At 39.3% G+C, this 72,089-nt stretch overlaps 1 protein-coding gene across 1 annotated transcript; it reads right to left on the bottom strand.

Moving 5' to 3' along the window:
* Positions 1-14,831: 14,831 nt before the first annotated feature.
* ATP6V1G3 (ATPase H+ transporting V1 subunit G3) lies at positions 14,832-64,497 on the bottom strand. The gene is made up of 3 exons (XM_003410202.3): positions 64,128-64,497; positions 46,979-47,079; positions 14,832-15,143 (listed from the first exon to the last, which is right to left on the bottom strand). Exons 1-3 carry the CDS (start codon positions 64,207-64,209, stop codon positions 14,970-14,972), a joined length of 357 nt encoding a protein of 118 aa, XP_003410250.2. The 5' UTR covers positions 64,210-64,497; the 3' UTR covers positions 14,832-14,969.
* Between the last annotated feature and the right edge of the window lie 7,592 nt (positions 64,498-72,089).

The following is a 72,089-nucleotide window of genomic DNA, read 5'->3' as shown; positions in this document are numbered from 1 at the left end:
CACCTCAGTTGGTATTTCATCAGTGGCTGGAACCTTGTTTTCCGCCAATGCCTTCCGCGCAGCTTGGACTTCTTACTTCAGTACCATTGGTTCTTGATTATATGCTACCTTTTGAGATGTTTTAACATTGACCAATTCGTTTTGGTATAGAAACTGTGTATTTCTTCCATCTTCTATTGATGCCTCCTCCAACGATAAATTTTTTTCCTTATAGAATCCTTCAATATTGCAATTCGAGGCTAGAATTTTTTCTTCAGTTTTTTCAGCTTGAGAAATGCCCAGCGTGTTCTTCCCTTTTGGTTTTCTTACTCCAGTTCTTCACACTTTTCGTTATAATACTTTACTTTGTCTTCTTGAGCCGTCCTTTGAAATCTTCTTTTCAGCTCTTTTACTTCATCATTTCTTCCTTTTGCTTTAGCTACTTTACATTCAAGAGTAACTTTCAGAATCTCTTGTGACATCCATTTTAGTCTTTTCTTTCTTTCGTGTCTTTTTGGTGAACTATTGCTTTCTTCATGTATGATGTCGTTGATGTCATCCCACAACTCTTCTGGTCTGTGATCATTGGTGTTCAATGCATCAAATCTATTCTTGAGATGATTTCTCAATTCAGGTGCGATATACTAAAGGTCATACTTTCACTCTCAGGGACTTGCTTTACTTCAGCTCCAACTTGAACTTATACATGGTTTGTTCTGCAGTCAGCCTCTGGCCTTGTTCTGACCGATGACATTGAGCTTCTCCATTGTCTCTTTTCACAGATATAGTCGATTTGTTTTCTGTGTATTCCATCCAGCGAGGTCCACGTGTATAGTCGCCATTTATGTTGTTGAAAAAAGATATTTACAATGAATAAGTCATTGGTCTTGTCAAATTCTGTCATGCAATATCCAGCATTTTTTCTGTCACCGAGGCCATATTTCCCATCTACTGATCCTTCTTCTTTGTTTCTAACTTTTGCATTCCAATCACCAGTAATTATCAATGCATTTTTTAAATTATAATAATGTGTTTAGGTGAAAATTTACAGTACAAGTTAGTTCCTCATTCAAAACTTTATACCCAAATTGTTTTGTGACATTGATTGTAATCCCTGAAATGTGACAGCACTCTCCTCCTTTTCACCCCAGGTTCCCCATGTCCATTCATCCAGTTTTCCTATCAGTGCATCTTGATTGCAAGTTTGCTCAGTTTGCAAAAATTGGCAAAAATCTTCAGTTTCTTCATTTCTGGCATTAGTGGTTGGTGTATAAAATTTGAATAATAGTTGCATTAACTGGTTTTCCTTGTAGGGCTATGTATATTATCCTGTCACTAACAGGATTGTACTTTAGGACAGATCTTGAAATGTTCTTTTTCACGATGAATACAATGCCATTCCTCTTCAATTTGCTATTTCTGGCATAGACTATATGATTGTCTGATTCAAAATGGCATATACCAGCCCATTTTGGCTCAGTAAGGCCTAGGTTATCGATTTTCAAGTATTCCATTTTATTTTTGAGAACTTCCGGTATTTCTTGATTAATAGTTAGTACATACCATGTTCCTGTTACTAATGAATGTATGCAGTTGTTTCTTCTCACTTTGAGTCATGCCCCACCAGCAAATGAGAGCCCTGAAAGCTTTACTCCATCCATGTCATTAAGGTAGACTTTACTTTCAGGAGGTGGTCCAGTCTGAGGGGGTCTCATATTCCAGCAGTATATCAGACAGTGTTCCACTGCTATCCATAAGGTTTTCACCAGTCAATTTTTTCTCAGCAAGTGATCACCAGGCCCCTTTTCCTAGTCTGTCTTAGCCTGGAAGCTCCGTTGAAACCTGTCTACCATGGGTGACCCTATTAGTATTTGAAATATGATTGGCATGGCTTCCAGCATTACAGCAACACACGAGCCACCCCACTACGACGAACTGGCAGACAGGTTGTGGTGTGCATCAAGGTAGTACCCTTTCACTGTATTTATTCAACCTGTAAGCTCAGCAAATAATGCGAGAAGCTGGACCATATGGAGGATGCAGCAGTAGGACTGGAGGAAGACTCATTAGCAACATGCAATATGCAGATGGCATAACCTTGCTTGCTGAAAGTGAAGAGGTCTTGAAACACTTACTGATAAAGGTCAAAGACTACAGTCTTCAGTATGGATTACACTTCAGCACAAAGAAAGCAAAAATTCTCACAATTGGACTAACAAGCAACATCATGATAAACAGAGAAAGTATTGAAGTTTCAAGGATTTCATTTTACTTAGATCCACAATCAATGCTCATGGAAGCAGTAGTTGAGAAATCAAACAACATATTGCATTGGGCAAATCTGCTGCAAAAAACCCCACAAAACCAAACCCATTGCCATCGAGTCGATTCTGACTCCTAGCGACCTTATAGGACAGAGTAGAACTGCCCCATAGAGTTTTCAAGGAGTGCCTGGTGAATTTGAACTGCCAACCTTTTGGTTAGCAGCAGTAGTGCTTGTCCACTATGCCACCAGGGTTCCCCTGCTGCAAAAAGCCTCTTTAAAGTGTTGAAAAGCAAAGATGTCACTTTGAGGACTAAGGTGCACCGGACCCAACGCATGGTATTTTCAGGCGCCTCATAAGCATGCAAAAGCTGGACAACAAATAAGGAAGACTGAAGAAGAATAGATGCATTTGAATTATGGTGTTGGCCAAGAATATTGAATATACCATGGACTACCAGAAGAACAAACAAATCTGTCTTGGAAGAAGTACAGCCAGAATGCTCTTTAGAAGTGAGGATGGTGATATTTTGTCTCACATACTCTGGACATACTGTCAGGAGGGACCAGTACCTGGAGAAGGACATCCTGCTTGGTAAAGCAGAGGATCAGGGAAAAAGATGATCCTCAATAAGATAGATTGACACAGTGGCTGCAACAATGGGCTCAAACATAGCAATGGTTGTGAGATGGCGGTGTTTTCTTCTCTTGTACATGGGATTGCTATGGGTTAGAACAAACTTGACAACACTTAACAGCAATTCTTTACATGTTGCCTCCCTTCTCTCCTTCTCCTTCCATATCCAATCACTCATCAAGTTACACTAAATTAACTCTGAATTGTGCCTTTAATCTGTCCTCTCCTGTCCACTTTTCCTACCCTTGGCCAGTTTAGTCCTTAGCAGCTCTTGCTAATTACAATAAGCTCAAATTTGTCTCTTCATCTCTGATCTTTCTTCTCCAATTCATCCTCCTTATCGTTGCCATCTGTCTTCCAATCAGGAAAACTAATTACGTTGCTTTGTATTTGGTATCATATAGGAAACCTTATAATTTGGCCTTAATCCTCTACTGGAATCAAGATAATGTCCTCACATTGCTTGAGACATGTCTGACTTCTTCCTAATTTCCAAACTTGGCTCATGTCCTGTCCATCTCCTGAAAGGCCTTCATTCATCCTTTCTGTTATTCGCAATTTTTATCTTTCAAAACTCACTTCTACAGCATCTTCCTTACATTTCTTCATTTATTTCTCCCTCTGAACTCCCAAACTACCATCTTGCACACCCATTTAGTTCTAAGCCATATATTTGTTCTTTAGAAGCACGTTATATATACCTAAGGAGTAAACTCTTCATCATACAGTGTTTCATAGTCTTTGTATTCTTAACGTTGCCTAACAAAAATCTGTGTATGTAATGACTCCTTAAAGGATATTAACTGAATCAATTAAAAATAAAGTTTATTTTTCCCCCATTACGATTAGCATATTTTGCTTAACAATAAATTCTTAGTACTTTAATGGAGGGCTAAAGACTGGGAAAGGACTTAGTTTAAATATATATAATTCTAGTAAGAATAAAAGATTTATTTACTAAAGTACAAAACAAACACACACCCACAAACCCTACTAAAAAAAAAAGCTAACAAACTCAGCGAGTTCTTACATTTAATCCCTAGCAAAGAAGAAAATTCCAAATCATGAATTTGTGGCCACTCTGATTTTCCTAGATTTTTTTTTTTTTTTTGTTATTATCAAATATTTTTTAAAAACCTAATTACATTTCACAATAATTTCTAATAGTTCCTTGGGTGGTGTTTGTGTGTGTATATCTTTGCGTGTGTGTGTTTAATCCAGTTTTCCACCGAGAGTTTAGATCTCTTTCAATGTGTTTGGTCATTCTGCCAAACTGAGCACCAAATTAAGGAATGGATACCACAAATTTTATTTATTTACTTTTTAAATTGTACTTTAGATCAAGGTTTACGGAACTAGCTTCTCGTTAAACAGTTAGTACACATTATTTTATAACATTGGTTAACAACCTCACCGACAGGTCAACACTCTCCTTCTGTGACCTTGGGTGCCCTATTACAAGATTTCCTGTCCTCTCTTGCCTTCTAGTCCTTGCCCCTGGGCTGGTGTGCCCCTTTAGCCTCATTTTGTTTTATGGGCCTGTTTAATCTTTGGATGAAGAGTGAACCTCAGGAGTGACTTCATTACTGAGCTGTAAGGGTGTCCAGGGCCATACTGTCTGGGTTTCTCTGGTCTCTTTCAGACCAGTAAGTCTGGTCTCTTTTTGTGAGTTAGAATTTTGTTCTACATTTTTCTCCAGCTCTGTCCAGGACCCTGTATTGTGATCCGTGTTGGAGCAGTCAGCAGTGTTAGCCAGCACCATCTAGCTGAACTGGATTCGGTCTGGTGGAGGCTGTGGTAGTTGTGATCCATTAGTCCTTTGGACTAATCTTGCCCTTGTATCTTTAGTTTTTTTCGTTCTCTCTTGCTCCCGAAGGGGTGAGATCAATGGGATATCTTAGATGGCTGCTCACAGTCTTTTAAGGCCCAAGATGCTACTCACCAATGAACGTAGAACATTTTCTTTATAAACTCTGTTATGTCAATTGGGCTAGATGTTCCCTGAGACCATGGTCCCCGCAACCCTCAGCCCAGTAATTTGGTCCCTCTGGGAGTTTGGATGTTTCTACGGTGCTTCCATAGCCTTTCCTTGGACGAGTTGTGCTGGCTTCCCCAGTATTGTGTACTGTCTTACCCTTCACCAAAGTTACCACTTGTCTATTGTCTATTCAGTGTTTTTCCATCCCCACTCCTCCCCTCCCTTGTAACCATCAAAGATTGTTTCTTTTTGTGTGTAAACCTTTCCATGAGTTTTTACAGTAGTGGTCTCATACAATATTTGTCCATTTGTGATTCACTTGTTTCACTCAGAATAATGCCCTCCAGATTCATCCATGTTGTGAGATGCTTCACAGATTCCTTGTTGTTCTTTATCATTGTGTAGTATTTTATTGTGTGTGTGCCCCATAGTTTGTTTATCCGTTCATCTGATGCCATGAATTTTAATATTAAAACACACCTGTTAGAGTGATGATGCTTTGGAGGGCAGTCTAACTGTTCAGTTATACAGTCTGTCTGCTTATTCAGAGGTTCATATGTTGTTCCTGATTTCCACAGTTAATCTAGTAGCTCTTTATAGGTCTGCAATAAAACTAGGACATTCTGAAAGGAGAAATGCTTTGAAAATCATTTCACAAATTTCCATGCTCAGTAAACGGAGAGCGAATTCTCTTTGTCTCACAATGTTGTGTGCTGACTTCTGATTTATGTGAGCATGTGGTTTCAGTCTCTCTTTTAATGTCTTTATCCCATTTTAACAGTTTTTCCTAAGACTGCTTCTTTCTGACTCCTCATAGAGTATTTGAATGTCGTGATTCACTCTCTCTAGTATTTTGAACTCTATCAACAATTGTTTATATTAGTTAATGTGATGGATCTCTTCTTCCTAGGGCCTACCAAGGATGTTAGTTATTTGCCAAGATGAATACAAAGAACGGACCTTGTATTTCACATCTGAAAGATACATCTTCTCAGGAGGAAAAATATTAACAAGTGCCCAAAACAGAAAAAGGAGATGGAAACTTTCCATATTTAACTGCCTCTTTCCACCTTGCAGATAACCTATATAAGTATAGAAGATAGTGAAGTATGGGAGTTTCAGAAGGGAGCTGGTGCATGCTCCTGAAGATAATTTGAGCCTTTTCTGGAATGCTACCCAGAGTAATCATCTCAGGAGCATTGTAGAAAATTCATTTCCATTAAAGTATGTATTAATGAATTTAGCTAATGTAGAAATAAAATTAAAAAAAGAATTTAAAATGGGTTTACATTATCAAAGAGCTTATATTGGCATCAGTAGGAAAAGTAAAGAAGGTATCATGGAGAAGGCAGGATCCATGCTGTACCTTGGAGAAAGGACAGGGCTTGGGTATAAAGACAGAAAGTGTCTTATGCAGGAAGCATTGCAAGGCAAAGCTCTGGAGGTAGGATTGAGCATCTAAGAAGGAGACTATGGGGACTGGATTTTATTCAAAACATATTGTGGACAGCATTGTGGTATACAGCTGATGAGATAGACTAAGATTATCCTTAAATTTGGTGGGCAGTGAGTAGCTATTTCATATTGTTGAGAGGGGAGTGACTAGACAAAAAAACAATTTTCATTTTTCACATTTCTGTTCTTCTGTTCCTTGTCGTTAGAATAAAGTACAGGTTCATTTCATAAAGCAGAAAAACATTTCATAATCGAAATTCGCCTTTAATATCCTCCTCTTAATTCCTGGGGATGTTTCTTATGCTTATCTTTAATTCCTGTTTTGTATGCTGTAATAACTCTGCTTCATAACCCTGGTGGCACAGTGGTTAAGCACTCGGCTGCTAACCAAAAGGTGGGAAGTTCAAGTCTACCAGCCGCTCCTTAGAAACCCTATGGGGCAGTTCAACCCTGTCTTATAGGGTTGCTATGAGTCGGAACTGACTCCACGCAACAGGTTTTTTTTTTTTTGGTTTAACTCTACTTCTTTATGTATATTTACCCCTTAGTATTCTAGGCTTCATTAGGGAAATGCGGTTCCATTTCTGGCCAATGTACTTCCTGCATACCCACCACCCATATGTCAGTGGAAGCTTGTGTGTTGCTATGATGCCGAATAGGTTTCAGAAGAGCTTCTAGACTAACACAGACTACGAAGAAAGGCCTGGGGATCTGCTTCTGAAAATCAGCCAGTAAAAACCCCATAGATCAAAATCGTCTAATTCTCAATCAATCATGAGGATAGCACAGGACCAGGGAGCATTTTGTTCCATTTTGAATGGGTTGCCATGATTTGGAGGCCAACAGGAAGGCTGCTAACAACAACATGCCTTCACTGTGCATGTGCTCTTCAAATGTCTTAATTTTGGACGATGGCTTTTTTTTTTCCTGAAAACTGTCAACGAGTTTTGCTTTTTCATGTCTACCTAGGGAGACTAGGAGCCCTGGTGAAACACAAGTTAAGCATTCAGCTGTTAAATGAAAGGTTGGCAGTTTGAACCTACCCAGTGGCTCCTTGGGAAAAAGACCTGGTGACCCTCCCCTGTCAAGATTACAGCCTAGGAAACCCTGTGATACAGTCTTGCTCTGTCACATGGGGTTGCTATGAGTTAAAAATTGACCTGATGGGACACAACAACAATAAAGGGTGAGGAGAGAGATGTGCAAATCTACTGGGTTTAGGAATCTAGGTGGGGTTTCCCCAGGGAAGAGTTTCTCTACTCTCCATGTTTCCCCCAATGCTTTGTTCCCCAGACCACCCATCCCTCAGTCTTTTGTCCCTTCTCCACAACAGCTGCCTGAAGGGGTGAGCAAGACTTGACAATGCTGAGAGGTTAGCAGACACCCACCTGGCCTAAGGGGCTTCTCAGAAACTTCAGTAGGTAAGGGAATGTAGGAAAGAGTGTGTGTGTGGGGGATGGGGATAAGAAGGGAGACAGTCGTATTTAACCAGAGATGACGACAACCTTGGGAGGAAAAGTGGTTAAGGCTAATAGTAGCTAAGTTTTATTGGGCAGTATTTATGATCCAAGCCCTATGTTAAGTGCTTTATATGTGTAATCCTCATAAAAGACCCTGAAGTAGGTAGTATTAGTATTTGGCTGACATTCCAAATTTCCAGTATTATTGGCTGGCTTTCCAAATGGGCGTCTCCCATAATCCAGTTAGAGATAGATGAATTGCAGGTAAGAAAACAGAAATGCTGATGAGGATTTCATTGTCACCCACCCAGAGAAAGTAGTAGAAGCCATGAAAATAAATAAGCTCTCCCAAATAGAGAGTACAGTGAGGAAGCCTGAGATGAACACTTAGCAAATACTGACCTTACCAGGAGTGGGTGAGAAGTACAACCAGACTGTAAGTCTAAAAAGGGGTGTTCGAAGGGGTTGGAAAGAGAAGAAATGTGTAACAGAAATTTGAGCAAGTAGAAGTTGTAACAGGTAGAAAATCAAGAGTATCAAGTTCTGAAAAATCACAAAGAAAATGACAGATGGCAATAAATGCCTTTAGATTTAGTAAAAACTATATCCCTGTAATTTTACCAATATCTTCTTGTAAACACATATGTTTTTACAGGTCTTTTAAGAGAAAGCGAACACGCCTTAAAGAGTATATTAACCGTTAACATATCCAGCCAGTAGGAGATAAACACTGAGAGCTGGGTGAAAGCAGCTTTTACTCAGTGATCACTGCTTAATTCCAGTTCTCAACCTGGACAGATTTATGCCTCATGATACCATTTTGAGTTACTGTCAAGCACTTATGATTTTTATTTTTAGTCTTTCTGGAAGATCAACGGGAGATTCTAAGAAATGTTTTAAGTTCTAATTCTATGAAGTTCCTGTTGGAATGTTTTGTGAGAAGCTATTCTCATATCAAAACGCTAACTAAAGGTTATTACTATATAATATGCAATACCACCACTCGTTTGTCAGTTTGTCATTCTGTGGTGGCTTGTGTGTTGCTGTGACACCGGAATACCACCAGTATTTCAAATACCAGCGGGGTCATCCATGGTGGACAGGTTTCTTCAGAGGTTCCAGACAAAAACAGCCTGGAAAGAAGGGCCCGGTGATCTATTTCCAAGAACTAGCCTATGAAATCCTATGGAGCACAACAGACTATTGTCCAGTGTAGTGCTGGAAGATGAGCCCCCTAGACTGGAAGGCTCTCAAATGTACAATGGCTACAACAATAGTTTCAAACATATCAACCATAATGAAGATGGTGTAGGACTGGGCAATGTTTTGTTCTGTTATATATAAGGTTGCCATAAGTCAGAGCTGACCAGACAGCAACTAACAACAACAACAATATGCGATAAAAGTAGCTTACTGGTTTTCCTAAATGCACTAATTAATTATTAACCAATGTAATGTGCCAAACATTGAGTTAGGCTTTAGGCAACAAAGATGAGCAAGACTGTAGCCTCTGCCCTTGAGGAAATCATAATTCAGGGGAGAGACAAATATGGCTAAATGCCATACAATATGGTAAGTGCTGAAATAGAGCTATGGAATCATCAAGGAGGGAATGGCCACCTTTTCCAGGGCATTGGGTAAGAACTCACAAACTAGACAAACCTATAAACTGCCTTGAAGGACTAGTAGGGGTTTGCAGGCAGAGAAGGAAAGAAGACAAAGGAGACAACATATTATTATAATGTTGTTGTTGGGTGTCGTCAAACTGATTCTGACTCGTAGGGACTCCATATGACAGAGCAGAACTACCCCATAGGGTTTTCTTGGCTGTAAACTTTATGGGAGCAGATTGCCAGATCTTTCTCCCATGGAGCTGCTGGGTAGGTTTGAATCCCACCAGGGCTCCTTATTATTATAATAACTGGCCTTAATGTTATTATTTCATTTACTAATGCTGCTTCTACCACTGTTGCTTAGACTTTCTCATCATTAGCAAGGTCTTAACTTGTAGTTAATGAGGGTGGCATTAGTTAATTTTTACTAGACACATTTACTCATTTCACGGCTAGGGTATTATGTTTGTTTATGCTCCCTGATGTTTTCTCTTTCCTTTCTGTGTGGTCACAGAAATTTTGAAAATCTTCTCATAAGTGCTCAGTCAGCAAAATCAACCTCGCTGACTCCAGTATTGTCACTGTGCAAAGCTTCTGCCTTCTTGCACAGACTTAAATGTATGGAACATTCAGTGCTGGTGGTTTTACTTGGGGTGTTTGGGCATATTCACATCTTTCTGGACTGTGACTACAAACTGTAAATTCCATGAGGAAACAGGTCTTCAGAATATTGGCAAGGCTCTTGTGTTCACTCTATCTTTGGGGCTTGCCTGTGGAACACACACATTCTTATTAACTGATTACACATTAACAAAAATGACAGCAAGTGAAGAGTTGTTGAAGCATTTTCAGTGGCAGTGCTAGCATGGTAAAACATGCCCGGTTGACTTCTGTTCCATGCAATTCTACTTAACTGAAGAAAGAGAAACAGTTTAGAGTTACTCTTCCTTAACAAAGATACTTTCAGGAGATAGTCTACTTAAAACTGCTGTAAAAGTGAATCCTTAAATCAGCATATTTGGCTTAGTTTTTTTTCAACTATTATGTAATAATAATTGCTACATATTGCTCATTATGTGCCAGGTAACATTCTGAACAGTTTATAGGTATCTGTAAAGAGCTCAGCTGCCAACCACAGGGCTGCTATGAGTCAGAATTGACTTGATGGCAATGGACTTGGTTTGGTTTTCTTTATTCCTTTAATACTTACAGTAAATCTCTGTGGTTACACTATTACTATTTCTTTTTTTACAAACAAGGGACATAGAGGTTAGGTAACATGTTCAAGGTCACAGAGCTATTGACAGGTGGTGCTGGGATACAAACCAGACAACATCAACCTATAACTCCTACTCCATTCCTCTGATCTTTTTATTTAAAAACAAAAAACCAAACCCAGTGCCGTCGAGTCAATTCCGACTCATAGCAACCCTATAGGACAGAGTAGAACTGCCCCATAGAGTTTCCAAGGAGTGCCTGGCAGATCTTTTTTATAGCTAATATTTTTTAGCGTTCTCTAGAACTGCTGGTTCTCACTTTCTCACCACACATTCTCTCCTCAAACCCCTTTTGCAGGTATCTGAGTTTAATAGTCTCACTTCTGTTCCCATTTTACTTGAAGTTTTGGCTGCATTCAAGGTAGCTTATCACTCTCTCCTTTTTAAAGCAACATCTAATGGATGTATCAGTTAGCTAGTACTTTGTAACAAATCACCCTGAAAGTCAGCAGCTTAAATTAACCATTTATTGTTGCTCACCAGTCTGTGGGTTCGTAAGGTTCATAAGGTGGTTTATATGGTCTCCTCTTTGCTCACTCATGTGTTTGTAACAGCTGCAGATGAGGTAGGTGGCCCTGCTGATCTTGACTGAACTCTTCCAAGTCTGGAAGTTGGTTGGTTTTAGGCTGATCTGGGATGGCCTCATCTGGAATGTTTCAAAACTGAACACTTCGCATCATCTGGCCAAATCTACTGTCCTAGCTCCGTCCATCGAGAATGTAATAGTGGTGATTTATTGATGGCAGTTCTTGACAGTGTGTATGTTTGTGTGCTGATGTAGAGAAAAGCATTTAAATCTTTTTATTCCGCTTCAATCTTACAGATCACATCATTTTGTTTTCAGGTACAATGGAAATGAATAAGAACTTAATGGAGTCAGTTTTTCATTTTGAAGTTTCTATGTTTTTGAGTCAAAGCAAAGGTAGAGAAGCATAAAAAATATACTTACATTATTTTATTTCTGTGTGAAGAACAGTGAAAAGAAAAACATTTTAGGATAAGCATATCTGCAAAAAAAAAAAGTCAACGTTTTTTATTTGACTGAGAAAGCTATCAGAGATAAGTGAGTTAGTTCTGAAATATCTACACCCTTGTCATATGTAAATAAAGTAAAACCTGGCAGCTCTACCATCTGTGAGAGTTCCTGGAAAATGACTCATTCAGTTGAGCAAAAGTATGAAACCATATTTGAATGTAAAAAACTGTGAGCTACGTAGAACCCAGGACTCTGGGAACCAGCAGGACTCCTGCCCATCCAGTGAGAAGAGAAGTGGGGTCACTGAGAATTTCACAAATACTACAGAATTGGATGAGAAAACTGTAAGCAAAAACTATAAGCAAAGCTATAAGTTGAAGAGACAATTAATTTCCCTCCCCAACTAACCCTGTGGAGTAGGCAAGTTTTGAATTTATTTGTAAATTAATTTTATCATTACTTACCGCTTACTGTATGAATACAAAATTACTGTTCTTTGAAATGGGTCTGATTTAGTATGTAGAATTAAAGGCTGAAGGGTCTATGGAGATCATTCAGTTCAACACCACTTTATAGAATAAAACATGACTAAGGTATCTGAGGCCCAGAGATGCTGAGCGAGTTGCCTGCCGATGGAGGAGATTGTAGCCCAGCCAGAACCAGATGCACGGGCTGCTGACGCCGAATCCTCACCACGTGCTGCTGGACATGGCGCCTACTCTACCTTGGAGGACTATCCTGTCCTGACGTTAGCTTCTAAGAAATTTAGGGCTTAGGAAACTGTCCTTTTTCCTCTGCAGACTTGGGCATTTATTATTAATTTGGGCGTTCTAGATAATATTTTTGAGATTTTATATGCAGGAAATCAATATCTTCATGGCTTTCCTATAAGTCACGAGGCTGAATTCTATGTTATTTAAGACAAATTGCAAGGCTGTGTTTTTTAGATTCTCCTTTTCACATAACTTTCCAAATGTGCAACTTTACTCATTGTATGATGTATCTCAGCTCTGTAGGGTAGAGTTATTGAACTCATGAAATCCGTGTGAATGTGGAAATCCTCCACGGGTGTCCTCATTTTTTGGAGAAAAGTTTACTTGACCACCCTCCCACCCTACCCCCCAAAATGCAGGACAATGTTACCAGGAAAGTTTGATATGCTGTTATTCATTAATTGGGGAATCATTTATCATTCTGCTAAAAGGAAAAGTCTACCACATAAAAACAATGAACTAACTTGTTTGCTTTTCCTTGGCCTACAAGTTGGGAAAATTAAGAAACAAGTGAAATTCAAATTTTCTTCCGTTTACTTAGTATGAATACATGCTTAAATATGTGGTAAAATTGTAACTTTGCCTGTTAAAGGGAAACAATGACGGGAGTAATCTAAAGCAATGGCCAGCTGCAGTATATTATTAGCAAATAATATTTGGAATGGATTATATGAATATTTTGGTAGCAATGAAACTTTACTAATTATCTTTTTTTGGGGGGGCTGAAATTAAAATTTGTCTGTACATATTATTTGAAAATCAAAGAGATTATATTACCCAGGATTCTTAAAGCTATAGATATAGAAACTTTTCAGGGAGGCAGTATGGTGAGTATTTAAGAGTGTGGACACTGGAGTACTATGGCCAGATTTCAAACCCAGTGCTGTCACTGTTACCCAAGCAACTCTAGGCAAATTCCTTAACTTTCGTTTCCTAATTTGTAAAAGAAGGAGGCTAACAATTCCTACACAAAGGACTGAGATAAAATACACACTGCACTCACAACGTATCTGGTACTTAACAAATATTTAGCTCAACGCATATTGTTAGTTATTACTGTCTAGAAGACAGGGCCAATGGCGCACTAACCTACCTAGTATGTCCCCTGGTAGTTTTGTGTCTGTGTATGCTGAAGGCAAAGCATCTATCAGTTTACTAATTATCATTTACATTTTTGTTTTTAAAAATATACTTGAGAAAGAATACTATCTGGTTAGTTGAGGTTGGGCAGAGAGGATGGAATAGTTATGTAACACATTTTCTTTTAATGTATTTTTAAGGTGTAAAAGTACTTCGTAAATTTTAAATTGCTCTCATATAAAGTAGAATTTATCACTTAAATGTTTGGCTATGTTGTACCCGTTGCATATCGGGACAAATTTGACATAACAACCTTAGGGAGAAAAACTGTGAAAGACTTTGAAGTGGACCAGAAAGTTTACAGAGTGTCTTCAAAGGGAAAATAGGTACCGGCTAAATTCCTCTAATTCTTGGTTTTCTAATTTTAGGTGGTTTGAACCTTTCATTTTTTTGAGCTATGTTAAACAACAAACAAACAAAAAAACACACTACTACTGAGCTGATTCCGACTCATAGTGACCCTATAGGACAGAGTAGAACTGCCCCATAGACTGGAGCTCTGGCAGCACAGTGGTTAAGAGCTTGACTGCTAACCAAAAGTTCGGAAGTTCAAATCCACCAGCTGCTCCCTGGAAACCTTCTGGGGCAGTTCTACTCTGTCTTGTAGGTTCTCTATGAGACTCAATAACAACAGGATTTAATCTTCATGGGAGCAGACTGCCACTTCTCTCGCCCACAGAGTGATCTGCTGAGCTTTTGGTTATAATGCAAATTAATTCTGTCGGTTGGAGGGACAATTGATTTCCTTCCCAACAACACTCTGGAGTAAGCCAGTTTTGAATTTACTTGTAAATTCATTTATCATTATTTACTGCTTATTATATACATACATACCCATATGCACACATAAAATATATCATATATTATATATAGTATATATGCAGTTTTTAGAATATATGCATAAAATATATATATTACATACATGCAGTTCTTAGTTTGTCTTTGAACTTACTGGTTTCCTCACTGATTAATAAATTAAATAAAATCCTTGACACATGTTCATTATATATCTGTATGACAGTCATGATTATACTCTTGTAAAAATTATATTTTAACAATCCCAACTAAGAATGCATTTTCTAAGTTAATAAAAAGAAGTAACCAAAAAAAAAAAAAAACAACTAAAAAGCTCTTCAGACCATGTTTTTCTGTTAAGTGTTACAAGACACGTCACTCTGCATTCTTGCCTTCCTCTAAGCTAAAATGACAAGTTATACCTATTTCCAGGAACGATATAACAGAGAGCTTTTTTTGTTCGTTTTGTTTTTAATTCAGTGCCCACATGCAAACTGTTACATTGACATCAGTAGATATCCAGTAAATTTAAGATTAACGTTTTAAATTCCTTAATATAAACCTGAAGGCATAAGCAACCGGGCAGCATACATACACAGTTTATTGAAGATGATGGTGCTCATTTAGTTGCTGGGTCTGTAGTTCACATGGATTTCTGGCTTCATGTTGTAGACCATACTCAGAAGCTGGTTCATCAGGCTTTCCATGTGCTTGTTGTAGCTTCCACACAGTTCTTGTATCTTCCCTAGAGTTTGCTGTTCTATTTCATCTGCGAGATTACTCTGACAGCCCATTATCTACCAAAACAAAATAGGTAGAATTCACTACACTATACACCATATTAAGGAGTCCTGGTGACACAATATTTAAACACCCGGCTGCTCACCTAAAAGGGGGTGGCTCAAATCCACTAGTGGCTCTGTGGGAGAAAAAAAACCTGGCAATCTGCTCCTGTAAAGATCATAGTCTTGGAAACCCTGTGGGGGAGTTCTACTGTGTCCTATAGGATTGCTATGAGTCACAATCAACTCTACTGCACACACAACAAATGCCATATTAAAATTTAATTTTTTTTTTGAAGTTTTGGCCTATTTAGCAATGATTATCCAATGGTGCATGCTTTGTGTATTATTTTACTAGAATTTTCTCAGAGAATGAACAAGACCACTAATACCATGAGTTGGATGGATAAACTTTCCTAAAAAATGGAACTGTCCATGGCATGTTATTTCCAAGTTGACCTCCACATAGTGCAAATTGAATACAAGTTTACAACCATTATGCCACGCTCCAATGATTTTTTATCACCTTTTTCATGTATTTATAATAATTTCCATTCAGTTCCAATATCTTTCCTATTGTTTACATTATGAACTACAAGCCTGGAAAATAAAGTTGAAAAATATCAGCAAATTCATTTTTGCTAGTTTTTAAAGAGCAAATAACTGGTTGGTCTGTTTTTAAAATACATTACCTGAACTGATTAAATCAATGCATTTTTTTTGTTTTCCAGAAAATATAGCCACAGTATGCCCAATAAGACACTTTTACATGTACAGGGATATCTTTTTGGCAATAGATATAATCTTGAAAATTTTAGTGTAGATTGAATTTGTTCTAAATTGAATTACATAATTTTAGGCAGCTAAAACAATTAAAACAATTTGTTCCAAATTTATCCTCATGAACTCCTTGTTTCTTAAAAGGCATTGTTAAGGCCAGATAGCTGGTCATTGTTTGTTTGTTTTTCTCATCTGTGACTTTATAGAGAGGGTATGCATTTCATTTAATCCAAGAGGCTCCATGAATGACTGATTTCAACTTCAGGGTTGTTAGACTATTCTAAATTCTAGAATCCACTTGATCTTTCTGGGTCCTAAGCTTGAAATCAAATGTGATTGAGGCTATCAAGTTCAAGTTCTTTTCTGTTTATAGTTCAAGCAATAGGGCTCCCCAGTTTAAAGAGAATAATTTTGAGAAGATACAGCTTCTAAGACATCAAATAACTTTTACAAAATAACATTTGGATGAGTAAGTATACAAGAAGCAGAAACATATGGATCAAATTTCCTCTGGTAGGAAGTTTAAAAGTATAAGAGAACTTTTTATGAAAATAGTTTTATCAAACTCAAAAAATCTTGGCGGGGGGGCTCCCAAATTTTTTCCTCCTCAGAGATCGAAGGTCTTAAGTGGTTGAAAATAAGGAAGACAAACTGTTGTGGAAATATTACCTATTTTTTTCTTTGGAGAAACATTAAAAATAATTAATAGGCTAGTTTAACGCAGCTTCCTGGATGACTTTGGAAAAGTTAATCTCAAGCTCAGGTTCTTTATCTTTAAAATGGGGATAACACTGTTGTAAAAAGTCAACCAGATTCATAAACATAAAGTGTGTAAAGCAGTGCTATCCAAGAGAAATATAGTATGAGCCACAAAGTGAACAATATATGTAAATTGAAATTTTCAAGATGTTACATTATAGAAGAGTAAAAAGAATTAGGTGAAATTAATTTTTTTTTTTATTAACTTTTATTAAGCTTCAAGTGAACGTTTACAAATCCAATCAGTCTGTCACATATAAGTTTACATACATCTCACTCCCTACTCCCACTTGCTCTCCCCTTCTTGAGTCAGCCCTTTCAGTCTCTCCTTTCGTGACAATTTTGCTGGCTTCTCTCTCTCTCTATCCTCCCATCCCCCCTCCAGAGAAGAGTTGCCAACACAATCTCAAGTGTCCACCTGATATAATTAGCTCACTCTTCATCAGCGTCTCTCTCCCACCCGCTGACCAGTCCCTTTCATGTCTGATGAGTTGTCTTCGGGGATAGTTCCTGTCCTGTGCCAACAGAAGGTCTGGGGACCATGGCCGCCGGGATTCCTCTAGTCTCAGTCAGACCATTAAGTTTGGTCTTTTTATGAGAATTTGGGGTCTGTATCCCACTGATCTCCTGCTCCCTCAGGGGTCCTCTGCTGTGCTCCCTGTCAGGGCAGTCATTGATTGTGGCCGGGCACCAACTAGTTCTTCTGGTCTCAGGATGATGTAGGTCTCTGGTTCATGTGGCCCTTTCTGTCTCTTGGGCTCCTAGTTGTCGTGTGGCCTTGGTGTTCTTCATTTTCCTTTGATCCAGGTGGGTTGAGACCAATTGATGCATCTTAGATGGCCGCTTGTTAGCATTTAAGACCCCAAACGCCACATTTCAAAGTGGGATGCAGAATGATTTCATAATAGAATTATTTTGCCAATTGACTTAGAAGTCCCCGCAAACCATGTTCCCCAGACCCCCGCCCTTGCTCCGCTGACCTTTGAAGCATTCATTTTATCTCGGAAACTTCTTTGCTTTTGGTCCAGTCCAATTGAGCTGACCTTCCATGTATTGAGTGTTGTCTTTCCCTTCACCTAAAGCATTTCTTATCTACTGATTAATCAATAAAAAACTCTCTCCCACCCTCCCTCCCTCCCCCCCTCGTAACCACAAAAGTATGTGTTCTTCTCAGGTTTACTATTACTCAAGATCTTCTAATAGTGGTCGTATACAATATTTGTCCTTTTGCCTCTGACTAATTTCACTCAGCAAAATGCCTTCCAGGTTCCTCCATGTTATGAAATGTTTCAGAGATTCGTCACTGTTCTTTATCGATGCATAGTATTCCATTGTGTGAATATACCACAATTTATTTACCCATTCATCCGTTGATAGACACCTTGGTTGCTTCCAACTTTTTGCTATTGTAAACAGAGCTGCAATAAACATGGGTGTACATGTATCTGTTTGTATGAAGGCTCTTGTATCTCTAGGGTATATTCCCAGGAGTGGGATTTCTGGGTTGTAGGGTAGTTCTATTTCTAACTGTTTAAGATAACGCTAGATAGATTTCCAAAGTGGTTGTACCATTTTACATTCCCACCAGCAGTGTATAAGAGTTCCAATCTCTCCGCAGCCTCTCCAACATTTATTATTTTGTGTTTTTTGGATTAATGCCAGCCTTGCTGGTGTGAGATGGAATCTTATCGTAGTTTTAATTTGCATTTCTCTAATGGCTAATGATCGTGAGCATTTTCTCATGTATCTGTTGGCTGCCTGAATATCTTCTTTAGTGAAATGTGTGTTCATATCCTTTGCCCACTTCTTGACTGGGTTGTTTGTCTTTTTGTGGTTGAGTTTTGACAGAATCATGTAGATTTTAGAGATCAGGCGCTGGTCGGAGATGTCATAGCTGAAAATTCTTTCCCAGTCTGTAGGTGGTCTTTTTACTCTTTTGGTGAAGTCTTTAGATGAGCATAGGTGTTTGATTTTTAGGAGCTCCCAGTTATCTGGTTTCTCTTGATCATTTTTGGTAATGTTTTGTATTCTGTTTATGCCTTGTATTAGGGCTCCTAGGGTTGTCCCAATTTTTTCTTCCATGATCTTTATCGTTTTAGTCTTTATGTTTAGGTCTTTGATCCACTTGGAGTTAGTTTTTGTGCATGGTGTAAGGTATGGGTCCTGTTTCATTTTTTTGCAAATGGATATCCAGTTATGCCAGCACCATTTGTTAAAAAGGCTTTCTTTTCCCCAATTAATTGACACTGGTCCTTTGTCAAATATCAGCTGCTCATACATGGATGGATCTATGTCTGGGTTCTCAATTCTGTTCCATTGGTCTATGTGCCTGTTGTTGTACCAGTACCAGGCTGTTTTGACTACTGTGGCTGTATAATAGGTTCTGAAATCAGGTAAAGTGAGGCCTCCCACTTTCTTCTTCTTTTTCAGTAGTGCTTTGCTTATCTGGGGCTTCTTTCCCTTCCATATGAAAATGGTGATTTGTTTCTCTATCCCCTTAAAATATGACATTGGAATTTGGATCGGAAGTGCGTTAAATGTATAGATGGCTTTTGGTAGAATAGACATTTTTACTATGTTAAGTCTTCCTATCCATGAGCAAGGTATGTTTTTCCACTTAAGTATGTCCTTTTGAATTTCTTGTAGTAGAGCTTTGTAGTTTTCTTTGTATAGGTCTTTTACATCCTTGGTAAGATTTATTCCTAAGTATCTTATCTTCTTGGGGGCTACTGTGAATGGTATTGATTTGGTTATTTCCTCTTCGGTGCTCTTTTTGTTGTTGTAGAGGAATCCAAGTGATTTTTGTATGTTTATCTTATAACCTGAGACTCTGCCAAACTCTTCTATTAGTTTCAGTAGTTTTCTGGAGGATTCCTTAGGGTTTTCTGTGTATATAATCATGTCATCTGCAAATAGTGATAACTTTACTTCTTCCTTGCCAATCTGGATACCTTTTATTTCTTTGTCTAGCCTAATTGCCCTGGATAGGACTTCCAGCACAATGTTGAATAAGAGCAGTGATAAAGGGCATCCTTGTCTGGTTCCCGTTCTCAAGGGAAATGCTTTCAGGTTCTCTCCACTTAGAGTGATATTGGCTGTTGGCTTTGCACAGATGCCCTTTATTATGTTGAGGAATTTTCCTTCAATTCCTATTTTGATAAGAGTTTTTATCATAAATGGGTGTTGGACTTTGTCAAATGCCTTTTCTGCATCAGTTGATAAGATCATGTGGTTTTTGTCTTTTGATTTATTTATGTGATGGATTACATTAATGGTTTTTCTGATATTAAACCAGCCTTGCATACCTGGTATAAATCCCACTTGATCAGGGTGAATTATTTTTTTGATGTGTTGTTGGATTCTATTGGCTACAATTTTGTTGAGGATTTTTGCATCTATGTTCATGAGGGATATAGGTCTATAATTTTCTTTTTTTGTAATGTCTTTACTTGTTTTTGGTATCAGGGAGATGGTGGCTTCATAGAATGAGTTGGGTAGAATTCCGTCATTTTCTATGCTTTGGAATACCTTCAGAAGTAGTGCTGTTAACTCTTCTCTGAAAGTTTGGTAGAACTCTGCAGTGAAGCCGTCGGGGCCAGGGCTTTTTTTTGTTGGGAGCTTTTTGATTACCGTTTCAATCTCTTTTTTTGTTATGGGCCTATTTAGTTGTTCTACTTCTGAATGTGTTAGTTTAGGTAGGTAGTGTTTTTCCAGGAATTCATCCATTTCTTCTAGGTTTTCAAATTTGTTAGAGTACAATTTTTCATAATAATCTGAAATGATTCTTTTAATTTCATTTGGTTCTGTTGTGATGTGGTCCTTCTCGTTTCTTATTCGGGTTATTTGTTTCCTTTCCTGTATTTCTTTAGTCAGTCTAGCCAATGGTTTATCAATTTTGTTAATTTTTTCAAAGAACCAGCTTTTGACTTTGTTAATTCTTTCAATTGTTTTTCTGTTCTCTAATTCATTTAGTTCAGCTCTAATTTTTATTATTTGTTTTCTTCTGGTGCCTGATGGATTCTTTTGTTGCTCACTTTCTATTTGTTCAAGTTGTAGGGACAGTTCTCTGATTTTGGCTCTTTCTTCTTTTTGTATGTGTGCATTTATCGATATAAATTGGCCTCTGAGCACTGCTTTTGCTGTGTCCCAGAGGTTTTGATAGGAAGTATTTTCATTCTCGTTGCTTTCTATGAATTTCCTTATTCCCTCCTTGATGTCTTCTATAACCCAGTCTTTTTTCAGGAGGGTATTGTTCAGTTTCCAAGTATTTGATTTCTTTTCCCTAGTTTTTCTGTTATTGATCTCTAGTTTTATTGCCTTGTGGTCTGAGAAGATGCTTGGTAATATTTCGATGTTTTGGACTCTGCAAAGGTTTGTTTTATGACCTAATATGTTGTCTATTCTAGAGAATGTTCCATGTGCGCTAGAAAAAAAAGTATATTTTGCAGCAGTTGGGTGGAGAGTTCTGTATAAGTCAATGAGGTCAAGTTGGTTGATTGTTGTAATTAGATCTTCCGTGTCTCTATTGAGTTTCTTACTGGATGTCCTGTCCTTCTCCGAAAGTGGTGTGTTGAAGTCTCCTACTATAATTGTGGAGGTGTCTATCTCACTTTTCAATTCTGTTAAAATTTGATTTATGTATCTTGCAGCCTTGTCATTGGGTGCATAAATAATTAATATGGTTATGTCTTCCTGATCAATTGTCCCTTTTATCATTACATAGTGTCCTTCTTTATCCTTTGTGGTGCATTTAAGTCTAAAGTCTACTTTGTCAGAAATTAATATTGCTACTCCTCTTCTTTTTTGCTTATTTTTTGCTTGATATATTTTTTTCCGCCCTTTGAGTTTTAGTTTGTTTGTGTCTCTAAGTCTAAGGTGTGTCTCTTGTAGGCAGCATATAGATGGATCGTGTTTCTTTATCCAGTCCGTGACTCTCTGTCTCTTTATTAGTGCATTTAGTCCATTTACATTCAGCGTAATTATAGATAAATAAGTTTTTAGTGCTGTCATTTTGATGCCTTTTTATGTGTGTTGTTGACAATTTCATTTTTCCACATACTTTTTTGTGCTGAGACGTTTTTCTTAGTAAATTGTGAGATCCTCATTTTCATAGTGTTTGACTTTATGTTAGTTGAGTCATTACGTTTTTCTTGGCTTTTGTCTTGAGTTATAGAGTTGCTATACCTTTTTGTGGTTACATTATTATTTACCCCTATTTTTCTAAGTAAAAACCTAACTTGTATTGTTCTATATCGCCTTGAATCACTCTCCATATGGCAGTTCAATGCCTCCTGTATTTAGTCCCTCTTTTTGATTATTGTGATCTTTTACCTATTGACTTCCATGATTCCCTGTTATGTGTATTTTTTTTTTTAATTAATCTTAATTTGTTTTTGTGATTTCCCTATCTGAGTTGATATCAGGACGTTCTGTTTTGTGACCTTGTGTTGTGCTGATATCTGATATTATTGGTTCTCTGACCAAACAATATCCTTTAGTATTTCTTGTAGCTTTGGTTTGGTTTTTGCAAATTCTCTAAGCTTGTGTTTATCTGTAAATATCTAAATTTCGCCTTCATATTTCAGAGAGAGTTTTGCTGGATATATGATCCTTGGTGGGCAGTTTTTCTCCTTCAGTGTTCTGTATATGTCGTCCCATTCCCTTCTTGCCTGCATGGTTTCTGCTGAGTAGTCTGAACTTACTCTTATTGATCCTCCCTTGAAGGAAACCTTTCTTTTCTCCCTGGCTGCTTTTAAAATTTTCTGTTTATCTTTGGTTTTGGCGAGTTTGATGATAATATGTCTTGGTGTTTGTCTTTTTGGATCAATCTTAAATGGGGTTCGATGAGCATCTTGGATAGATATCCTTTCGACTTTCATGATGTCAGGGAAGTTTTCTGTCAGGAGTTCTTCAACTATTTTCTCTGTGTTTTCTGTCCCCTCTCCCTGTTCTGGGACTCCAATCACCCGCAGGTTATCCTTCTTGATAGAGTCCCACATGATTCTTAGGGTTTCTTCATTTTTTTTAATTCTTTTATCTGATTTTTTTTCAGCTCTGTTGGTGTTGATTCCCTGGTCCTCCAGATGTCCCAGTCTGCATTCTAATTGCTCGAGTCTGCTCCTCTGACTTCCTAGTGCGTTGTCTAATTCTGTAATTTTATTGTTAATCTTTTGGATTTCTACATGCTGTCTCTCTATGGATTCTTGCAACTTATTAATTTTTCCACTGTGTTCTTGAATAATCTTTTTGAGTTCTTCAACAGTTTTATCAGTGAGTTCCTTGGCTTTTTCTGCAGTTTGTCTTATTTCATTTGTGATGTCTTGAAGCTTTCTGTAAATTAGTTTTTTATATTCTGTATCTGATAATTCCAGGATTGTATCTTCATTTGGGAAAGATTTGGATTCTTTTGTTTGGGGGGTTGTAGAAGCTGTCATGGTCTGCTTCTTTAAGTGGTTTGATGTGGATTGTTGTCTCCGAGCCATCACTGGGAAACTAGTTTTTCCAGAAAATCTGCTAAAAAAAAAATGCAGTCAGATCCCTATCAGAGTTCTCCCTCTGGCTCAGGCTATTCGGATGTTAATGAAGCCTCCTGGGGAGGGTGGGGGAGGGAACAGAGAGATAGGAGAGTAGCACCTCAGAATATAGCCAGAGTTGCTTGTCTTGCTTGGAATGACTATTATATCTGAGACTCCCGCGGCGCGCGGCGCCTATGTGTGCTGGCTGTGTGGAGATTGCCCCCGGGGGGTCTGGCCCCCTGAAGTCAAGGTCAGATCCTCCGCTTCCAGCCCCACGCCCAGCGTCAAGGCTCCCCTACTGGGACGGTGCATTCTCAACTCCAAAATCAGTCGCTGCCTCCCGGGGACTTCTCGTCCCTCCAGCCGCATTGCCGTGCCGCCCCCGCGAACCAGTTGGGCCGGCTCCTGGGGTTAGTTCAGGTGGGTGGAGCAGCTCCCCGTGCTTGTGCCGTGACCGAGTGTCCCGGCTGGGACGCTGTTCTCCCCACTCCAATACCAGTCGCTGCCTCCCGGGGACTTCTCCTACCGGCTGCGTCCCACGCCGCCCGCGCGACCCAACTGGGCCCCCTCCCGGGGTTAGTTCAGGGGGGTGGAGCACCTCTCCGTGTTTATGCTGTACCTGCGTCCAGTCCAAATCCCGGCGGGACAGTTCCCCGGCTGGGACGCTGCTCTCCCCATTGCAAGACCAGTCACTGCCTCCCGGGGACTTCTCCTACTGGCTGCGTCCCACGCCGCCCGCGGAACTGGCTGGCCCCCTCCCGGGGTTAGTTCAGGGGGGTGGAGCAGCTCTCTGTGCTTGTGCCGTACCTGACTGGTACGCTGGCTCCAGGCTCTGGAAACAATCACTGCTTCCCCCTATTAGTTCGTTCTCCGTCTCTAAATCTGTGTTTGTTGTTCAGGGTTCGTAGATTGTTATGTATGTGATCGATTCACTTGTTTTTCCGTGTCTCTGTTGTAAGAGGGATCCGACTTAGCGTCTGCCTAGTCCGCCATCTTGGCTCCGCCCCTGGTGAAATTAATTTTAATAATATATGTATTTAACCTAATATATCCAATATATTTTTATTTTAAGGTATAATTAATGTAAAAATTAATGACAGATTAATTAAGATGAGACAACCTTGCTTGCTGAAAGTGAAGAGGAGTTGAAGCACTTACTAATGAAGATCAAAGACCACAGCCTTCAGTATGGATTGCACCTCAACATAAAGAAAACAAAAATCCTCTCAACTGGACCAATGAGCAACATCATGATAAACGGAGAAAAGATTGAAGTTGTCCAGGATTTCATTTTACTTGGGTCCACAATCAACAGCCACGGAAGCGGCAGTTAAGAAATCAAAAGACGCATTGCATTGGGTAAATCTGCTGCAACGGACCTCTTTAAAATGTTGAAGAGCAAAGATGTCACCTTGAAGACTAAGGTGCGCCCTACCCAAGCCATGGTATTTTCAATTGCATCATATGCATGTGAAAGCTGGACAATGTAAGGAAGACCAAAGAAGAAATGATGCCTTTGAATTGTGGTGTTGGCGGAGAATATTGAATATACCACGGGCTGCCAAAAGAAAGAAGAAATCTGTCTTGGAAGAAGTACAACCAGAATGCTCCTTAGAAGCAAGGATGGCATGACTGCGTCTTACATGCTTTGGACGTGTCATCAGGAGGTATCAGTCTCTGGAGAAGGACATCATGCTTGGCAGAGTACAGGATCAGTGGAAAAGAGGAAGACCCTCAACGAGGTGGATTGACACAGTGGCTGCAACAATAGGCTCAAGCATAACGATTGTAAGGATGGCACAGGACCGGGCAGTGTTTTGTTCTGTTGTGCATAGGGTCGCTATGAGTCGGAGATGACTCGACCGCACCTAACAACAACAATATAAAAATTATTACTTTCATTTTTTCAGACTAAATCTTTGAAATCTAGTGTATATTTTGCACTTACGGAACATCTTAACTTAGACTAGCTACATGTCCCTAGAGAAGGACATCATGCTTGGTTAAGTATAGGGTCAGTGAAAGAGAGGAAGACCCTCAATGAGATGGATTGATACAGTGGCTTCGATGATGGGCTTAAGCATAGCAATGATTGTGAGGATGGTGCAGGACCGGGCAGTGTTTCATTTACTGTGAGTGGGAACTGACTCGATGGCACGTAACAACAACAACAACACACATGTGAGGTAGCCACTGAGTTGGACAGCATAAGTCTAGTGTAATAGATAGTAGTAGTATTCTTAATGTGCTTTGCTAAGACAGCATAAGATTTTCTGAAGATACTGAGTTGTGAAGATAGTGCTTATCACAGAAGCTTGGCCCTGAGCAAGTATTTAATGAATGTTAGTGATTATTTTTATGATTTTTCACTGGTTGCCCTGCATGTGTACTCTCTTCATCTTCTAATCCATCGGGGACTTTCAAAAACATTGGAATACCCTTGTAAATACCTCATAAGCCAAAAGTATTCTGCTAGTTAAATACAATATTACTTCTGAGTTTGTCTGATATCCAGTAATTTAAGTTTCTGCAGTGTTTCCTCAACAGCGCTATGATAATGATTAATCACTCTCATGAGCAAAATACAGTTTCGCACTCAGTTTCTAATTGCTTCAATGAAATGAAATGCTGTCACCATATGAATTCAGGAAGAGAGATTTCATAATATAAAAATCTTCACATGCCCAAGAAAGCTATTTTCCAGTTTTCTGTTTAGGTCTACCTAACTGTTATGTGTAGTAGCAACGAATTTATTTGTTTCCATTCTAGTCCAGATTTCTTTTTAGCAATGTAATATCATTCTCAGGAGAAGATATTGTATTGGGTAGCAATAACAAGTAAAACCAAAAACCCATCGCCGTTGAGTCGATTCCGACTCATAGCGACCCTGTAGGACAGAGAAACAAAGTAGAGCTGCCTCATAGGGTTTCCAAGGAGCAGCTGGTGGATTTGAACTACTGACCTTTCGGTTAGCAGCTGAACATTTACCACTGAGCCACGAGGGCGCCATAATAAGCAAGAGATATATAATTCTTTAATAAAACAGTATTTATTGATATACACTCCACACTGGGACACCTGCTTCTGTTGATAAATCAGGGCACTTAAAGAAACACATACATAAATAAAAATTAAAAAGCAACAAAAGAAGTAACATTGAAGTTCAGTACCTACAGGAGGCAGAAAACTGGCTTTGAAGGTCTCCTCCCACACCTCCTCTTGCCCTGGGTTGATGATGATGAGATTTCACTGGACTAGCAATATGCCTGACATATGGAGGTCTGCCAGTGAAGGAGGGTCTGTGTCAATGGTTTTACAGTATGCTTGAAGTAGTGAGACCTAAGTATGTTGACCTTTCTATGTGAGCTTTTGATCAACTAGCTGTAAAATTGGCTGAGGGTGCTAACTGAGAGCAATGAGGAGTTTTAATTATTGTCCAAAGCACAGAGCCAATATTCTGAACCAGCTTCAACGCTTATGATTCTTCTGGACAAGTGTTTCAACACATTTAACACAATTATTTTCTGAAATTATATTCAGTTTTGTTATTATTTAAAAAGTAGCAGTAAATATCATATCAGAAGTAGCAGCCTACATAGGATAATCAAACCTGGTTAGCATTAAGGATGACTATTTTCTCAGGTTCTATTATGCCATGGTTATGATGGGATTCAATAGGAAAAACAAAGGCACAGAGGAAATGTTTAGTTATTCATTCATTCAACAAATATTTATTGAGTACCTACTGTGGACGAGGCTCTGTTGTATTGTCTAGGAAAACAACAGAGGACATAATAAAGAACCTGTCTTTTTGGTGCTTACATTCTAGAAGGAAAAATAATTAATAAGCAAGAAATACAAATACATATTATTACATCAGGTAGTGATAAATGCTATGAAGAAGAAGTATGAACAATATGTAGTGGGGCATTACTCTCCTTTATTGATGAGAGACACAGTTTTAGGTAAGGTGATCAGGAGAATAGAGATGCCTGTGTCTAAAACAAGAGGATTCCAGGGAAAGGGAATAGGATATGCAAAGGCCCTGTGGTAGCAACATGCTCAATCTGTTTGAGGATCAGCAGTAAGACCAGTATGGCTAGAATAGAATGAATAGAGTTAAAACATGACAAAACAAACTTGTTGCAGTCGAGTCAACTCTGACTCATAGTGACCCTATAGGACAGAGTAGAACTGTCGCATAGGGTTCCCAAGGAGTGCCTGGTGGGTTTGAACTGCTGACATTTTGGCTAGCAGCTGTAGCTCTTAACCACTACACCACCAAGGTTTCCAATTAAAGAGCTAGGGTGGTAGTAAATGTGATTTGAGATGTAGCCAAGAGTAGAGCTGGATGTGCAGTGTATAAAGATTTCTTTTTTCAAATATTGGTGCTATTTTTAGGTGCTGTTAGATGGATTCTGACTCATAATGACTCCCTATGACAGAGGAGAACTGCCCCATAGAGTTTCCTAGGCTGTAGTCTTAACGGAAGCAGATAGCCAGGACTCTCTCCTGTGGAGCTGTTGAGTAGGTTAGAACAGCTCAGCACTTAACCATTGCTCCCCCGGGGCTCCTTAAAAGACCTTATTCTTGCTGAGGAGTTTACTTTATTCTAGGAAGAACTCTTTATTTGAAGCAAGAGCTGCCTGGAAAAGCTTTTCTTATCATGGGGTCCAATGTACCCGATCCTACATGAGCTACAGGGGCCCTGGTGGCGAAGTGGTTAAGGGCTGGGCTGCTACCAAAAGGTCAGTGGTTTGAACCTGCCAGCCACTCCGTGGGAAAAAGATGTGGCCGTCTGCTTCCTTAAAGATTACAGAACTCTATGGGGGCAGTTCTACTCTGTTCTATGTAGTCGCTATGAGTCCTGTTCCACTCTACGGCAGTGGTTTTTTTTTACATGTGTTTCATTTCTACTACCACTCGAACAAAAGCTGTAAATAGACTTCTAAACTACTTTGGTTCATTTTGCAGTGTCAGACTTTGCACAGAACTTGATTTGTATTTTTACTGAGGTAAAAGGAAAATATCATTTTATTTATTTTTATTAACATTTATTGAGCTTCAAGTGAACGTTTACAAATCAAGTCAGACTGTCACATGTAAGTTTATACACATCTTACTCCGTACTCCCACTTTGCTCTCCCCCTAATGAGTCAGCCCTTCCAGTCTCTCCTTTCGTGACAATTTTGCCAGCTTCCAACTCTCTCTATCCTCCCATCCCCCATCCAGACAGGAGATGCCAGCACAGTCTCAAGTGTCCACCTGATATAGTTAGCTCACTCTTCATCAGCATCTCTCTCCTACCCACTGTCCAGTCCCTTTCATGTCTGATGAGTTGTCTTCGGGGATGGTTCCTGTCCTGTGCCAATAGAAGGTTTGGGGACCATGACCGTCGGGATTCCTCTAGTCTCAGTCAGACCATTAAGTATGGTCTTTTTATGAGAATTTGGGGTCTGTATCCCACTGATCTCCTGCTCCCTCAGGGGTTCTCTGTTGTGCTCCCTGCCAGGGCAGTCATCGATTGTGGCCGGGCACCAACTAGTTCTTCTGGTCTCAGGATGATGTAGGTCTCTGGTTCATGTGGCCCTTTCTGTCTCTTGGGCTCTTAGTTGTCGTGTGACCTTGGTGTTCTTCATTCTTCTTTGATCCAGGTGGGTTGAGACCAATTGATGCATCTTAGATGGCCGCTTGTTAGCATTTAAGACCCCAGACGCCACATTTCAAAGTGAGATGCAGAAAGTTTTCATAATAGAATTATTTTGCCAATTGACTTAGAAGTCCCCTTAAACCATGTTCCCCAAACCCCCGCCTTTGCTCCGCTGACCTTTGAAGCATTCATTTTATCCCAGAAACTTCTTTGCTTTTGGTCCAGTCCAATTGAGCTGACCTTCCATGTATTGAGTGTTGTCTCTCCCTTCACCTAAAGCAGTTCTTATCTACTAATTAATCAGGCAAAAACCCTCTCCCTCCCTCCCCCCCTCGTAACCACAAAAGTATGTGTTCTTCTCAGTTTATACTATTTCTCAAGATCTTCTAATAGTGGTCTTATACAATATTTGTCCTTTTGCCTCTGACTAATTTCGCTCAGCATAATGCCTTCCAGGTTCCTCCATGTTATGAAATGTTTCACAGATTCGTCACTGTTCTTTATCGATGCGTAGTATTCCATTGTGTGAATATACCACAATTTATTTACCCATTCATCCGTTGATGGACACCTTGGTTCCTTCCAGCATTTGCTATTGTAAACAGAGCTGCAATGAACGTGGGTGTGCATATATCTGTTTGTGTGAAAGCTCTTGTTTCTCTAGGGTATATTCTGAGGAGTGGGATTTCTGGGTTGTACGGTAGTTCTATTTCTAACTGTTTAAGATAACGCCAGATAGATTTCCAAAGTGGTTGTACCATTTTACATTCCCACCAGCAGTGTATAAGAGTTCCAATCTCTCCGCAGCCTCTCCAACATTTATTATTTTGTGTTTTTTGGATTAATGCCAGCCTTGTTGGAGTGAGATGGAATCTCATCGTAGTTTTAATTTGCATTTCTCTAATGGCTAATGATAGTGAGCATTGTCTCATGTATCTGTTAGCTGCCTGAATATCTTCTTTAGTGAAGTGCGTGTTCATATCCTTTGCCCACTTCTTGACTGGGTTGTTTGTCTTTTTGTGGTTGAGTTTTGACAGAATCATGTAGATTTTAGAGATCAGGCGCTGGTCGGAGATGTCATAGCTGAAAATTCTTTCCCAGTCTGTAGGTGGTCTTTTTACTCTTTTGGTGAAGTCTTTAGATGAGCATAGGTGTTTGATTTTTAGAAGCTCCCAGTTATCTGGTTTCTCTTGATCATTTTTGGTAATGTTTTGTATTCTGTTTATGCCTTGTATTAGGGCTCCTAGGGTTGTCCCAATTTTTTCTTCCATGATCTTTATCGTTTTAGTCTTTATGTTTAGGTCTTTGATCCACTTGGAGTTAGTTTTTGTGCATGGTGTAAGGTATGGGTCCTGTTTCATTTTTTTGCAAATGGATATCCAGTTATGCCAGCACCATTTGTTAAAAAGGCTTTCTTTTCCCCAATTAATTGACACTGGTCCTTTGTCAAATATCAGCTGCTCATACATGGATGGATCTATGTCTGGGTTCTCAATTCTGTTCCATTGGTCTATGTGCCTGTTGTTGTACCAGTACCAGGCTGTTTTGACTACTGTGGCTGTATAATAGGTTCTGAAATCAGGTAAAGTGAGGCCTCCCACTTTCTTCTTCTTTTTCAGTAGTGCTTTGCTTATCTGGGGCTTCTTTCCCTTCCATATGAAAATGGTGATTTGTTTCTCTATCCCCTTAAAATATGACATTGGAATTTGGATCGGAAGTGCGTTAAATGTATAGATGGCTTTTGGTAGAATAGACATTTTTACTATGTTAAGTCTTCCTATCCATGAGCAAGGTATGTTTTTCCACTTAAGTATGTCCTTTTGAATTTCTTGTAGTAGAGCTTTGTAGTTTTCTTTGTATAGGTCTTTTACATCCTTGGTAAGATTTATTCCTAAGTATCTTATCTTCTTGGGGGCTACTGTGAATGGTATTGATTTGGTTATTTCCTCTTCGGTGCTCTTTTTGTTGTTGTAGAGGAATCCAAGTGATTTTTGTATGTTTATCTTATAACCTGAGACTCTGCCAAACTCTTCTATTAGTTTCAGTAGTTTTCTGGAGGATTCCTTAGGGTTTTCTGTGTATATAATCATGTCATCTGCAAATAGTGATAACTTTACTTCTTCCTTGCCAATCTGGATACCTTTTATTTCTTTGTCTAGCCTAATTGCCCTGGATAGGACTTCCAGCACAATGTTGAATAAGAGCAGTGATAAAGGGCATCCTTGTCTGGTTCCCGTTCTCAAGGGAAATGCTTTCAGGTTCTCTCCACTTAGAGTGATATTGGCTGTTGGCTTTGCACAGATGCCCTTTATTATGTTGAGGAATTTTCCTTCAATTCCTATTTTGATAAGAGTTTTTATCATAAATGGGTGTTGGACTTTGTCAAATGCCTTTTCTGCATCAGTTGATAAGATCATGTGGTTTTTGTCTTTTGATTTATTTATGTGATGGATTACATTAATGGTTTTTCTGATATTAAACCAGCCTTGCATACCTGGTATAAATCCCACTTGATCAGGGTGAATTATTTTTTTGATGTGTTGTTGGATTCTATTGGCTACAATTTTGTTGAGGATTTTTGCATCTATGTTCATGAGGGATATAGGTCTATAATTTTCTTTTTTTGTAATGTCTTTACTTGTTTTTGGTATCAGGGAGATGGTGGCTTCATAGAATGAGTTGGGTAGAATTCCGTCATTTTCTATGCTTTGGAATACCTTCAGAAGTAGTGCTGTTAACTCTTCTCTGAAAGTTTGGTAGAACTCTGCAGTGAAGCCGTCGGGGCCAGGGCTTTTTTTTGTTGGGAGCTTTTTGATTACCGTTTCAATCTCTTTTTTTGTTATGGGCCTATTTAGTTGTTCTACTTCTGAATGTGTTAGTTTAGGTAGGTAGTGTTTTTCCAGGAATTCATCCATTTCTTCTAGGTTTTCAAATTTGTTAGAGTACAATTTTTCATAATAATCTGAAATGATTCTTTTAATTTCATTTGGTTCTGTTGTGATGTGGTCCTTCTCGTTTCTTATTCGGGTTATTTGTTTCCTTTCCTGTATTTCTTTAGTCAGTCTAGCCAATGGTTTATCAATTTTGTTAATTTTTTCAAAGAACCAGCTTTTGACTTTGTTAATTCTTTCAATTGTTTTTCTGTTCTCTAATTCATTTAGTTCAGCTCTAATTTTTATTATTTGTTTTCTTCTGGTGCCTGATGGATTCTTTTGTTGCTCACTTTCTATTTGTTCAAGTTGTAGGGACAGTTCTCTGATTTTGGCTCTTTCTTCTTTTTGTATGTGTGCATTTATCGATATAAATTGGCCTCTGAGCACTGCTTTTGCTGTGTCCCAGAGGTTTTGATAGGAAGTATTTTCATTCTCGTTGCTTTCTATGAATTTCCTTATTCCCTCCTTGATGTCTTCTATAACCCAGTCTTTTTTCAGGAGGGTATTGTTCAGTTTCCAAGTATTTGATTTCTTTTCCCTAGTTTTTCTGTTATTGATCTCTAGTTTTATTGCCTTGTGGTCTGAGAAGATGCTTGGTAATATTTCGATGTTTTGGACTCTGCAAAGGTTTGTTTTATGACCTAATATGTTGTCTATTCTAGAGAATGTTCCATGTGCGCTAGAAAAAAAAGTATATTTTGCAGCAGTTGGGTGGAGAGTTCTGTATAAGTCAATGAGGTCAAGTTGGTTGATTGTTGTAATTAGATCTTCCGTGTCTCTATTGAGTTTCTTACTGGATGTCCTGTCCTTCTCCGAAAGTGGTGTGTTGAAGTCTCCTACTATAATTGTGGAGGTGTCTATCTCACTTTTCAATTCTGTTAAAATTTGATTTATGTATCTTGCAGCCTTGTCATTGGGTGCATAAATAATTAATATGGTTATGTCTTCCTGATCAATTGTCCCTTTTATCATTACATAGTGTCCTTCTTTATCCTTTGTGGTGCATTTAAGTCTAAAGTCTACTTTGTCAGAAATTAATATTGCTACTCCTCTTCTTTTTTGCTTATTTTTTGCTTGATATATTTTTTTCCGCCCTTTGAGTTTTAGTTTGTTTGTGTCTCTAAGTCTAAGGTGTGTCTCTTGTAGGCAGCATATAGATGGATCGTGTTTCTTTATCCAGTCCGTGACTCTCTGTCTCTTTATTAGTGCATTTAGTCCATTTACATTCAGCGTAATTATAGATAAATAAGTTTTTAGTGCTGTCATTTTGATGCCTTTTTATGTGTGTTGTTGACAATTTCATTTTTCCACATACTTTTTTGTGCTGAGACGTTTTTCTTAGTAAATTGTGAGATCCTCATTTTCATAGTGTTTGACTTTATGTTAGTTGAGTCATTACGTTTTTCTTGGCTTTTGTCTTGAGTTATAGAGTTGCTATACCTTTTTGTGGTTACATTATTATTTACCCCTATTTTTCTAAGTAAAAACCTAACTTGTATTGTTCTATATCGCCTTGAATCACTCTCCATATGGCAGTTCAATGCCTCCTGTATTTAGTCCCTCTTTTTGATTATTGTGATCTTTTACCTATTGACTTCCATGATTCCCTGTTATGTGTATTTTTTTTTTTAATTAATCTTAATTTGTTTTTGTGATTTCCCTATCTGAGTTGATATCAGGACGTTCTGTTTTGTGACCTTGTGTTGTGCTGATATCTGATATTATTGGTTCTCTGACCAAACAATATCCTTTAGTATTTCTTGTAGCTTTGGTTTGGTTTTTGCAAATTCTCTAAGCTTGTGTTTATCTGTAAATATCTAAATTTCGCCTTCATATTTCAGAGAGAGTTTTGCTGGATATATGATCCTTGGTGGGCAGTTTTTCTCCTTCAGTGTTCTGTATATGTCGTCCCATTCCCTTCTTGCCTGCATGGTTTCTGCTGAGTAGTCTGAACTTACTCTTATTGATCCTCCCTTGAAGGAAACCTTTCTTTTCTCCCTGGCTGCTTTTAAAATTTTCTGTTTATCTTTGGTTTTGGCGAGTTTGATGATAATATGTCTTGGTGTTTGTCTTTTTGGATCAATCTTAAATGGGGTTCGATGAGCATCTTGGATAGATATCCTTTCGACTTTCATGATGTCAGGGAAGTTTTCTGTCAGGAGTTCTTCAACTATTTTCTCTGTGTTTTCTGTCCCCTCTCCCTGTTCTGGGACTCCAATCACCCGCAGGTTATCCTTCTTGATAGAGTCCCACATGATTCTTAGGGTTTCTTCATTTTTTTTAATTCTTTTATCTGATTTTTTTTCAGCTCTGTTGGTGTTGATTCCCTGGTCCTCCAGATGTCCCAGTCTGCATTCTAATTGCTCGAGTCTGCTCCTCTGACTTCCTAGTGCGTTGTCTAATTCTGTAATTTTATTGTTAATCTTTTGGATTTCTACATGCTGTCTCTCTATGGATTCTTGCAACTTATTAATTTTTCCACTGTGTTCTTGAATAATCTTTTTGAGTTCTTCAACAGTTTTATCAGTGAGTTCCTTGGCTTTTTCTGCAGTTTGTCTTATTTCATTTGTGATGTCTTGAAGCTTTCTGTAAATTAGTTTTTTATATTCTGTATCTGATAATTCCAGGATTGTATCTTCATTTGGGAAAGATTTGGATTCTTTTGTTTGGGGGGTTGTAGAAGCTGTCATGGTCTGCTTCTTTAAGTGGTTTGATGTGGATTGTTGTCTCCGAGCCATCACTGGGAAACTAGTTTTTCCAGAAAATCTGCTAAAAAAAAAATGCAGTCAGATCCCTATCAGAGTTCTCCCTCTGGCTCAGGCTATTCGGATGTTAATGAAGCCTCCTGGGGAGGGTGGGGGAGGGAACAGAGAGATAGGAGAGTAGCACCTCAGAATATAGCCAGAGTTGCTTGTCTTGCTTGGAATGACTATTATATCTGAGACTCCCGCGGCGCGCGGCGCCTATGTGTGCTGGCTGTGTGGAGATTGCCCCCGGGGGGTCTGGCCCCCTGAAGTCAAGGTCAGATCCTCCGCTTCCAGCCCCACGCCCAGCGTCAAGGCTCCCCTACTGGGACGGTGCATTCTCAACTCCAAAATCAGTCGCTGCCTCCCGGGGACTTCTCGTCCCTCCAGCCGCATTGCCGTGCCGCCCCCGCGAACCAGTTGGGCCGGCTCCTGGGGTTAGTTCAGGTGGGTGGAGCAGCTCCCCGTGCTTGTGCCGTGACCGAGTGTCCCGGCTGGGACGCTGTTCTCCCCACTCCAATACCAGTCGCTGCCTCCCGGGGACTTCTCCTACCGGCTGCGTCCCACGCCGCCCGCGCGACCCAACTGGGCCCCCTCCCGGGGTTAGTTCAGGGGGGTGGAGCACCTCTCCGTGTTTATGCTGTACCTGCGTCCAGTCCAAATCCCGGCGGGACAGTTCCCCGGCTGGGACGCTGCTCTCCCCATTGCAAGACCAGTCACTGCCTCCCGGGGACTTCTCCTACTGGCTGCGTCCCACGCCGCCCGCGGAACTGGCTGGCCCCCTCCCGGGGTTAGTTCAGGGGGGTGGAGCAGCTCTCTGTGCTTGTGCCGTACCTGACTGGTACGCTGGCTCCAGGCTCTGGAAACAATCACTGCTTCCCCCTATTAGTTCGTTCTCCGTCTCTAAATCTGTGTTTGTTGTTCAGGGTTCGTAGATTGTTATGTATGTGATCGATTCACTTGTTTTTCCGTGTCTCTGTTGTAAGAGGGATCCGACTTAGCGTCTGCCTAGTCCGCCATCTTGGCTCCGCCCCTGGTGAAATTAATTTTAATAATATATGTATTTAACCTAATATATCCAATATATTTTTATTTTAAGGTATAATTAATGTAAAAATTAATGACAGATTAATTAAGATGAGACAACCTTGCTTGCTGAAAGTGAAGAGGAGTTGAAGCACTTACTAATGAAGATCAAAGACCACAGCCTTCAGTATGGATTGCACCTCAACATAAAGAAAACAAAAATCCTCTCAACTGGACCAATGAGCAACATCATGATAAACGGAGAAAAGATTGAAGTTGTCCAGGATTTCATTTTACTTGGGTCCACAATCAACAGCCACGGAAGCGGCAGTTAAGAAATCAAAAGACGCATTGCATTGGGTAAATCTGCTGCAACGGACCTCTTTAAAATGTTGAAGAGCAAAGATGTCACCTTGAAGACTAAGGTGCGCCCTACCCAAGCCATGGTATTTTCAATTGCATCATATGCATGTGAAAGCTGGACAATGTAAGGAAGACCAAAGAAGAAATGATGCCTTTGAATTGTGGTGTTGGCGGAGAATATTGAATATACCACGGGCTGCCAAAAGAAAGAAGAAATCTGTCTTGGAAGAAGTACAACCAGAATGCTCCTTAGAAGCAAGGATGGCATGACTGCGTCTTACATGCTTTGGACGTGTCATCAGGAGGTATCAGTCTCTGGAGAAGGACATCATGCTTGGCAGAGTACAGGATCAGTGGAAAAGAGGAAGACCCTCAACGAGGTGGATTGACACAGTGGCTGCAACAATAGGCTCAAGCATAACGATTGTAAGGATGGCACAGGACCGGGCAGTGTTTTGTTCTGTTGTGCATAGGGTCGCTATGAGTCGGAGATGACTCGACCGCACCTAACAACAACAATATAAAAATTATTACTTTCATTTTTTCAGACTAAATCTTTGAAATCTAGTGTATATTTTACACTTACGGAACATCTTAACTTAGACTAGCTACATGTCCCTAGAGAAGGACATCATGCTTGGTTAAGTATAGGGTCAGTGAAAGAGAGGAAGACCCTCAATGAGATGGATTGATACAGTGGCTTCGATGATGGGCTTAAGCATAGCAATGATTGTGAGGATGGTGCAGGACCGGGCAGTGTTTCATTTACTGTGAGTGGGAACTGACTCGATGGCACGTAACAACAACAACAACACACATGTGAGGTAGCCACTGAGTTGGACAGCATAAGTCTAGTGTAATAGATAGTAGTAGTATTCTTAATGTGCTTTGCTAAGACAGCATAAGATTTTCTGAAGATACTGAGTTGTGAAGATAGTGCTTATCACAGAAGCTTGGCCCTGAGCAAGTATTTAATGAATGTTAGTGATTATTTTTATGATTTTTCACTGGTTGCCCTGCATGTGTACTCTCTTCATCTTCTAATCCATCGGGGACTTTCAAAAACATTGGAATACCCTTGTAAATACCTCATAAGCCAAAAGTATTCTGCTAGTTAAATACAATATTACTTCTGAGTTTGTCTGATATCCAGTAATTTAAGTTTCTGCAGTGTTTCCTCAACAGCGCTATGATAATGATTAATCACTCTCATGAGCAAAATACAGTTTCGCACTCAGTTTCTAATTGCTTCAATGAAATGAAATGCTGTCACCATATGAATTCAGGAAGAGAGATTTCATAATATAAAAATCTTCACATGCCCAAGAAAGCTATTTTCCAGTTTTCTGTTTAGGTCTACCTAACTGTTATGTGTAGTAGCAACGAATTTATTTGTTTCCATTCTAGTCCAGATTTCTTTTTAGCAATGTAATATCATTCTCAGGAGAAGATATTGTATTGGGTAGCAATAACAAGTAAAACCAAAAACCCATCGCCGTTGAGTCGATTCCGACTCATAGCGACCCTGTAGGACAGAGAAACAAAGTAGAGCTGCCTCATAGGGTTTCCAAGGAGCAGCTGGTGGATTTGAACTACTGACCTTTCGGTTAGCAGCTGAACATTTACCACTGAGCCACGAGGGCGCCATAATAAGCAAGAGATATATAATTCTTTAATAAAACAGTATTTATTGATATACACTCCACACTGGGACACCTGCTTCTGTTGATAAATCAGGGCACTTAAAGAAACACATACATAAATAAAAATTAAAAAGCAACAAAAGAAGTAACATTGAAGTTCAGTACCTACAGGAGGCAGAAAACTGGCTTTGAAGGTCTCCTCCCACACCTCCTCTTGCCCTGGGTTGATGATGATGAGATTTCACTGGACTAGCAATATGCCTGACATATGGAGGTCTGCCAGTGAAGGAGGGTCTGTGTCAATGGTTTTACAGTATGCTTGAAGTAGTGAGACCTAAGTATGTTGACCTTTCTATGTGAGCTTTTGATCAACTAGCTGTAAAATTGGCTGAGGGTGCTAACTGAGAGCAATGAGGAGTTTTAATTATTGTCCAAAGCACAGAGCCAATATTCTGAACCAGCTTCAACGCTTATGATTCTTCTGGACAAGTGTTTCAACACATTTAACACAATTATTTTCTGAAATTATATTCAGTTTTGTTATTATTTAAAAAGTAGCAGTAAATATCATATCAGAAGTAGCAGCCTACATAGGATAATCAAACCTGGTTAGCATTAAGGATGACTATTTTCTCAGGTTCTATTATGCCATGGTTATGATGGGATTCAATAGGAAAAACAAAGGCACAGAGGAAATGTTTAGTTATTCATTCATTCAACAAATATTTATTGAGTACCTACTGTGGACGAGGCTCTGTTGTATTGTCTAGGAAAACAACAGAGGACATAATAAAGAACCTGTCTTTTTGGTGCTTACATTCTAGAAGGAAAAATAATTAATAAGCAAGAAATACAAATACATATTATTACATCAGGTAGTGATAAATGCTATGAAGAAGAAGTATGAACAATATGTAGTGGGGCATTACTCTCCTTTATTGATGAGAGACACAGTTTTAGGTAAGGTGATCAGGAGAATAGAGATGCCTGTGTCTAAAACAAGAGGATTCCAGGGAAAGGGAATAGGATATGCAAAGGCCCTGTGGTAGCAACATGCTCAATCTGTTTGAGGATCAGCAGTAAGACCAGTATGGCTAGAATAGAATGAATAGAGTTAAAACATGACAAAACAAACTTGTTGCAGTCGAGTCAACTCTGACTCATAGTGACCCTATAGGACAGAGTAGAACTGTCGCATAGGGTTCCCAAGGAGTGCCTGGTGGGTTTGAACTGCTGACATTTTGGCTAGCAGCTGTAGCTCTTAACCACTACACCACCAAGGTTTCCAATTAAAGAGCTAGGGTGGTAGTAAATGTGATTTGAGATGTAGCCAAGAGTAGAGCTGGATGTGCAGTGTATAAAGATTTCTTTTTTCAAATATTGGTGCTATTTTTAGGTGCTGTTAGATGGATTCTGACTCATAATGACTCCCTATGACAGAGGAGAACTGCCCCATAGAGTTTCCTAGGCTGTAGTCTTAACGGAAGCAGATAGCCAGGACTCTCTCCTGTGGAGCTGTTGAGTAGGTTAGAACAGCTCAGCACTTAACCATTGCTCCCCCGGGGCTCCTTAAAAGACCTTATTCTTGCTGAGGAGTTTACTTTATTCTAGGAAGAACTCTTTATTTGAAGCAAGAGCTGCCTGGAAAAGCTTTTCTTATCATGGGGTCCAATGTACCCGATCCTACATGAGCTACAGGGGCCCTGGTGGCGAAGTGGTTAAGGGCTGGGCTGCTACCAAAAGGTCAGTGGTTTGAACCTGCCAGCCACTCCGTGGGAAAAAGATGTGGCCGTCTGCTTCCTTAAAGATTACAGAACTCTATGGGGGCAGTTCTACTCTGTTCTATGTAGTCGCTATGAGTCCTGTTCCACTCTACGGCAGTGGTTTTTTTTTACATGTGTTTCATTTCTACTACCACTCGAACAAAAGCTGTAAATAGACTTCTAAACTACTTTGGTTCATTTTGCAGTGTCAGACTTTGCACAGAACTTGATTTGTATTTTTACTGAGGTAAAAGGAAAATATCATTTTATTTATTTTTATTAACATTTATTGAGCTTCAAGTGAACGTTTACAAATCAAGTCAGACTGTCACATGTAAGTTTATACACATCTTACTCCGTACTCCCACTTTGCTCTCCCCCTAATGAGTCAGCCCTTCCAGTCTCTCCTTTCGTGACAATTTTGCCAGCTTCCAACTCTCTCTATCCTCCCATCCCCCATCCAGACAGGAGATGCCAGCACAGTCTCAAGTGTCCACCTGATATAGTTAGCTCACTCTTCATCAGCATCTCTCTCCTACCCACTGTCCAGTCCCTTTCATGTCTGATGAGTTGTCTTCGGGGATGGTTCCTGTCCTGTGCCAATAGAAGGTTTGGGGACCATGACCGTCGGGATTCCTCTAGTCTCAGTCAGACCATTAAGTATGGTCTTTTTATGAGAATTTGGGGTCTGTATCCCACTGATCTCCTGCTCCCTCAGGGGTTCTCTGTTGTGCTCCCTGCCAGGGCAGTCATCGATTGTGGCCGGGCACCAACTAGTTCTTCTGGTCTCAGGATGATGTAGGTCTCTGGTTCATGTGGCCCTTTCTGTCTCTTGGGCTCTTAGTTGTCGTGTGACCTTGGTGTTCTTCATTCTTCTTTGATCCAGGTGGGTTGAGACCAATTGATGCATCTTAGATGGCCGCTTGTTAGCATTTAAGACCCCAGACGCCACATTTCAAAGTGAGATGCAGAAAGTTTTCATAATAGAATTATTTTGCCAATTGACTTAGAAGTCCCCTTAAACCATGTTCCCCAAACCCCCGCCTTTGCTCCGCTGACCTTTGAAGCATTCATTTTATCCCAGAAACTTCTTTGCTTTTGGTCCAGTCCAATTGAGCTGACCTTCCATGTATTGAGTGTTGTCTCTCCCTTCACCTAAAGCAGTTCTTATCTACTAATTAATCAGGCAAAAACCCTCTCCCTCCCTCCCCCCCTCGTAACCACAAAAGTATGTGTTCTTCTCAGTTTATACTATTTCTCAAGATCTTCTAATAGTGGTCTTATACAATATTTGTCCTTTTGCCTCTGACTAATTTCGCTCAGCATAATGCCTTCCAGGTTCCTCCATGTTATGAAATGTTTCACAGATTCGTCACTGTTCTTTATCGATGCGTAGTATTCCATTGTGTGAATATACCACAATTTATTTACCCATTCATCCGTTGATGGACACCTTGGTTCCTTCCAGCATTTGCTATTGTAAACAGAGCTGCAATGAACGTGGGTGTGCATATATCTGTTTGTGTGAAAGCTCTTGTTTCTCTAGGGTATATTCTGAGGAGTGGGATTTCTGGGTTGTACGGTAGTTCTATTTCTAACTGTTTAAGATAACGCCAGATAGATTTCCAAAGTGGTTGTACCATTTTACATTCCCACCAGCAGTGTATAAGAGTTCCAATCTCTCCGCAGCCTCTCCAACATTTATTATTTTGTGTTTTTTGGATTAATGCCAGCCTTGTTGGAGTGAGATGGAATCTCATCGTAGTTTTAATTTGCATTTCTCTAATGGCTAATGATAGTGAGCATTGTCTCATGTATCTGTTAGCTGCCTGAATATCTTCTTTAGTGAAGTGCGTGTTCATATCCTTTGCCCACTTCTTGACTGGGTTGTTTGTCTTTTTGTGGTTGAGTTTTGACAGAATCATGTAGATTTTAGAGATCAGGCGCTGGTCGGAGATGTCATAGCTGAAAATTCTTTCCCAGTCTGTAGGTGGTCTTTTTACTCTTTTGGTGAAGTCTTTAGATGAGCATAGGTGTTTGATTTTTAGAAGCTCCCAGTTATCTGGTTTCTCTTCATCATTTTTGGTAATGTTTTGTATTCTATTTATGCCTTGTATTAGGGGTCCTAGGGTTGTCCCTATTTTTTCTTCCATGATCTTTATCGTTTTAGTCTTTATGTTTAGGTCTTTGATCCACTTGGAGTTAGTTTTTGTGCTTGGTGTGAGGTATGGGTCCTGTTTCATTTTTTTGCAAATGGATATCCAGTTATGCCAGCACCGTTTGTTAAAAAGACTATCTTTTCCCCAATTAACTGACACTGGGCCTTTGTCAAATATCAGCTGCTCATATGTGGATGGATTTATATCTGGGTTCTCAATTCTGTTCCACTGGTCTATGTGTTTGTTGTTGTACCAGTACCAGGCTGTTTTGACTACTGTGGCTGTATAATAGGTTCTGAAATCAGGTAAAGTGAGGCCTCCCACTTGGTTCTTCTTTTTCAGTAATGCTTTGCTTATCCGAGGCTTCTTTCCCTTCCATATGAAGTTGGTGATTTGTTTCTCTATCACCTTAAAAAATGACATTGGAATTTGGATCGGAAGTGCATTGTATGTATAGATGGCTTTTGGTAGAATAGACATTTTTACTATGTTAAGTCTTCCTCTCCTTGAGCAAGGTATGTTTTTCCACTTGAGTATGTCCTTTTTAATTTCTTGTAGTAAAGCTTTGTAGTTTTCTTTGTATAGGTCTTTTACATCCTTGGTAAGATTTATTCCTAAGTATCTTATCTTCTTGGGGGCTACTGTGAATGGTATTGATTTGGTTATTTCCTCTTCGATGTTCTTTTTGTTGATGTAGAGGAATCCAAGTGATTTTTGTATGTTTATCTTGTAACCTGAGACTCTGCCAAACTCTTCTATTAGTTTCAGTAGTTTTCTGGAGGATTCCTTAGGGTTTTCTGTGTATAAGATCATGTCATCTGCAAATAGAGATAATTTTACTTCCTCCTTGCCAATCCGGATGCCCTTTATTTCTTTGTCTAGCCTAATTGCTCTGGCTGGGACTTCTAGCACAATGTTGAATAAGAGCAGTGATAAAGGGCATCCTTGTCTGGTTCCTGTTCTCAAGGGAAATGCTTTCAGGTTCTCTCCATTTAGAGTGATGTTGGCTGTTGGCTTTGCATAGATGCCCTTTATTATGTTGAGGAATTTTCCTTCAATTCCTATTTTGGTGAGAGTTTTTATCATAAATGGGTGTTGGACTTTGTCAAATGCCTTTTCTGCATCATTTGATAAGATCATGTGGTTTTTGTCTTTTGTTTTATTTATATGGTGGATTACATTAATGGTTTTTCTAATATTAAACCAGCCTTGCATACCTGGTATAAATCCCACTTGGTCGGGGTGAATTATTTTTTTGATATGTTGTTGAATTCTATTGGCTAGAATTTTGTTGAGGATTTTTGCATCTATGTTCATGAGGAATATAGGTCTGTAATTTTCTTTTTTTGTAATGTCTTTACTTGTTTTTGGTATCAGGGAGATGGTGGCTTCATAAAATGAGTTGGGTAGTATTCTGTCATTTTCTATGCTTTGAAATACCTTTAGTAGTAGTGCTGTTAACTCTTCTCTGAAAGTGTGGTAGAATTCTGCAGTGAAGCCGTCTGGGCCAGGACTTTTTTTTATTGGGAGTTTCTTGATTACCGTTTCAATCTCTTTTTTTGTTATGGGTCTATTTAGTTGTTCTACTTCTGATTGTGTTAGTTTAGGTAGGTAGTGTTTTTCCAGGAATTCATCCATTTCTTCTAGGTTTGCATACTTAGTCCCTCTTTTTGATTATTGTGATCTTTTACATATTGACTTCAATGATTCCCTGTTTTGAACATTTTTTTTTTAAAATTAATCTTAATTTGTTTTTGTGATTCCCTATTTGAGTTGATATCAGGATGTTCTATTTGTGACCTTGTTTTGTGCTGGTATCTGATTTTATTGGTTTTCTGACCAAACAATATCCTTTAGTATTTCTTGTAGCTTTGGTTTGGTTTTTGCAAATTCTCTAAGCTTGTGTTTATCTGTAAATATCTAAATTTCGCCTTCATATTTCAGAGAGAGTTTTGCTGGATATATGATCCTTGGCTGGCAGTTTTTCTCCTTCAGTGCTCTGTATATGTTATCCCATTCCCTTCTTGCCTGCATGGTTTCTGCTGAGTAGTCTGAACTTATTCTTATTGATTCTCCCTTGAAGGAAACCTTTCTTTTCTCCCTGGCTGCTTTTAATATTTTCTCTTTATCTTTGGTTTTGGCAAGTTTGATGATAATATGTCTTGGTGTTTTTCTTTTTGGATCAATCTTAAATGGGGTTCGATGAGCATCTTGGATAGATATCGTTTCGTCTTTCATGATGCCAGGGAAGTTTTCTGTCAGCAGATCTTCAACTATTTTCTCTGTGTTCTCTGTCTTCCCTCCCTGTTCTGGGACTCCAATCACACGCAAGTTATCCTTCTTGATAGAGTCCCACCTGATTCTTAGGGTTTCTTCATTTTTTTTAATTCTTTTATCTGATTTTTTTTCAGCTATGTTGGTGTTAATTACCTGGTCCTCCAGATTTCCCACTCTGCATTCTAATTGCTCGAGTCTGCTCCTCTGACTTCCTAGTGCGTTGTCTAATTCTGTAATTTTATTATTAATCTTTTGGATTTCTACATGCTCTCTCTCTATGGATTCTTGCAACTTATTAACTTTTCCACTATGTTCTTGAATAATCTTTTTGAGTTCTTCAACTGTTTTATCAGTGTGTTCCTTGGCTTTTTCTGCAGTTTGCCTTATTTCGTTTGTGATGTCTTGAAGCATTCTGTAAATTAGTTTTTTATATTCTGTATCTGATAATTCCAGGATTGTATCTTCATTTGGGAAAGATTTTGATTCTTTTGTTTGGGGGGTTGTAGAAGCTGTCATGGTTTGCTTCTTTGTGTGGTTTGATATCGACTGCTGTCCCCGAGCCATCTTTAAGGTATAGTAGTGGTTTATTCTATAAATGCTCACTGATTCTTATCTTGTTTTGTTTTCTTTCAATACACATGGATGGGCTACTAGATTGTGCTGTCTTGTTTGTTGTAGCCCTTGACTTACTTATGACCTATTACCAGCTGGTTTGGTCTGTTGCCAGATATATATGCCGGAGTCTATTCACTATTCTTGAGTAGAATCTGATTTTGGGTCATCAAGTGTGTGCTGCACCCTAACACCTATCCACCTCGAGAAGTAGTGGTGATAGTTGTGTGCATCAGATTCTATTAGCAGCTGGGGTTCACCCTCCGGGGCGGCAGGATGCTGACGGGTTTCCCCCAAGTGTCAGTGAGGTAGGTGTGTCTCTATTCCTATAGCACCTTGGTGGGAGGGCACTGCAGCTGTACCTTAGGCCCCCAATGCAAGTACCTCTACTGATTGGTAGATGTCACCCTCCTTAGACCCCTAAGGCAAGAGGCTAGGTGGTCTGGGGGGAGCTTCAGCCCTCAGTTCCCTGTTGTGGGTCAGTTAGGGCTCTGTTGAATAAGCAGAGATATCAGACCTGGGAAACTTGTTTTCCAGAAAATCCGCTAAAAAAAAAAATGCAGTCAGATCCCTATCAGAACTGCCTTTGGATTATAACTGCCTCCTTGTTCTCTGTAAGGATGAAAGTCCGAGATTTGGATCATATATGCTTGGCTGTAGCTGGTTCTGTGTTTTTAGTCCAATTAGGGATGGATTTTTGGTCCCTGGGTTTTTTGTGGTTCCTTCTCTGAGGTCGGAGGAATGGGTTAGGAAAAGACCAAAAAAAAATTGGGGGGGGATGCAAAGCCGCCGTGGAGCTGGAGCCGTTCTTCCTCCTGCTCAGGAAATTCCAATGCTAATGAAGCCGCCTGGGACGGGTGGGAGAGGGTTCAGAGAAATAGGAGAGTAGCACCTCGGAATATAGCCACAGTTGCTTATCTTGCTTGGAATGACTATTTTATCTGAGATTCCCGAGGGGCGTGTTGCCTATGTGTGCTGGCTGTGTGGAGATTGCCCCCGAGGGTCTGGCCCGCTGAAGGCGCGGTCACATCCTCCGCTGCCAGTCCAAAGCCCAGCATCAAGGTTCCCCTGCTGGGACACTGCACTCCCGGCTCCAAAATCAGTCGCTGCCTCCCAGGGACTTCTCCTCCTGCCAGCCGTATTGCCGCGCTGCCCCCGCGGACCTGCTGGGCCCCCTCCCGGGGTTAGTTCAGGGAAGTAGGGCTGCGCCCCGTGCTTGCGCCGTGACAGCGCCCAGTCCAATGCCCGGCGCCAAGGTTCCCCGGCTGGGATGCTGTACTCCCGGCTCCAGAACCAGTCACTGCCTCCCGGGGACTTCTCCCTCCAGCCGTGTCGCCACGCTGCCCTCGCGGACCGGCTGGGCCCCCTCCTGGGGTGAGTTCAGGGGGGTAGGGCTGCTCCCCTTGTTTGCGCTGCCACAAGATTTTTGAGTTCAGCTCCCCTGGGCCCAGCCCAGAGCCCAGTGCCACGGTTACCTGACTGGGACGCTGGCTCCCTGCTCTGAAAACAGTCGCTGCTTCCCTGTATTTGTTCGTTCTCCGTCTCTAAATCTGTGTTTGTTGTTCAGGATTCGTAGATTGTTATGTATGTGATCGATTCACTTGTTTTTCCGAGTCTTTGTTGCAAGAGGGATCCGAGGTAGCGTCTACCTAGTCCGCTATCTTGGCCCCACCTCTCTCATTTTATTTTTTAAAAGGAAAATATCATATACACTTAAATTATGACATGTAGAGTTTAATCATTTCTCTTTTTTGGTTCGTACTGTGGCATGGAAAGAATGGTGTTAGCTCTGAAAATTTCCTGTACTTGTTTTCACTGTAAACTGCAGGTATTTAAAAATGCTGGTGTAGGAAGAAGTATCTCTTCATATTTTTATGAAAGGTTTACTGAACAAAACGCGCCAGCTGAAAAGAAAATAGTAAGGAAATACCAGAAGGCTTCTCAGCAATTTTCTACAATATCTGCTTTGGCCACTTGTGAATCTTGGGTCCACCCAAGAAAACTTGCCCAACAAATACATTCTATAACTTAGTGTCCAACATTTTTTATTTATTCTACTGGTAAATATGAATACACAAAACATGTTTTCTGGAATTTTCTTCTCACTGCAATGTTAATAATCTGTAGTAAGAATAACTCTTTAGCCAATCCCTTCGACTTATATATTTGAGAATATTATATATAATATACCAAAAAACAAAACAAAACCAAAAAAACAAGCCCCTTGTTGTCCAGTCAATTCCAACTCATGGCAACTCTGTAAGATAGAGTAGAACTGCCCCACAGTGTTTCCAAGGAGTGGCTGATGGATTTGAACTGCTGACCTTTTGGTTAGCAGCTATGGCTCTTAAGTACTGCACCGTCAGGGCTCCACATAATATATTAGATAATAATTATTGCTTCATTCTTTTTTTTGACAAATCAAAAATTCTTTGCAAGTGAAAATGTAAAACCAATAGTTCTGTTATATTTAAGGTATATTATTTGGTTTGATATTACCCTTGGTTAACCTGTATGTGCTCAATCTCAGTGTTTTTTTCCTCCGATATTCTGTATTAAATCTCAGGTATATTAATATTTTATAATTTATGTTGCATAAAAATCAACACTGACGTTGTTGCTTTACCTTAGGTTGTTTCAGTTGAAACTCTTTATCCTTCTGCATTCGGTACTGGTCGATTTCTGCCATTTCTTCTTCCTTAGCTTGTTTCAACCTTTTCCCTTTTCCTGAAAATTAACAGTGGCATAGAAAGGAATGATGTTTCTTTTTAATATGCATGGAATTTCAAACTTGATTTTACAAAATGGGAGAGGTACACATTTTTCCATAATTTTTTTTCTAAAATAGCACATTTCATTAAAAAACTGTAATAAGGGCCCAAAGTCCATCACATAGGGAACAGACAGCCTTTTTAACAAATGGTGCTGGCAAACTGGATGTCCATCTGCAAAAACAAACAAACAAAAAGTCACACCATACACAAAAACTAATTCAAAATGGATCAAAGACCTAAATATAAAACCAAAAACTACACAGATCTTAGAAGAAAACATACGATCAATGCTAGAGGCCCTAATACAAGGCATTAACTAACAACACAGAAACTCTAGAAGATAAGCTAGGTAACTGGGATCTTCTAAAAATTAAACACTCGTCCAAAGCCTTCGCCAAAACAGTGGGAAACAAATTTTTGGCTATTACAAATCCCACAAAAGTTTAATCTCTAAAATCTGTAGGAAAACCAACACCTCTACAAAAAGACAAATAATCCAATTAAAAAACGGGCAAAGGAAATGAACAGAAACTTCACCAAAGAAGACATTCAAGTTGGTAACTGACACATGAAGAGATTTTCACAATCACTAGCCATTAGAGAAATGCAAATCAAAACCACAGTGAGATACCATCTGACCCCAGCATTACTGGCAGACAAAAAAAAAAAAACTCCCCAGAAAATACCAAATGTTGGAAAGGCTGCTGCAGGAAGATTGGAACTCTTACGTGCTGCTGGTGGAAGTGGAAAATGGTACAACCATTTCAGAAAACAATATGGCGCTTCCTTAGAAAGCTAGAAATAGAAATACCATACGATCCAGCAGTCCCACTCCTAGGAATATATCCTAGAGAAATAAGAGCTCTCACACAAATAGACATATGCACACCCATGTTCACTGCAGCATTGTTCACAATAGCAAAAAGATGGAAACAACTTAGTTGCCCATCAACAGATGAATGGATAAACAAACTATGGTACATACACACAATGGAGTACTATGAAATGATAAAGAACAATAACGAATCTGTAAAGCATTTCACAACATGGATGAACCTGGGGGCATTATGCTCAGTGAAATAAGTCAATCACAAAAGTACAAATATTGTATGAGACCACTACTATAAAAACTCACAAAAATGTTTACACATAAAAAGAAACAATCTTTGATGCTTATGAGGGAGGGGAGATGTGGGGCGGAAAAACACTATCTAGACAATGGATAGTTGGTGACTTTGGTGATGGGTAAGACAGTACACAATAGTTGAGAAGCCAGCACAACTTGTATAAGGCAAGGTCGTGAAAGCTCCATAGACACATCCAAACTCCCTGAGGGATCATATTACTGGGCTGAGGTCTGTGGGGACCATGGTCTCAGGGAACATCTAGCTCAATTGGCATAACATAGTTTATAAAGAAAACGTTCTACATTCTATTTTAGTGAGTAGCGTCTGGGGTCTTAAAAGCCTGTGAGCAGCCATGTGAGATACTCCACTGGTCTCACCCTTTTTTGGGGGAGCAAGGAAGAATGAAGAAAACTAAACATACGAGGGAAAGATTAGTCCAAAGGACTAAAGGACCACATCTGCTATGGCCTCCACCAGACTGAGTCCAGTACAGTTAGAAGGTGCCCAGCTACCACCACTGACTGCTCTGACAGGGATCACCATAGAGGGTCTTGGACCTAGCTGGAAAAAAATGTAGAAGAAAATTCTGACTCACAGGAAAAGATCAGACTTACTGGCCTGACAGAGACCGGAGAAACCTCGAGAGTATGGCCCCTGGACACCCTTTTAGCTCAAATGAAGTCACTCCTGAGGTTCACTCTTCATCCACAGATTAGACAGGCCCATAAAACAAAATGAGACTAAAGGGGCACTCCAGCCCAGGGGCAAGGACTAGAAGGCAGGAGGGAACAGGAAAGCTGGTAATGGGGAATCCAAGGTTGCGAAGGGAGACTGTTGACATGTTGTGGGGTTGGTAACCAATGTCATAAAACAATATGTGTACTGTGTACTAACTGTTTAATGAGAATCTAGCTTGTTCTGTCAACCTTCATCTAAAGTATAATAAATAAATAAATAAATAAAACAGTAATAGATGTAATGAAAAATTGCTTATTTTTTGTATTCTTTAGAAGACGGTAATGACAACTTTCTTTCACCCACACGTATTTGAATAAAATATCTTCTCATTTATTCACAGCAGTAACAGTCAGAGAACAGATTTCAGCTGTCACATACTCGAAAAGACATTATTTGGTCAGATTTTCTGTCGTGATTTGCAGCCAGAGCTCCTTTGGTCCCCACCAACTGGATCCGATTTAACACTGGCAGATCTCCAAAGCTCCTAGAAACACACAACTCAGACTCTATCAGATTGACTTACCATTTTTTTGAACATTTTACTGGGATTTTTCCTTGCCATTTGTTGACTCTAGAAGTCTGATTAAGCCCCACAGCACATCAAAGTAGATTTTTTTTGTAGTAGTTTTCTCTGAGGGGGCCTTGAAAGTGGCTGTAAAACCAATTGTTATTAATGGTGAGGAGCTTTAGTTAACTAGCCCCCTTTCTTTGATTACAAGCAAGGGTGTAAGCCTTAAGCCAGCAGACAGCAATGTATCTGAAAGTTTCGGACAAATACAAAGTTGTGAGGATCATTAGTTAAGCACATAACTGTTCGTCAGCCAGAGTAACTTTTGGGGTCTACAGGCTAATTTTAATTGTTTCTATATCCCCACCTCCCACCACATTCAGGGTGTTAGGTACAAACATTTTGTGATCATTAAAACTTTAAAGAAACTGAACTATGTTAAAATTATTTCTTTTCTGAGTCTATTGTCTTCTGATTTCTGTTAAATGCCTTTATTTTATTTATTTATTTATTTGCCCATTTAGTATATTTTCTTTTCTCTGATAATTTCCGTTAAACTTTGGTTTATAATTTTTGTCAACTATCTGTTAACTTGTGCGGACACTGAATTGTGTTCTCATTAAGTAGCGTAAAAGAAAATCTTTAGATAAACTTTTGTCTATATCATCATCCATCTATTATCTATCTGTATTTTTTACACGTCTGGGTCTGTGACCTTTGAGGGTAGAATATTTCTAAATTTGTCTCCCTGATAGGTCTGAGTTGCTTTGCTAGTCACTTTCTTTTATATGGAATAAAGATATGTTCACTGAGTTACAAACTGAAATGTGTCTCTTCCTTGATTGAAACTGGGTAAACCTCACTCAGAACAGATATTTAGCTGTACCTTTACTCTCTTTGGGGTCCCTGGGTGGTGCACATGGTTAATGTGCTCAGCTACTAACCGAAAGAGTCGGAGGTTCAAGTCTACCCAGAGCCATTTTGAAAGAAAGACCTAGTGGTCTACTTCTGAAAAATCAGCCACTGAAAACCCTGTGGAGTACAATCAGGTTCTGACACACTTGGGGTCTTCCTTGAGTCTGAGTCGACACCATGGTAACTGTTTTGTTTGTTTGTAATGGATTCTTTTCTGATTCTTGAAACTTATTGGAACATTATCAACAACGCTTACCGTCTTTTCTTACCTGATGCTTATTACCATTTTGTATATACTAATCCTTTGTTCTCTACAGTTCTAACCATTGAGTGGCAACCAAACACATACTCTTCAGAGACCTACTCTGTGAACAGAGCAAGTAGATGACGCATTGGAAGAGAAAACTCTCTCTTGATCCCCAGCCCCCTTTCCCATCGCTGCCTGTCATTCACCTTGGGACAAAAATGCATTTAAGATGTATTGACATCTTCTTAGTAGTAATGAGTTCACAGGATATATAATTACTTTATAAAATAAATCTCATAAAACATCATTGATCTTAATTGTGTAACATGTTAGTTTCAGAGTTATGATGCAGCACATTAAAACAAACCAGAACAACAACAAAAAAAGGAAAAGCTCTGTTGTGCCCTACCCCTGAGCGGAACCAAGTGTTCCTCTAAGAAGCTGTACGTTAGCGCCTTCACACAGTGACAGGCTCGGAGTGTGCCTGTGATTCCCCGTCACGGCACCGGTCACCTGCTGGTTTTCCTTCATTAAGGAGGAGAGCCACAAGGCAGTCGCTGCTGGTGCAGCAGTTTTCTGGGTGGCTAAGCAGCTGCTGCTGTGTCAGAGGCTGCATGTGCTGTACCTGATTTAATCCCGGGGCAGAAACTAGAGCCTGAAGTCCCCTGTTCTGCTAGAGGTGAAGCAAAATGCATGCATCAAACCTCTAGTTGGTTACTCTGTCTGTAGATGAAGATTTCCAAATTTTTTAAATTATACCTTTTTCTTCTTAAGCATTAAAAACATGGCTGCTGTGAACAGAAAGGAATTTGTATTCCGATTTCTCAATACTTTCTGTTCTGTATAAAACATAGGGGGTGACTATACGGGACAGTCCAGATTTCAAATGTGACAATCTAATATTTAGCCCTGAAGTTCCTCCAAGGACACACGGGTTCATCAGACCAAATGTTTTGATTTTTGGTTTAGAACAAGAGGCCATCTTATGCACTGTGATTTTAAATCCTGCTAAAGCAGGAACTGCAGACTGGTGCAAGAGAGGGCAGTTTCCATCCATTATCCACTCAGCATTTATGGGATACCTACCATATACTATTCCAACTACATGGTCGCTATGGGTCAGAACTGACTCAATGGCAATGGGTTTGGTTTTGGTTTGGACCATACACTATGCATAGAGCTAGAAACGGGCTAGAGAAGTATATAAGACATGATCCTTGCCCCTGGTCAACATAAATACAGTGTGTTTTGGAAAAGTGTACGTGGTGCTCCAGTGTCTAAGAGGAAAATTACATAACACGTAAATTGTGAAGTGTACACAAAATCAACAGAAAATAACAAAACCTAAGCTTGATTTTATTTGTTCTGGGACTGCTAAAAATCTCACATTTATGAAAATATCAACTATTAAAATTCTAGAGAATCTGTGCTATCTCCTCTTCCCTCCACTAAACTAAAAAAACCAAACCCATTGCCGTTGAGTAGATTCTGACTCATAGCAACCCTGTAAGACAGAGTAGAACTGCCACATAGGGTTTCCAAGGAATGCCTGGTATATTTGAACCGCAGATGTTTATGGTTAGCAGCTGTAGCTCTTAACCACTACACCAGCAGGGTTTCCTTTCCTTCAGTAGCCATGTTATATCTTAAGTTAACAGGGTAAGCCAGAAAAGTCAACAAGTAAACCATGATATGTGGAGCGGGAGGCCGGAGAAGGCTGCTGGAAGAGGTCAGAAAAGGCTTCTGAGGAGGTCACCATTGAGTTGAGTAGGCTTATTAGCCAGGAGAGTAATGGGGATGGACAGTTCATTTTGGGGATCATAAGAAGGCAAGACCATCCTTCCTAAGATATATTTGAGAACTCCGTGACCAGTTCCACCTCTAATAATGCCATGTTCATATTGAGATGTGGCAGACACGTCCTATATTAAGAAAGCCATTATTGAGATATATTCCGTAAGATGGTTTGTGGAGAGTGAGGGAGGGCAAAAGGTGTTTGAATTGGTTTCCAGGGGATTTGAGGGGAAAGGATGTTTAAAAATCCAATTTGGGGTAGGTTAAAGTTGACCTCCGTGTGGGAGACTGAGGAGACAGTGCTCAGAGATGGAAATTTCCTGGCTTTCTGGGTAGGAGAAGCCAAGTGAACTGGGCTTTCCAAGATGCAAGTGAGCCCTTGAGACACAGAGAAACCTATTGTGTTGCTTGGATTGCTGAATTTATTCTGGAAGTTTTTTTTTGTGTGTGTGTGTGAAGATGGACTTTTTCATCTATCGTCTCAGAAAACTAAACCAAACTAAATCTGTTGCCATGGAGTCAATTCTGACTCATGGTAAACCCACGTGATACAGAGTAGAACTACTCCATAGGGTTTTCTTGGATGTAATCTTTTCAGAAGCAGATTGCCAGGCGTTTCTTCCACAGCATTACTGGAAGTGTTCGAATTGCCAACCTTTGGGTTAGTAGCCAAGAACAAACTGTGCCTCCTATGGGCCTTGTATCATCTCAGAAGGAAGTTAGATTTACGTACTAGTACCACTGTTATAAGAAATTAGAAACTTTGTGACCTTGAGCAAGCTATTTAGTTTTTCTGAGTCTGAGTTTTCTTACCTATAAATCAGATTTAATAATTTACTGCAAAGAATCATTGGATGGACAGAAAGAATGCATATGAAGTACTTGACAAAGACAAGTTTCTCATTTTTATCATTATCAGGAAAATAGACCCAATTCCTGGGAACTTTTGCTGAGAAGGAAGACAATGAGTAAGACATGAGTTTGAGGTCAAGCCCTCAGGCTGTCACCAGAGAAGCCTCTGGAGACCTTTCTGAGGACATCCCTTGAAGGTATCCAACGGGGTGCAGGACAGACAATTTTGGAGTCCGGGAGAAAGGTGTAAAATGGAGACAAAGATTTGGGTGTCAGTCCTCTAGGTTTCTGTACGTTATAGTTAAAGCAATAGTGTTCAGACTGAAATAAAGGGCAACTACATAGAACAAAGGTGGCATAGTTGTTAGGAACCAAGGCTGCTAAGCAAGTTTGGCACTTCGAATCCACCAGGCACTCCTTGGAAATTACATGGGGCAGTTCTACTCTGTCCTACAGTGTCGCCATGAGTCGGAATTGACTCAGCGGCAATGGGTTTGGTTTTTTTTGGCATACAGAAAAAGGAAGAAAGTGCTAAGGCCTAAACCTGGAGAAATACCCACTTTCTAGGAATGATAAAGGGAAGAGGAGCCCCACAAAGAGGCTTAGAGTGGCGATCAGAGAATACAGGGAACAAAAAGAGAACAACCCAAGAAGGATGTGAACAACATTATTCGATGCTTTAGAGAACTGAAAAAAGAGTTATTTAATTAACCAGTATGACTGGATGTCTACTACATATCAGACACTGTTCTGGATCTCTACATAGAGCAGTGAGAACTAAAATCAGACAAAATCCCTGCTCTCCTGGAGCTTCCATTCTAGTGGGTGGCAATATAAATAAAAAATAGACAGTGAGTGTATAATACGATGGATGACGATAAGCACTATGAAGAAGAATAAAGGAGCATAAGGGGATAGAGAGTGATGGTGGTGGGTGCTAATCTAGATTGCCTAGAGAAGGACTCTCAGATAAAATGACAGATAAGCAGAGACCTGAAGGGAGCAAGACAGCTAGCCATGCAGATATTTGAGAGGTAAGAGTGTTCCAAGCAGAGAAAACAGCAGGTTCAAAGGTCCTGAGGCGGGAGGGTATTAGGCATGCTCAAAAAAAAAAAGGAAGAGGAAATATACATCTGTGGCTGGAGCAAAGCCAGCAGGGTGGTTGTATGTTAAGAGATGATATCAGAGACGTAACTTGAGGCCAGTTCATATAGAGCTCATAGGGCATGGTAAAGATTTTGTCCTTGAGATGCTAAATCCATGAAGGATTTTTAGTCAAGATGACATACAATACTACCTATGATTTGAAAGGATTTCTTTGACTGCTATAGTGACCATAGACTGTAGGGGAAAGGGAAGAAGCAGAAAGATCAGTTTGAAATCTATTACAATAGTACAGACAAATGTTAATTATAGCTAAAAATAGGAAAGTAGCAGTGGAGTTCTTAAGAAGTGGTTATATATATTTTGAAGGCAGAGCTGACAGATAGATTTATGTGAGACAGAGATGAGTCAATCCGTGATGACTTCACATATTTTTTGGCAAGGTGGAGTTAAGAATGCAGTTTAATTGAGATGCCTATTAAACTCCCAAGTGGTGATGCTGAGAAGGCTGAAGTTTATATGCATCTGGAGATCAGGAAGGCAACTGGGACTGGAAATATCAAGTTGGGGGTCATCAACATGGAGCAGATTTAAAGCCATGGGATTAGATGTGATCACCTAGGGAGAGTCTGTATATTAAGAAGAGCTGTTGTCCTCTGCCTTGGAGTCGACTCCAACACATGGTGACCTTATGGACAACAGAACTAAACGTTGCCTGTTCCTGCAACATCCTCACAATTGCCAACATGTGTAAGTCCATTGTTGCGGCTATTTGCCAATCCATCTCATGCCTTTGATGCCTCCGTCCAGTGACTGAGCCCTCCTGATGACATGTTCAAATCAAGTATGTTGGACAATGTTCTGTTGTGATCCATAGGTCTTCCTTAGCTAATTTTCATAAGTAGATTGCCAAGCCTTTCTTCCTAGCCCATCTTAGTTTGGAAGCTCCATTGAAACCTGTCCGCCACGGATGACCCTACTGGTATTTGAAATACTGGTGGCATAGGTTGCTTCTAGCATCACAGCAACACTCAAACCACCACAGTATGACAAATTGACAGACAGTAGTAGCTGGGGTTATTAATATTATAGTAAAACCAACCTAGTTTAAACAATGCCATTGTTTTAGTCAACTACTACAAACATTGGAAACAGTAAAAATCCACCAAGAAAACAAAAAAGAAACCTTTCTTTTGGTGACTATGATTTTTACAGAACTTCTTTTTTGACCCTCTACTTCTTTTCATAGTAAACCCTGGTGGTGTAGTGGTTAAGGGCTACGGCTGCTAACCAAAAGGTTGGCAGTTCGAATCTACCAGGCAGTCCTTGGAAATTCTATGGTAGAGTTCTACTCTGTCCTGTGGGGTCACCATGAGTCAGAATTGACTCAATGGCAATGGGGTTTTTTTTTTTTTTTCCTTGGCATTTTCCTTTGCTTTTTTTCCCCTCAAATTTTACTTATTAAAAAAGTATAGTAAGCAGTTTTATGTAGATTCTGGATTGAATACAACTAAAAGCTATTACTAAATGAAAATGTTGTGTGGTTTTTATTTTAATAACACCCACATGAAGAAATGAAAGTCCAATATACTTATAAATACCCCATTAGTCTGAGGACTATAAAGAAAGAGGAAGTATTTACAGACCTACAAAATGCAGAGAACATGGCTATGGAGTCCCAATATAAAACTTTTATTTTATTATTTTATTAAAAGTCATGTCTTCGTGAACCAAAATATCTGCTTGAACAGTGAAGAATTGATCAAATTAAAGTGCTTACTTACGTAATTCAGAATACTTGCATATTTGCAAACAAATAGGTGATTAGCTGATTTTTAAAAAAAATATTGATGGTTGGCATGGTATATACCCACAAGAAACAATCTGCATTACTTCATTAGCTGGTGTAGTATCTATTTTCCACAGCAATCTTTTAAGTGTTTAATATGCACAACAGTGTAATTCAATGAAAGACTTGATTAAAGACAATGCATAAAAGGCTATTAGGACTCTTCTGTTTTGCTCTCCTGTGAGACGTAATTCTTTTTATTAAGTAGTAGAAGAAAAATAACATTTATTGAACACCTGACATGTGCTCAATAAACTTTTTGTAAGTATTAATTCAGCTAATCATTACAACAACTCCATGAGGCAGGTACTATTTAATATTGCCAGCTTTGAGACTGAGGAAACTGAGGCATAGGAGGTCAAGAGGTAACCTTTCCCAGGTCACACAGCTAGTAAGAGGCCAAGCAGGATTTGCACCCAGGCCAACTGGCTGCAGAGATTGAGAACTGATCACACTGTCTTGGTAGAAAACGAGAGGGGCATGCCCTTCACTTTTTATCAAAATTGTCTATAGTCATTAGGAAAATTTTAATGTACCTGCTTGTTCAGTTTTTCTCATTTCCAGATTTGAATGTTTATATTTGTTTACCAAGTCTTTCAATCTCTATCTCATAATGTAATTTGTAATTTTGAGTTAATCACTTAGTCACCTAGTGCTGCTATAACAGAAATACCACAAGTGGATGGCTTTAACAAAGAGAAATTTATTCTCTCACTGTCTAGTAGGTTACAAGTCCAAATTCAGGGCATCAGCTCCAGGGAAAGTCTTTCCCTCTCTGCCGGCTCTGGAGGAAGGTCCTTGTCATCAGTCTTCCCTTGGTCTGGGGGCATCTCAGTGCAAGAACCTCAGGTCCAAAAGGCGCACTCTGCTCCCAGCACTGCTTTCTTGGTGGTATGAGGTGCCCATGACTCTCTGTTCGCTTTTCTCATTTATATCTCAAAAGGGTTTGGTTTAAGACATTATCTAATCTTGTAGACCTCATCAGTGTAACTGCCGCTAATCCATTTTATTACATCATAGTGATGTATCAGATGATAAAATGGTAGACAAGCATACAAGGGAATCATGACCTAGCCAAGCTGACAGATATTTTTGGGGCACACAATTCGATCTATGACGATGGCAATTTTCTGCTGCTGCCAATGTAGACAGGCTGAGTGTTTATTTGTGTGAGAGGCTATGGTGCACTTCATGGAAATGATTGGAGGGTATGAGCTCTTTATGTGATATTGAGTCAACTGCTCTTGAGCATTTCAAAAGAACAATGTTTACACAGAGCTGTAGATTTTTCCAAACTTGCAATGGTTATAAATAAAATAAAAACAGCTCTCATAAAATGTCGTAACTGGGACTTAAAATATCACGTATTTCAGAGAAATGTGTTTGTTCCTACTGTTGATGATGGCACCCTGAAGTTCTAATCTAATTCTGACCCAAGGTTCAGTTCAGTCCCCTAAACCTGGAGCACCTGACATTCTGTTGTAAAAAATGTAACTTGTCTTGGACTGATACACTCACTTCTACGTTTTCATTTAAGAACAATTTGTTTGGCCAAAGGTGTTAAGTCCAGGTCAGAGAAAGTAGTGCAAACCTACTGTCATTACATCTAAATTCAACCAAACAGTAAGACTGTTGTGCACATAGAAACATGTATGAGATGTATAATAATATAGCTATAGCTACATTATACTTGCATATTTCATTATACATATGTATATGAAAATACATATATATTAAACATATATATTTAAATATATGTATTTTGTAATACGCATAATGTAATATACAAGTATAATATAGATATCTTGTATTACAAAAAGCCCTGGTGGATCAGGGTTAAGCATTCGGCTGCTAGCTGAAGGCTCAGTGGTTTGAACCTACCAGTGGCTCCACAGAAGAAAAGACCTGGTAATCTGCTCCTGGCAAGTTTACAGCCTAGGAGCCCTGTGGGGCTCTTCTGCTCTGTGCTATATGGTCACTATAAGTGGCAATCAACTTGAGGGCACACAACAATGTACTTATAAATACATATATGTATAAATTAATATATGTTAAAAATATTGTTTATATATGCATTTTGTTATATACATATACTGTAATAATATAACTATTATACTTGCATATTACATTATACATATATATTAAAAGTAAAACTAACCATTTAGTTTGTACTCTGCCTTATACCTTACTTATATTTGTCTGATTCTTAAAACATTTTTGGTCATATACATGTCTTATAATCTCCATTTTATTAAAAAGAAAAAGAGGAAGACTGAAACTCAGAGATGCTATATAACTTATACAAAGAAACTGAAGTTTTCAATTCAAAATGATACTTTTTTCTACTCTGCTGCCTAACCAAGCCTGTCCACAATCCTGCCACCCCTCTGTCTTAGTTATCTAGCACCCCTCTAACAGAGATATCACAAGGGAATGGCTTTAACAAACAGAAATTTATTCTCTCACAGGCTAGTAGTCTAGAAGTCCAAATTAAGGGGATCAGCTCTAGGGGAAGGCTTTCTCTCTCTGTTGGCTCTGGAGGAAGGCCTCCCCTGGTCTAGGAGCTTCTCAGTGCAGGGACCCTGGGTCCAAAGGACACATTCTCCTCTTGGCTCTGCTTTCGTGGTGGAAGAAGTCCCCTCCTCTTTGCTCACGTTTCTCTTTTATATCGCAAAAGAGATTGACTCAAGATACAACCTAATCCTGTAGTTTGCATACTGCCTTATTAATATAACTGTCTCTAATTCTGCCTCATTAACATCATAGGGGTTAGGATTTACAACACATAGTATAAATACACCAGATCACAAAATGGAGGATAACCACACAATACTGGGAATCATGGCCTAGCCAAGTTGAAGCACATCTTTGGGGCACACAGTTCAATCCATGACACCACCATTTCAAATGTTATCTCTCTCAGTAGCTGATGTCTTGAGGGCAGGGACCTGTATATTCTATTTTTACAAACCACACAGCCTTTGGGAGCATTCTTGATTCATCATGTCCACAATCCTTTATTTAATCCTTTAAGGAATAGCATTTATAGCATTTACTGTATTATGTAACAACTTCACCAGAATCTGAGGCAGTTCTGCTCAATACAATATATTATTAGTCTTTAGCATAATGCATAAATAATTGCATTAAATGGGATAGTTTTCACCACTCTTTTTTCTCCCTGTTTTTCTTTTCTTTCTTTAATATATAACCAAGGGTCTGCTTGAACAGAGCCTCTATGTGCAAGTTTCAGAAACACTGTTAAATGGATTTGAGAAAGACAAAGTAATCACGGACCATTTACAATGGTGTTCATAGTTGTGACTCTTTGGTACTAATTCTGAATCTGTATTCTACCTTAGGAGTCCTGATGGTGCAATGATTAAGAGCTACAGCTGCTAACCAAAAGGTCAGCAGTTTGAATCCACTAGTCACTCCTTGGAAACCCTATGGGGCAGTTCTACTCTGTTCTATAGGGTCCCAGTGAGTCAAAATTGACTCATTAGCAAGGATTTTTTTTTTCTGATTCTACCTTAATATGCCAGGTTTTCAAATGAATCTCTTTATGAATTAATGATGAAGTAAAAATATATAGGTTTATGAAAATAATGATCATCTATACCATTCATAGGAGTCCTGGTGGCACAGTGGTTAAAACACTCGGCTGTTAACCAAAAGGTCGGTGGTTTGAACCCACCAGCCACTCTGAAGGAGAAAGATGGGGGAGTCAGCTCCTGTAAAGATTACAGCCTTGGAAACCCTGTGGGGCAATTCTACTCTGTCCTTTAAGGTTGCTATGAGTCAGCATTGACTCCACAACAGTGGGTTTGGTTTGGTTATACCACTCATGTCATTATTCCTTTCTTTCTCTCTCTGGTCATTTATGTAGATTTCTTATCTCACTGGTGAGTAACTTATGGAAGAGTCTAAGTCTACTCATCCAGAGTAAATATTAGCTTGGACCTAGTACCAAAAAATACAAAGCAAAAAAAAAAAAAAAAAAACTCATTGCCCCAAGTCAATTCTGACTCATGGTGGTCCCACGTGTTACAGAGTAGAATTGTTCTATACGGTTTTCTTGGCTATAATCTTTCTTTTATTTTTTTTTTAATTCTACTTCAGATGAAGGTTGACAGCGAAAACTAGTTTTTCACTAAACAATTAATACACATATTGTTTTGTGACATTGGTTACCAACCCCACGACATGTCAATACTGTGGCACTCCCCCCTTCTTGACCTTGGGTGCCCTATTACCAGCTTTCCTGTCCCCTCCTGCCTTCTCATCCTTGCCCCTGGGCTAGTGTGCCCATTTAGTCTCATTTTGTTTTATGGGCCTCTATAATCTTTTGGATGAAGGGTGAACCTCAGGAATGACCTCATTACTGAGCTATAACTGTGTCCGGGTACCATACTCTCGGATTTTCTCCAGTCTCCATTAGAGCAGTAAGTCTGGTCTTTTTTTTTTTTTTTTTTTGAAAAGATTTTTTTCTACATTTTCTCCAGCTCTGTCTGGGGCCCTCTATTGTGATCTCTGTCAGAGCAGTCGGTGATGATAGCAGGGCACCATCTAGTTGTGCTGGACTCAGTCTGGTGGAGGTTGTGGTAGGTGTGGTTCATTAGTCCTTTGGACTAATCTTTCCCTTATGTCTTTGGCTTCTTCATTCTCTCTTGCTCCAGATGGGGTAAGTAGCATCTGGGGTCACAAGCTTTTGAGACCCCAGATGCTACTTACCAAAGTAGAATGTAGAACATTTTCTTTATAACCTATGTTATGCCACTTCAGCTAGATGTTCCCTGAGACCATTGTCCCCACAGCCCTCAGCCCAGTAATTTGGTCCCTCAGGGAGTTTGGATGTGTCTCTGGAACTTCCATGACCTTTTGACAGTAATCTTTACACAAGCAGATTGGCAGGCCTTTCTTCTGAAGTACTATTGGATGGGTTCGAACCACCAAACTGTAGGTTAGCAATCTAGCACAAACTATCTGCATTACCCAGGGACCTTTAGGCACCCAATAAACACTCACTGAATTAAATAAATAAATGAAATAAAAATTAGATATGAGAGAAGTTACAAAATACCAGGCTGTAAAAGGTTATATTTCTATTTTGCCACAGAATGTCTAAGAAGTAAATAGAATGGACAGTGTGATTGAAGCTGTAACTGTAAACTCCTACCTGCTGATAGCTATGCAAGAAAATAGTTTCTATCCAGTGAAAACTGCATCAAAGCCTTTGTTTTGGAGACAAACAGTATGGACTGATATTCTCTCTAAAACTGAGTGCAGAGGTTAGTTGTTGAAAGTCAAAGTATTTTCTAGAATGTTTTTAAGAGTCTGGGTATTTACTATATCTGGTTGAATATTCTGTTTGAATATTCATGAACAGAGACATGGTTAACTAAGAAAAATGTACACAAATATTTTAAGTCATTGGTGCAAAATGAAATGACCGTTTTGTACACAGATGACACTATCTGTATTTTTCAATGCTGATTTCTAATATGCCTAAACTCAGCAAATTTGCTACAGGATAGGAAAAGACATTAAGCTTCTATCTTTTTGATGAAATTTGAGGCTAGGTTGTCCTCAGTGACCGCCATTCCAAGCAACTTGCAGGATTAACAACATTTTTCTTCTCCAATGACCTTCTTTTAAATTTTTTTTTAATGACCTTGAGAAAGAAGAGACGGTTGGTAAAAATCATTCAAACCATATAATAATATTGATTAGATATGTGCTTAATATTGTCATTTTGTCTCTTCTACAATGGAGAAGCAGAGGTAACACTGTGATCACATTTTAAAATAAGTTGGTTTTCTGTTCTGGAAGTTCTAAATGTGGTTAAAGAAATTTGAATAAAAAGTAAGAGTGTTTTAACTAGTAGGCTCTTTGCCTGCTGAATCTTCCTACAAAATTACTTTGCAATTATATCATCTTAAAGTCATTTGCATGGTTTGTTGTAGAAAAAGAAATCACATAGTAGGTAAAGTTTGTCTTCGTTATCTTTCTCCTTCATTTTCTTCATGCTGACATAGAGTCTTTACCTTTTTCTGTTGCTATTTTCAGCTGCCACGTTATTGAGTATTCAGGAAATCAATTTACCTTAAGAAAGAAAAATTATTTTACTTGTGGTCCAAAGCCCCAGGGGACTGGGTAGTGGCTCATTTCAACTTCCTCTCCTGCACTAAAACGTACTATTTCTTAATCTCTTTTAATACGTTTAAATAAGTTTTCCTCAGTAACTATTCTATATGTATCACTCTATTTATCCAGAGTTTGTTCGGTAAATAAAATTTTAAATACACAGCTCCTATCTTATTGGACTTGAGAATCTAATGCAGAGGCACAACTTACCACAACCAGGAAGAAGTTAAATGGTACTGAAAATTATTTGAGGTTAAACAGTGATTTGACACGGAATAGGATAGTGGGAAAAGCATAGGCCTTTTTTTGGCCCCAGGGAACTAGAATTTGTGTTATAGATCTGCTGCATGTTAATTTCTGATAATAAAAAATTATGTAAATTTTGTACAGTGTAGTGGTTTAGATCTTGGCTTAGGAATCAGCTAGACCTCATTCAAATCCCGTCTCTATCATTTACCCTCTGGTGAGTTTGGGCAAGTTGCATACTTTCTCTAAGCATCGGCTTCCCTCTGCAAAGAGTTGTTGCAAGAGAGAATCGCTGATGGAGCAGGAGAACAATAGGATGCAGACCTCAAATTCTCTTAAAAAGACCAGGCTTAATGGTCTGACTGAGACTAGAGGGACCTTGGAGGTCATGGTCCTGGACCCTTTGTTAGCTCAAGGTTGGAACTGTTTCTGAAGTCAACTCTTCAAACAGGGATTGGACTGGACTATAGGATAGATAATGATACTGGTGAGGAGTGAGCTTCTTGGCTCAAGTAGACACATGAGACTATGCGGAAAACTCCTGTCTAGAAGCAAGATGAGAAGGAAGAAGGGGACAGGAGCTGACTGAATGGGCGCAGGGAATACAGGGTGAAGAGGAGGAGCGTGCTATCTCATTAGGGGAAGAGCAACTAGGGGTACATAGCAAGGTATATATAAGTTTTTGTATGAGAGACTGACTTGATTTGCAAATTTTCACTTAAAGCACAAAAAAAGAAAAAAAAAAACAAGTTGCTGTGAGGAACAAAAGAGCTAAGTACTGAGTACAGCTCCTGGCAAAATACTATCGTTTTTTTTTTTTTTTATTCTGTGTACACAAATGGGAGTGATACTAATACCTCACACATATGGTTGGGACTACAGAGAAGAGGAAGGGAACAGAAATTGATTGAGGACTGTCTGTGTGTAAGCAAACAGATGCATGATTAAATGAAAAAGTTAGAAAAGAAGAATAAAATAAAAATATTTTAAAATACTGAAATTAAAAGCTACCAAGAGAGGAATGGGAATGCAATAATAAATGCTACTACCCCAGCTTTACAGAAGAGGAAACTGATTCTTGCAGAGAATAAGTATCTTGCTCAAGGTCACTCACAAGTAAGTAGATTCAATTTGGAAGTCATTTATCTTGTAACCATTACTCAGTATTGAAAAAAAAACAAGGTGTAGGAACATTAAGCTTCAGAGCCAAGGTTTAAGCTCAGGTCTTCAACATGTCAATTCACCTTCAAAAGAATCTGAATTAGGAAAGGTCATCTCTGCTGTAGCAACGAGGAACGTATGGCTGGGGAGTTTGAACAACGTGGCCCAGGGTCTCACAGTGAGGGCGGTGAACCCAGGGCTTGAATGGAATTCTGCCTGACCCCAGAGTCTGTGTTCATCCCACTGCGCAGCTTCTTTCAGTTAAAGAACATTTTGTGACAAACCCCTCAGAGGTCAGACAGGATGAACTTACTCTGTTTTGCTTCATCTAGCTTGTCCTTGGCCCTTTTTTCTGCCTGAAGGAGCTGGTGGATCCCTTGAGACTGGCTGGTCATGGTGGCCTGCTCCAAGCCAGATGGCCTCTATGAAATCTGGGAAGTGAAAGCTCCATTTACCCTGTTAAAAATCACCACATAACTCAGATTGTTGTGCCAACACTGCATTCCAAAGGTAGCTATTTGTTCCAAACCGAGGATTGGGCCAGATAGCTGGGCCCCAAGAAAAGCCCAAGGGTGGAATCCAGAAAAACAAGTTATGCTAGTATAAGGAGGCTGGGAACTTACCATTTCAGCTAACCTCAGTTCTTGTGTATTAAATAAAGAGACAAATGGATTGTTGACTCATTAAAAAAAAAAAAAAAAAACAGGTAAAATGTCTTTTGGAAGATCAGCGTGCTTATTCTTCCAAGAAATATTGACTTGTTTATTGAATTTTTTTTTCAATTTACAAGATCTTTATTTTTTGTGCAGTACTAGTTTCAGGTCTTTTTCTTTAGTTGTTTCTAGTGATTCATTTATTCACTTGATTCGAACTGATTAATGTTTTGCTGGGAAGGAGATTCCTTGCCGATGCACATTGAAAATGGACAAGGGATGCATTCCTTTCTTTTACTCAGCCTCAGGTTACAGGAATGAAAAAGTCCTTTTGAGCATGTGTTGCCAGGGAGACCAATATTAAGGGAAATTAAAACTGTAGATTTTGAAGTGAAATTAAAATAATGTACACATGCCTTTTATGTTACTCAATTCTTGTGCTGGGTATTATCCTAAAATAGTACAGTAAAAGACGTCTTACTTGGTTCAGTTTAATCCAGTAGGAATTGGGCAAACGAGAACATTGCTCAAGGTGGAGAGTTATAAAATATCTTTATATGTATCTGAAATTTTTGTTTGAAAGGAAAAACGAATCTTGCAACCTGTGGCCAAGGCGTTTTTCCTCCGAAATGATTTGCAGATTGGTGTTTTCTGTATCCTCGCCTTCATAAACTACACCTCCATTGTCTCATCTGCAAACGCCAAATTCAAGTTCTTTAAATTAAGGGCATGGATTTAAAGACAATTGTAAAACAACCTCAGAGCTAAAATCTTCTATGATTTTAGTGAGTTTCCTCCCTAATCTTTTATAGTTGTCTTATCCATACATACATAACAGCATTACTTTCCAAAAAGAACAGCTTTTGTTTTCCCTAGCCCAGGAATAAGTTTTTTTTTGTTGCTGCACTCATGTTTAATCAGCTTATGACACATTTAATTTTTATTGCAGAATACAATAATTAGTACAACTGAGATGAGCAAATTTGTGAACAAACACGGCTCTTAGGAAACATACATTTCAACTTTAAGAACAGAGGTTCGAAGGCAAACTAGAGGGTAGCCCATGAGACTCAAGTTCAGCTGTCTTGGACATCAGTTAGTGTGTATGTCTTTACTAACTGAGAGAATAGAGATCAGCAATTATTTCTGTGAAAGATTAAATGGAGATGGTTATAAGAAACTTACTCTAATCATCTACCAACAGTATTTATCAAATGTCTACTGTGTGCATGACCTGAATGAGGCCCAATCTTGAATTGAGAAGAAGGATGATCAAGATGGAGTGAGGTTACTAGAGAGGGACTAGGCAGGAATGACTTTATGAGAAAGATGGTGCTTACTGGTATAGAAAGCACAAACCCACTGCCATCGAGTCGATTCCAACTCACAGAGACCCTATAAGACAGAGGAGAATTGCCCCATACAGTTTCCAAGTAGTGCCTGGTAGATTCAAACTGTGGACATTTTGGTTAGCAGCCATAGCTCTTAACCACTATGCCACCGGGGTTTCCAGATAGAAAACACAATGTCTCCTAAAAGCTTGAGGCAGGTATGACTTTGTCATAATTTGAATAGGTACTTACACCTAGGTTCTCACCCAGCCAAGGCTTCTCTAGATCACAATAAGCACGTTCCTGGCCTTGCCCTAATCCTTGCCTGTGTGCTTCATTTTATTCATTTTAATAAATTTGCATAAATACTATAAATGTGTGTGCCCTATAAGTCATTTGAGGGGGCATTGTATTTTTAGAGGTTTACTTAGGTTAGAAAATATATATTATGTGAAATATAAAACATACCTAACATCACTGCCTGCCATCACCAAAGGGTAATAGACATCAGTGTATAACAATTTTTCACTTTGAGATTAACTGTACTGTAAGTGAATTCAAACAATTAGAACACTGCAATGCCCTGAGACAATTTTAATTTGACAGAGTTGTCAAACCTCCACGAGAATCCTGTAATTAAAACCTGATAGTAGATACGGAAACTTTTGAACAACCTAGATAGTTAGAAAGAGGTCCATGGGTGGTACAAATGACTAATGCCCTTGGTTAGTAATTGAAAGTTTATTGGTTTGAGCCTATACAGAGGCACCTTGGAAAAAAGGCCTGGCAGTTTCCTGCAGAAAAATCAGTCATCGAAAACCCCTGTAAAACACACTTCTACTCTGACACACGTGGGGTTGCCATGAGTCAGAGCTGACTGAACAGCAACTGGTTTAGTTAGTCAATTGGAAAAGAAGGTTTACTCATTTTTAGTTAACACTAGTACAATAGTATCATTAAACCCATTCTAAATATCTGTAAGTTGTAACAAAAGTGTCAATAACAGGATGTTTTAATCATATTTTTCACTTAAGGTTTTGCACATAATTTTTAAAATTTATGACAGAAGAATTTTCTTTTTCTTCATGTGTTGAATGGAAGAGTCTTCTAACAACACAAATATAGACAGCACATTTTATGATTCCTTTGGATAAAAAGACACAAAGTAGAGTATATGCAAAAAGATACTACTTTACACAGGAGAAAAAGGCGTCCCAGTGAGACGTTGGGTTGGAAAAATCCACCCATAAGCAAGGAAAGATGACAAAGAAGCTTCTCATCTCAGCCTGGGCTCTTAGGTGCAAAAAAGGAACTACAGGTATACCCTTGCATGAGTCTGAAATTCTACTCCTAGGGTCTTCCGTAGAGATAAAGTAATACCGAACAAGAGCTCACAATCGAAATTGCAAAACACATTGAAGTGAATTTGAGGTGAGGTAGGCAGTGTAGTGGTAGGTAGAGCCAGAAGCCTGGTTGGGGAGTCTGAACTTTATAATATATTCGGGAGATTGTTATTAACTTATTAACAAGTAACTTACTATTACTGAGTTATTTCCTTTTTTTAAAAGTTGATCACGGATGTGAATTTTCACTTATAAAATCAAACATTTTAAGGATAATCATCTTTTGAAAATGTTATCTAGTAACAACCTAGGTTTTGAGTTTGTTTTTTAAGACATTTTGCATAGTTGAGGAATTTATGACCGAAGATTAGACAAGTTGTGGAATGACGTCATGATATCATATATGAAAAAAGCAAAAGGTCATTAAAAAGACAGGAAAGAAAGAAAAGACTACAGTGAATGCCAGAAGAGGCTCTGAAACTTGCCCTTGAATGTAGAGTAGCTGAAGCGAATGGAGAGATGATGAAGTAAAAATGCTGAACAGAAGATTTCAAAGGGTGGCTCAAGAAGACAAAGTACTATAATGAAATGTGTGAAGAACTGGAGTTAGAAAACCAAAAGAGAAGAACATGCTCAGCATTTTTCAAGATGAAAGAACTGAAGAAAAAATTCAAGTCTTAAGTGGCAATACTGAAGGATTCTATGGGCAAAATGTTGAACAATGCAGGAACCATCAAAAGAAGATGGAAAGAATACACAGAGTCACTGTATCAAAAAGAACTGGTCAGCATTCAACCATTCCAGAGGCAGCATACGGTCAAGAACTGATGGTACTGAAAGAAGGAGTCCAAGCAACACCGAAAAAAAAAAAAAAATTTTTTTTTTACACCGAAGGCATTGGTAAAAAACAAAGCTCCAGGAATTGATGGACTATCAATTGAGATGTTTCAACTAATGAATGCAGTGTTGGAAGTGCTCACTCTTCTTATGCCAGGAAATGAGGGAGATGGTCAGCAACCTGGCCAACCCACTAGAAAAGATTCATATTTGTGTCCATTCTAAAGAAAGTGATCCAAAGGAATACAAAAATTATCAAACAATGTCATTAATATTACATGCAAATAAGATTTTGCTGAAGATAATTAAAAAACGGTCGCAGCAGTACATTGACAGGGATCTGCTGGAAATTCTAGATGAATTCAGAAGAGGATGTGGAACCAGGGAAGTCATTGCAGATATCAGATGTGTCTTGGCTGAAAGCAGAGAATATCAGAAAGGTGTTTACTGTGTTTTATTGACTACACAAAGGTATTCGACAGTGAGGATCATAACAAATTATGGATCACATGATGAAAAATGGAAATTCCAGAACACTTAACTGTGCCCATGAGGAACCTGTACATAGACCAAGAGGCGGTCATTCAAACAGAACAAGGGGATGCTGCGTGGCTTAAAATCAGACAAGCTATGTGTCAGGGTTGTATTCTTTCACCATACTTGTTCAATCTGTATGCTGAGCAAATAATCCGAGAAGCTGGTCTATGTGAAGAAGAACAGGGGATCGAGATTGGAGGAAGATTCATTAACAACGTGTGATATGCAGATGACATAACATTCTGACATAACATTGCTTGTTGAAAGTGAAGAGGACTTGAAGCACTTACTGATGAAGATCAAAGGTCTTCAGCATGTATTACACCTCAACATAAAGAAAAGTAAAATCCTCACAACCAGATCAATAAGCAACATGATGATAAACAGAGAAAATATTGACGTTGTCAAAGATTTCATTTTACTTGGATCCACAATCAACACCCATGGAAGCAGCAGTCAAGAAATCAAAGGACATATTGCACTGGGCAAATCTGTTGCAAAAGATCTGTTTAAAGTGTTAAAAGCAAAGTTGTCACTTTGGGCTAAGGTGTGCCTGACCAAAGCCATAGCATGTTCCATTGCCTCACAGGCATGCAAAAGCTGGACAATGAATAAGGAAAACTAAAGAGGAACTGATGCATTTGAATTATGGCATTTGCAAATATTACTGAATATACCATGGACGGCCAGAAGAACAAACAAATCTTTCTTAGAAGTACAGCCAGAATGCTCCTTAGAAGCAATGATAGTGAGACGTCATCTCACACACATTGAACATATTATCAAGAGGGACTCTTCCCTGGAGAAGAACATCGTTGGTAAAGCAGAGGGTCAGTGAAAAAGAGGAAGACTCTCGACGAGATGGATTGACACAGTGGCTGTAACAATGGGCTCAAACATAGTAACAATTCTGAGGATGGCACAGGACCAGGCAGTGTTTTGTTCTGTTATACATAGGGTCGCTATGAGTCGGAACGGACTCCATGGCACCTAACAACAATAGGCATTAACAGACGGGCGTTTTTTCTTTTTTCTTATTCACTTAAAAAAGACCAGCCGTGTACCAGAGCACTTTACAATGTACAATGCATTTTCCCACGCACTAACTCATTTGATTCTTACAGAAGCTCTGGATGTGGGTGCTGTTATCACATACCACATTGGTTTCACAGATAAGAGGCAGAAGCTCCTTTAAGTTAAGCAAGACTGGTGGCCAGGAAACTGTGGCTCAGAAAACTTCAGTGACAGGCCCAAGGTCAGATGGTTCGTAATGTTAGTAGAAAGATTTAGCTGATTTCAAGACCTATGCTCTTCCCACTGCACCATGCTCTCTGTCTCTTCCCAGGAAGAGTATTGCTCCAAAATTTATTATTTCTGCTGAAAAAGATGAATAAAAAACAAAGAATATTAATTGGCATTTCACTAGGTAGAAAACACTATTAAAAATGTGGATCAATTAAAATGCTATGTACTGGGAATTTGATGATAGAAATGTCAAAACAAAGTGGGATTTGGCTTAATTTAGGAGCCCTGGAGGCACAGAGCTACGGAAAGCTATGCCTGCTAACCGAAAATGTCAGCAGTTCAAGTCTACCAGTTGCTCCTTGAAAACCCTAGCGGGCAGTTCTACTCTGTCCTATAGGGTCACTGTGAGTTGGAACTGACTTGATGGCATCTAACAACAACGACAAAGTCTTCTTGATTATTGAAGGTTCTCCCTCAAGAATTATAATTTTAAACATGTAGAGTTTTTACACTTCTATTTATTGGTATCTTTTGTCCCGGTTTTACTTCTTTATTATATTGCATTTTATCTTTCTCTTTGAATATGCTAATGGATGTTAACGTTGATGGTTTCTGTGTGTTAGTCTGTAAGAACCACAACTGATGTTATTATTTATGTTGTTTATCATTATGTTATTTATTTAGTATATGTTGTTGTTAGATGCTGTCGAGTTGATTCTGACTCACAGTGACCCTATGGGACACAGTAGGGATTCCAAGGACCAGCTGGCGGATTTGAACTGCTGACCTTTTGGCTAGCAGCCACCGTTATATTATCATCAATTATCATTTCCAATGACACATTTAAGACTTAGTTACAAAAGTCCACGGAGTAGAAGAGATTTTTTTTTTTCTTTTAGATGAGATAAGGAAATGTATATATTAGTCGTAGCTGTTGTTAGCTGCCATTGAGTCAGTTTCAACTCATAGTGACCCTGTGTGCAGAATGAACGAAACACTGCCTGGTGCTGGGCCATCGTCCACTCTTCCGACAGGTAGTAGTCACAGTAACTTTTTAAAAATGAAGTGTAATAATCAGTATGATGTACATTTAGGTCTCTGCTCTTCGATTCTCTTTTCTAAAGGGTTTTACATTTTATTTTTACTGGTGCATGATGTAAAAACATGCTAAAAATGATAAAATCTTAAAAACAAATTCCATGCCCTCTGGAAAATGTCCAATGGCTTCATGTTGAAGGATTATAGTGAAATATCTCTTATTTTTGCTTGTCCCTAACTGAAAACTAAACATTTAATGTTCGAAAACCTGTAATTATAAATTTAGAAAGTGTTCGGTGTCTTCTTTTTTTTTTTTGGTTTATCTTTTATACAGTTTCCTTTGTACTCAGACTTCCTCTTATTATCTACTCTGTCATCGTCTCTGTATACTTCAGTTTGTCATGTGACCGCTCCTGTTAGGTCTTTTGCTCACATTGGTTTAGGCCTGGAATTTGATGAAAATAACTGTAACGCCCTCATGGGGAAGGGGTAAGAATTAAAGAAGCACTGATATGGTGCTGGGCATATACTAAACGCTCAGTAAGTAAATGTTAGGTGTGATGCTGCTGCTGTTGCTGCTGCCAGCAAAGGCCACGATCATGCAGAAATTAAATGTGGTATCTATTCAGGAGGATTAACCTTTAAAAATACCTCAGGATTGATCTCTGTATAGTTTTTATTCAGACAAATGTCCAAGACAGACCTTTCCTAACCACAATAACCATGTTGTTTTTGTTAGTTGCCTTTGAGTTGATTCCAACTTATGGCAACCCCATGTGTGCAAAGTAGAACTGCTCCATAAGGTTTGCCACACTGTGACCTTTCAGAAGCAGATCTCCAGGCCTGTCTTCTGAGGCAAGGTTAAAAAAAAAAAAAAAACCAAACCCAGTGCCGTCGAGTCGATTCCGACTCATAGCGACCCTATAGGACAGAGTAGACCCGCCCCATAGAGTTTCCAAGGAGCGCCTGGAGGATTCGAACTGCTGGCCTTTTGGTTAGCAGCCATAGCACTTAACCACTATGCCACCGTTCCTACCAGATGATAAATGCCAAAATTAGAACTTGAACTCTAAATCCTTTGATTTTGTTCTATTCTACTCTACCACCTCCTTCTGGCAATGACAAATCCTACCCATTAAGTGTTAATTTACTTGCTTCCATTTCTAAAATAACAATAATAACTGTTGCCGGAGAGTCTATTCTGACTCATAATGACCCTGTAGGACAGAGTAGAATTGCCCCATAGGGTTTCCAAGGAGTGGCTAATGGATTTGAACTGCTGACCTTTTGG

This window comes from Loxodonta africana, chromosome 20 (genome assembly GCF_030014295.1).
Source record: "Loxodonta africana isolate mLoxAfr1 chromosome 20, mLoxAfr1.hap2, whole genome shotgun sequence".
NCBI lineage: Eukaryota > Metazoa > Chordata > Mammalia > Proboscidea > Elephantidae > Loxodonta > Loxodonta africana.
Note: the sequence above shows the minus strand (reverse complement) of the source record. Positions and strands in the feature narration are given on the sequence as shown.

What these genes read in the sequence shown, in the direction of transcription:
- ATP6V1G3 (XM_003410202.3), bottom strand. Translation starts at nt 64,209, where the DNA reads ATGACCAGCCAGTCTCAAGGGATCCACCAGCTCCTTCAGGCAGAAAAA. An exon ending in GCTAGATGAAGCAAAACAGA is followed by an intron (nt 47,080 to 64,127) that starts GTAAGTTCATCC and finishes GTTAATTTTCAG; the next exon opens with GAAAAGGGAAAAGGTTGAAA. An exon ending in TTCAACTGAAACAACCTAAG is followed by an intron (nt 15,144 to 46,978) that starts GTAAAGCAACAA and finishes TTGTTTTGGTAG; the next exon opens with ATAATGGGCTGTCAGAGTAA.